Below are 60,142 nucleotides of genomic sequence, written 5' to 3'. Positions count from 1 at the left end.
AAGAAGGAGGGGGGAGCAGGGGGAAGGGGTGGGGATGTGAATAAAGGAGGAGAGGATGGACCATGGGGGGACAGTGGTCAGATATAACACATTTTCTTTTTTTACTTCTTGCAAGGGGCTGGGATTGGATGGCCTGCCCAGGACCAGAGGGCCAGGTGGATTCTGGGCCTAAGGGGTGGTATGGGGGCTCAGGGCTTCTTGGCCCCAGGACCAGGGATCTGTCTGCTGCACCACTCAGCAACCCTATAGTAGAGTCAGAGTGAAAGGAGAGAGAAAATAGAGTACATGGTAGTGGAGAAATAAGAAAGGAGGGAGTTGCGATCAGCAATGGCAACATTGGAAAAATATGGAAGTAACTTTTGTGATGGACTTATCATAAAGAATGTGATCCACTCACGACAGAGTTGATGGTGTTGGAACAAAGACTGAGACACATTTTTTGTTATTATTATTTGGGGGAGGGTGCAGGGCAAGTGGGGCTGGGTGGCCTGCCTGGGGCCACATAGCAGGGTGATCATTGGGTGTCTGGGGCCGGATTTGGACCCAGGTGATCCTGGCTCAAGGGCCAATGCTCTGTCTGCCATCCAGCCACCCCTACTGTTATTACTATTTTATTTTATTTTGGGTCTTTTTTTTTCTTCTTTTTGGTTTTTACAGGGCAGTGGGGATCAGGTGGCTTGCATGTCACATGGCTGGGTGATTATTGGGTTTACGAGGCTGGATATGGACTCGGGTGCCCATGGCTCCAGGGCTGGTGCTTCGTCCATTGCACCACCTGGCCATACCTACAATTATTACTATTATTTTTTTAATTTTAATTTTTTTCTCCCCCCTTTACTTTTTTGCCCAAGCAAGTCTATCTGTATTCATGGGGGGAGGGGTATTTTGTTTACTTGTAAACAAGTATATTTTATTAATGTAAAGAAAAACATACGTACAAAATGAGAATAAAAAATAAATTAAAAAATAAAATAAAACAAAATAAATAAATAAATAAAATTGGGGCAGCTAGATGGCGCAGTGAATAGAGCACCGGCCTTGGAGTCAGGAGTACCTGAGTTCAAATCTGACCTCAGACACTTAGTAATTACCTAGCCCTGTGGCCTTGGGCAAGCCACTTAACCCCATTGCCTTGAAAAATCTAAACAAACCCTAAATAAATAAACAAAATTATTAATTAAAAACATTTATTCTTGCTACTCATTAAGTATCTAAAAGGTTTTTCAAAAACTTTCATTTTCTTACATACATTTCAAATGTAAATATTAAATACATTTCATGCACGTTGCTGATTGTTCATTGTTTCAGTCACGTCTGACTTTTCATGACCCCATTTGGAGTTTTCTTGGCAAAGATCCTGGAGTAGTTTGCCATTTCCTTCTTCAAGTTATTTTACAGATGAGGAACTGAGGCAAACAGAGTGAATTGAGTTACATGTCTGAAGTCACATTTGAACTCAAAACTCCCTGACTCCCAGTCTAGCAGCCTATCCACCGTAGAGAGAGGATATAAGGTTAGAATTGTATCTATTTGTTCTTTTCAATATTGTCAATCTAGAGGAAATAACTTTAGGTTCAAATTGTCCTTATCAATATAACTCCTTTGTTGAGAAAGAAGTGCATGTAAAATAGTTACTACAACAGAGTCCTTCTGAAGTGACCACATGTTTTAAGTTTGCTGCATTTTCAGGAAGATAGTTTTACAAAAGAGGGTCATTTACATGCATACTAATGAAGAGCGACAGCCCCCATGCTTGCCCCCTAACCCCATCTCCTTATTTGAAATTGGGGCCAATCAAAATACTTAGGGAGGACCTTCGATGGCACTTATCTCACCTCCTCATGATTGTGGGACTCAAACAAAATTTATTTACTTTTATATGGAAGATACTTTCTCCTGTCTACAAAAGTAATGTTCGATTTGAATCCCGTGTTGTCCTTTTAGCTGGCCCAGCAATACATCTTGCCTTGATGTATGGCTTCAGTTACTTTCTAGTTGTGTATCCCTGGATTAGTTACCTAAGCCTGTTTCCCCTCAGTTTCCTCATCTGTAAAAATGAACTGGAGAAGGAAATGGCAAACCACTCCAGCATTTTTGCCAAGAAAATTCCAAATGGGGTCACAGAAGTCAACATGCCTGAAAAAATGCCTTAAAAAATAAATAAATATATTTAAGGTTTGATTCCCCTCCTACCAGGTGCCAGTTCCACAACAAATACACATAGCAGATAGGAAACCAACCCATTTATCCAAACAACTAAAAAACAAAAATCAGAGAAAATATTCATATGAGAATGTACACTGGGCAGTATGCCAGATAAATGAGACCTCCTATAGGCAGTCAATTAAAAGAAAGACAGACAGAGACAGAAAAAGAGAGATGAAGCCAGAGACAGAGAGACAGTCTCCTACAACTCAGCCAAGGCAAATGACCTGAAGTCTCTGGTGAAGTAAACTGAGAGAAGAACAAGATCTAGATAACCTGTATGCCATTAGGATGTGAAGAAAATCTGGAATCATGTGTCTTCTCTTTCCAATCTGGAAACCAGAAGCCCAAGATCTCTTTCTATGTAGCTGTCCCTCCCTTGCATGAATACAGAATACAGGATAAATCATTTGTTGTTGTTTGACCTTCATTCTTTTTTTAATCGATATTTTATTTTTCCAAATATGTGTTATGAAAGTTTTTCAACATTCATCTATATTACAAAATTCCCTTCCACCCTCCCTTCCCTCCCCCTTCCCCTCATGGGCAGTCTGGTTAATATTGAATATGCACATTTTTGTTAAGCAAGTTTACAGATTAGTCCTTTTTGGTGTGAGGAATTAGGATTAAGGGAAAGAAATACATAAGAGATATTTTTTAAAAGTGAATGTAGCATTCTTTTTCATTCTTGAAGAAGACCATGACATCAGACATCTTGACTTGAACGTGAATTGGATTTAAGTGAGACAGGGTTATGCAAAGTCACTAGTCTCATTCTCTCCTCCAGAGCCATGGGTGTCCAGTAGTTAGATATGGATTAGGACAATTGGAGATGGCCCCACTACAGAGCAATTAATCAATCTACCAATGAGGATTGTCCAAAGCAAATGATCTTTTAAGCTAAAGATTACATAAATTTGCATTTAAGGTTAGGGGAAAGAAAGTGGAGGGGAGGAGTAGTGTGTGAAATTAAATGCAGCAGGCAGTGACCAAGATTCTCAGTTATCAGTTCTCAAATACCTGAGCCCATAGCCTTCACGTTCAGTGGAGGAAAGCTGGTTGTTAAATCCACCAGTAAACTGGGGGCCAATGGATCTCTTGCTTTCTTCTAATATTAATTTGTACTCTTATGCCCAGGGTATCAGAAAACATGCTCCACCACCTTCTTGGCTATCATGCTTATTACATAAGTGAATATTGGGAGCATAGAGAGATAATGAAATCAGAGAAAAAAATTCTAAATTGCTTTCCAGGCTGATTAAAACAATTCAAAGCCTCATCCTCAAGGTTCTTTTGTAGCCCTGCCAACATAAACCAATCTTTGCCAATACGTTGGGTGTGAGATGAAACCTAAAGGTTGTTTTTTGCTTTAGGCTGATTTTATCTTTAGTGATTTGACAATCTTTAATATAGTTGTTAGAAGCTGACAGTCTTCTTTTGACAACAAAGTGTTCATATTCTTTGACCATATCTGACCCTCTTCGGGTATACTGGAGGCAAAGGTTTTGTTGACAAGATATCGTTATTGCTCTGCCCCATTTTTTCCAAAAGAAAACATATTCAATGTCACTTTGCATTCATCCCTTTCTTTCTCTGTATTTTCTTTCCAGGCATCTCCCTGTTATGTGCCCTGGTACTCTTGAGCTACCTCCTGTGAAAACATCATCTGTCTTTCAGTGGTGCATAGGTTACACTTGTTCCATCAAGTTCCATTGTGCACAATAGCAGCAACATTTTGTGATGATCAGCTATGATAGACTTAGCTCTTCTCAACAATGCAGTGATCCAAAAGACTCAGGGGGAAATGTCTTTCACGTCCAGGGAAAGAATTCTTAAGTCTGCAGATCAAAGCACACTATTTTCACTTTTAACATTTTAATTTAAATTTCTTCTTGTAGTTTTTCCTTTTCTGTTCTTTCACAACATGACTAATGTGTTTAACAAGATTGAACATGTATAACCTATATCAGATTATTTACTGTCTTGGGGAGGAGGAAGGGAAAGGAGGAGGAGAGAAATTTAGAACTCAAAATCTTGTAAAAATGAATGTTGAAAACTATCTTTACATATAACAAGAAAAAATACTGTTAAATGGGGGGAAAATAAAGCTCCTAATATATAGATGGTATTTGATTGGACAAATTCTCATTTTGATTTCCAGAAATGAGTAAATATGTCTTGAATCTTTAATTTTCCCAGGAGGAAAACTCAAAAAGTGTCCAAAAGAGTCAACCTGAATGAAAACATTTTGTGATGTATAAAAAAGTTTCAAGAGGCATATTTTTCTGGATAATGAACAATTTAATGAATCATATTAGCATATCATCAGCAGAGAGTTAAAGTTCAAATCCAGTCTGAGATAATAGCTGTGTGGCCCCAGGGGAGTCAACCTTAATTTTCTCATCTGAAAAAAAAAATGAGAATAATGAATTAAGAATAAAAATGATATAATATTTTTAAAAACACTTTTCAAAGCTTAAGGTTAGGATTCCTATCCAGCCTCAGACACTGACTGACTGCATGATTAACTTGTGTCTTTCTCAGTTATACCTTTAAACCAGAGATAAAAACCTTAGGATAAAATGAAATATTATTTAAAAAGCATGTTCCAAAATTTAAAATTCTAAACCTTTAAGTGCTAGTTATTATCACTGTTATTATATCACTGTTATTAATTCTCAGACCTTAATAATAAATTTCTGACCTGTCTTTCAAATCCAGGATATCATGAGCACTTGGGAAATCTCACTATTTTCAACTAAGACGGCTCAAGATCATAGAATTCTTGAATGATCATAGGCACACAGGAGTCTGGGTGACTTAACCAGAGATCTGTGCTAAGAAGCAAAGACCAAAGCAAAGCAATCTCTGCCCTCATGTATTGTCATGAAAGGAAGCATAGGATACATACATTGATATACTCAAGATACATTCAAAGCAGGTATAAGATAATCTGAGAGAAGAAAGCTCAAGGATCTGGGGTTGGGGGACAGTGGTATTTGGAGGCCTGGGAGAGGTCTTTTTGCTGAAAAAGGTCATGTTGGATCTGAGGCAGAAAGGAAAAAGGGATTCTAAAAGGTGTGAGGGAAGGACTGAGGGAAAATTAATGAGAAGGCAAGGAGAACAAATGGAGCATCATGTGTGAAAAACAGGAGGCAGGTCAGCAGGGCAGGACAATTGAATGAGTTGTTTTTCTCTTATATTAATAACTAATTATTGAATTAGGAATAAGGTGATTTTTCTCTCCTTTTCTATTTTCTCATTCAGAAATCAGACCCTGTAAGTTATCCAGGTCACCTTTAAAGGGCAGTGCTGGTACTGAGAGGGAAAATTCAGATCTGTTCAAAAGGTAAAGAAATTTTAGTTTAGGAGAATTGATGCATTCCTGTTCATTGTATTTTACTCTGAAAGGTCTGGGTAAATGTGAATTATCCCTTTTTGTAGATGGATAATATGGATTTAGATGTTTCTTTATCTAAAACTAAATGATCAAAGTCATGTCCTCCATCACCTCATTAGACTAGATCCACCACTCGTTATAATATTCATTCTCTCCCATTACTTTCTCATTACTCATTACTCTCATTACACATTACTCTCATTACTCAGAATCAGCCTTGTATGTCAAAAACTGCTTGAATGATTTGCAGGCACTGATTTCTGAATGAGGAAGTAGAAAAGAGAAAAAAATCTTAATCCTAAATGGGTAATTAGAGCTGACTGCCACCCTCAGGAACACCTACTCTTTCAAGGGTATATCAATATTGAGTGAGTTCCATGATGAGTGTTTAGCATTCAAGAGTGTCACTGACCCCTTTATTGATAATATGCTAGAATGATTCATCAAATTGTTCATTATACATTGAACTTTTTATACATCACAATATGTCATTTTCAGTCATGTCTGACTCTTTCTGACACTCTTTGAGTTTTCCTAGCAAAGATACTGGAATGGTTAAACATTTGTTTCTCCAGTTCATTTTATGAATGAGGAAACTGAGACCAACAGGGTGGAGTGACTTGCCCAGGGTCACAGTGTCTGAAGTCAGATTATATTTATGTTTCATTTTCTATTTTTATTTTATTTTTCCAATTACATGTTATGAAAGTTTTTCAACATTCATCCATATGCATATTTATAAGTTGCATAATTTTCTTCCATCCTCCTTTACCACCCCCTTCTCCTCAGCAGCAAACAGTCTAGTTAACATCATCCATGTACATGTGTTTAATATGTTTACATATTAATTATTTTCTGCATGAGGAATTAAGACTAAGGGAAAAGAAAGAAAATAAGATAGGAAGGAAAAGCAAAAGAAATTTTTAAAGTGAACATAAGGTTCATTCAGATTCTGTAGTTTTGTTTTGTTTTGTTTTGTTTTCATATGGATGTGGATGGCATTGTCCATAAAAGGTCTCCCAGGGTTGTCCTAGCTCTCTGAACTGCTGAGAGGAGCTGCTTCTATCAAGGCTGATCATCTCACAGTGTTGCTGTTCATGTGTACATTGTTTTCTTGGTTCTACCCCCTTCACCCAGCATCAGATCCTGTAATTCTTTCCATGCTTCTCTAGAATCTGACCATTCATGGTTGAGGCCAAATTTGAACCCTGGAAGATGAGTCTGCCTAACTCCAGACTCATGCTGGCACCACTAGCTGTCCTATAATAAATACTAATATTTTCATGGCAGCATTTTTTTTGTGGTAGGGAAAAAACCTGGAAATAAAATGAGTAACCATCAGTGAAGAATGGCTTACTAAACTGTAATATATAAATATCATGGAAAATTGTTTCACTAATGAGGAAGAAATATAAGAATTTTTTTCAAAGCATGGGAAGATTGGTAGGAACTGTTTCAGAATATTTATTAAGAGCTTAGTTCGTGCCAGAAACTAGGTTAAGCAAACAATGCTTACAATGAAGTACAAGGCAGTTAAACTCAAATCAAATACCAGGACCAATCTTAATCCAGGATGACAAATGATGAAACCTATTTTCTTGTTCTTCTTGGCAGAGAGCTGAGGGATCATGGGGACAGAAGATGACATCCACTATCAGATGAGGTCTCTCTATCAATTGGTTTTGCTTGGCTGGCTTTCTTCATTACAAAAGAGGGAAAGGTCATCAAGGAAGAGAGAGGGATCATGGAAAACAAGAAGATGACTATGGTGTGTGCTTTGAGAGTCATCGTTCTCTTTTGCCACCAGCAGTTTAGATTAGTGTTTAGAGTACAGTTCGGGTCCTCCTGACTTCAGAATCAGTGCTTTACATACTAGTTGTGTGACCTTGGACAAGTCACTTAATCCTGACTGCCTTGTATCCAGGGCTATCTCCAGTCATCCTGATTCCACTGGACCCAGGTGACTCTGGAGAAGAAAGTGAGACTGGTGACTTAGCACAGCAACCCCTCACTCAAATCCAATTCACATGCTTGTCAAGGTATCACCTCCCTATGTCATGGTCTTCTTCAAAAGCAAAGGACAAACATAATGGTACCTAGAATAAGAAATTAGGGTTAAGATTCAAATCCAGCCTGAGACACTTGCTAGCTGTGTGACCCTAGGCAAGTCAACATTATCATGTGAGAAACGGGGATAATGAAGTAAGGATAAAGTGAGATGATATTTATAAAGACTTTCCAGAACTTTAGGAACAGGCTTCAAATCCAATCTCAGACATTTACTGATTGTATTAACTTCTGTCCACCTTAGTTCCTTTATCTGTAAAAAGGAGACTTTTTTAAAAGCATTTGCTGACTGACTGAAGACAAAAGTTCTTGTCTCTAAGGGGCAGCAAGTTGGCATAGTGGATAGAGTGCTGACCCTGGAGTCAGTAAGACCAGAGTTCAAATCCAGCCTCAGACACTTAATGATTGACTAGCTGTGTGACCTTGGACAAGTCACTTAACCCCATTGATTTAAACTTTAAAAAATTGTCTCTAAATTTTCAAATTATAGAAAGATGAATAATGAGAGTTGAGGAAGAGCCTTAGACTTGAAATTAGAGTTCCTAGGTTTAATTCTTAGAAAAGGCTTAATAAATTTTTGTTTCTTTCATGCCTTCCCAGCTCACAACTGCTCTCATTTCATTAGGTCATTTCATCTCTATGAATCTCAGCCTTTTTAATTGTAAAATGGGGATACTGATACAAACTTGCTTCATGAAGTTATTATGAAGAAATTGCTTTGGATTTTTTTTTTTGGCTTTTGATTTTTGTAAGGCAATGGGGTTAAGTGACTTGCCAAGGTCACACAGCTAGGTAATTATTAAGTTCTGAGGCTGAATTTGAACTCAGGGCCAGTGCTCTATCTACTGCACCACCTAGCCACCCCAGAAATTGTTTTGCTAAGAGTAAATCAGTATTTAAAAAAAAAGAGCTAATGACCCAATGGCAGATACAGTTAAATTCAAAAGGACATATCACCAAGTGATGATGGCCATATGGCATTAATATATAATCTATTAATTAAATAAATGTTAATTTTATCCAGTATATGTATTAATATATAATGTATTTTATATGATATTAATTGGCTGGTTGTTATACTTCATTCTCAGAGGTCCAAAATGACATCACTTTGTAAGAGTCAAGTTACAGTGTATCACACTATGACTGATACAAACTCAGAATGCTCTATGCACAAGTCAGGCACAAATAGTCCATTTGAATATTTGGGGTGGATTCTCTATATTTGTGCATCTTTTGTTTCTTTTGAACCACTTAAATTGTGCTTTGCTCATAGAGTACAGGTTCTTCTCTGATGAAGGGTATGTCATATTGGATAGGCCTGTGCAATTATCTTCCGTGTCTCACAATCTATTTCAAAGTTCTTAAGAGAGACCTTCAGAGTGTCCTTGTACCATCTTTTCTGACCACCATGTGAGTGCTTGCCCTGTGTGAGTTCTCCATTAAATAGTCTTTTTTGACAAGCATTTGGCATGTGAATAACATGGTCAGTCCATCGTAGTTGCACTCTCCATAGTAGACCTCAGTGTCCAGCATCATATCCTGCTAGGTAACCCCCCCTAAGACAATTTAAATGGAAGCAATTCAGTTTCCTGGCATGGTGGTAGTAGACTATTTCAGCACAATAGATCTGTAGACCTTCGGTTTGGTAGTCAGTCTAATAACTCTTCTCTCCCACACTTTCTTTTGGAGCCTCCCAAATCCTAGCTCTGGTAATGTGTATGTGAACTTCATCATCAGTGTGTACCTCCTTGGAAAATACACTGCCAAGGTAAGTGAACTTATCCACAGTATTCAAAACTTCTCCATTTGCTACAACCAATGATTCCACATATGGGTGGTGTGGTGCTAGCTGATGGAGCACTAGCGGTTTTTTTAGTGTTAATCATGCAAAATTAGCACAAGTAGTGGAGAAATGATCCTTGCTTTGCTACATCTCAGCATCAGAGGCTGAATTGTGAATACAATCATCTGCAAACAGAAGATCATGCACCAACACTCCCTCCACTTTATTTGTAAAAGTATTATAATATATAATTATCACAATATATTAATATATATATAGATATGCATGTTTGCATATAGCTATATATTTATATTATGTATAAATATATTTGAATTTGCTTGGGTATATGTATACAGTGTAGATACCTCCTCACTCATAAAAGACCTACTCATGAGGCTTTGATGAGTCATCATTTGCATTGTTGGATGGAGTGGCCACCCTGGTCTTCAACTTCGTTCTAATTCTCATCATCTGATCATTGATGAACTCTCAGAATGCTAGTCATGCATTATCTCTTTTGTCAGAGGCACAGTGGTTGCTCATACCACACATCATAGTCCAATGACCCTGGCCAAGTCAAATGTCCTCTTGTGTGAATTGAATAACTCCATTTGATCTCACTTGATCCTTCCAATAACCCCCTACAGTGGATGCTACAGAGGTGATTATCCCCACTTTACAGAAAAAGAGGCTACAAAGAAGAAATTACTTGCCTGCAGTTATATAATTATCAAATTTTAGAGTCTGTATTTCAGCCAAGATCCAGGTCTTTATATCTATGAGAGGAGAAGAGAATAACATGGGGGAATATGGGGAATTTAGGAGAGGATTTTCTTTTTTTTTTTAGAAAGATTTTATTTATTTTGTGTTTTACAGTTCCCCCCCCCCAATCCTCCCACTTCCCACAGAAGGCAATCTATTAGTCCTTACCTTGTTTCCATGGTATACACTGATCAAATTGAATGTGATGAAAGAGAAATCATGTCCTTAAGGAAGAAAAATAAAGTATAAGAGATAGCAAAATTACATAATAAGATAATGATTTTTTTTGCTAAATTAAAGGTAATAGTCTTTGGTCTTTGTTCAAACTCCACAATTCTTTCTCTGGATACAGATGATATTCTCCATCACAGACAGCCCCAAATTGTCCCTGATTGTGGCACTGATGGAATGAGCGTCTCCATTAAGGTTGATCATCACTCCCATGTTGTTGTTAGGGTGTACAATGTTCTTCTGGTTTTGCTCATCTCACTCAGCATCATTTCATGCAAATCCCTCCAGGCTTCCCTGAATTCCCGTCCCTCCTGGTTTCTAATAAAACAGTAGTGTTCCATGACATACATACACCACAGTTTGTTAAGCCATTCCCCAATTGAAGAATATTTACTTAATTTCCAATTCTTTGCCGTCACAAACAGAGCTGCTATGAATCTTTTTGTATAGACCCAGTAGTGGTATTGCTGGATCAAATGGTATGCAAATTTTTGTTGCCCTTTGGGAATAATTCCAAATTGAGGAGAGGATTTTCTTTTCCTGGGTCCAGACTCATGATTTTATTCTAGTGGAGAGCTCTTAGTTTGGAAACTGAGGCAGTGCCCTGAGACCCTAAGTGTTTTGGCAGGATTACATATCTGGCATGTATCAACAGTGAGACCTGAACCCCAGTCTTTCTGGTTCTGGTGTCAATTTCTGTGTACACTATATCAGTGATTCTCAGAAGTAGTCGTGGCACCCCTGATGGCCCTTGGAGTCAAAACTTTTATTATAATATTAAAATAGTTTAATCTCTAATAAAGTAAATGTTTGGTCCTCAATAGGACTTTTTAAAAAGTGTAAAGGAGTAGGTGGCACAATGGATAGAGCATTGGCTCTGGAGTCAGGAGGTCCTAAGTTCAAATTTGATCTCAGACACATAGTACTTACCTAGCAGTATGAGCTTCGGCAAGTCACATAACCCCATTGTCTTGCCAAGAAGAAAAGTGGAAAGGATCTAGAGTTCAGAAAATTTGAGACAGCAGCATGATACGTTGTCTCTGAGATGACATGGAACAATGGTAAGGAGACATATTCATCATAAAGGGAATGTGGGGTGACTTGACAAGGATGTGATGATGTGATTGCTGCTGCTGCTGCTGCTGCTGCTGCTGCTGTTGCTATTTTCTTGGTACTGGGCATGTGACAACACTGACATAGAGAAGTCCCGTGAGGAATTCCCTCCTACAGAACCTGCTTAGCAACTTCTGTCTTTGAGAGTCATCTAGAGCACAGAGACATAGTGACCTGCCAACTGTCACACAAACTATGACAGACAAAATTCTCATGCCCAGGACTGAGTTCAACTTTCTAATCTTGATCACAGATTGGCTAGAAGAGGGATATCAGGATTACCCCTTAAGGTCCCTTTTGATACCTGGTTCATGACACAGGATGACCTAAAGTCCTCATAGGCTGTGCTAGTGGAGCAAGGGTTCCATCACGTCTTACTAAGATGGAAGGCACCAGAGAACAAGTTTATTACAGGATGTGGGTTTATGTGAGCTATCTGCAGGGATAGAAATCTAGGGTCTACAGCAACTCTCAAAGCCATCTGCCAAATCATGCAAGGTTTATAAATGGCATTATAAAAATAGGGGGTGCCCACATTGATAACATCAACTTGGGCTATAGGGAGGAGGGGAGAGGGGCAAGGACATGAGTTGGCTGACAAGGATATAGGGTATATATGACATTGAGAGAGAGAAAGTTGGGAATGTGAACAATACAATGAATATGGTAATAGATGTTTTAAAGCATTGCTTGATTCATTTTTTATCTCTCATTCCCTTTTTCCTTTAAAAATTCTGTTATATAGGATGGCTCTCTGAGAGGCACATGTAGAAGGGATATAGGGGAAATTTAAGGTGGTGTAAAACCAAAAGTTATGAAATTTTTATTTTCTTAAAATGAAAGTAAATAAGTGAATATCCAAGGCATGGGAAAATGGAGTATTATATTGTGTCAGGGCCCTAAAGAAGCCTTGGAAAACAGGTATGAGGCATGACTTCATGGCTTCTCCTGAGAGGACACTGGTGAGGACCTAAGTGAATCATTCTATGATAGGTCAATAACAGTCTTTACCTAGAGTCTCAGGAATATTTACCAGGGGTTGAAACCTTTTGCCCAGATCTTCTTATTCCTCCCCTCCCCTATATTCTTTCCTCTCTGATGTTATGAGGCTGGGAAACAGAGATTTTCGGCCCCCAGCTCATCTATTCTTAACTTTTATCTCAACTCTAAACCTCAGAGTGTGTCTCCTTTCTCAAGGTAAAGGCTTATAAGATAAGATATAAATTCAAACAAGGTTTCAGATATCACATTTATTGGGAGTTCTGCCCCAAGGTACCCTTCTCCACATACACACACACACACACACACACACAAACACATTCTTATTCTTATCTCCTTATAGTTTTCTGGATCCAGGGCACAAACTTGCAAACTTCGGTGTAGACACCAGGGTCATTGGGTTGGCCACAGGGAAAGGTTCCCCATGAAACCAGACCCTGCAAGACTCCATTACACACCAAGGGGCCTCCAGAGTCACCCTGGAAAGAAAGAGAGACAGGAGAGTCTATCTTGTTTCATTGAAAATATCTTCTAATTTTTAGTAGACCTATAATTCCAAATTCATTTCCAAGAGCACCATACCTGGTCCTGCTAAATAAATTTCTTCTGTCTTTACCATTAAGAGAGAAGCAATTGTTCCCCAAATTGTTTTTTATAAATCACTGTTAAAAATTATATTTAATGGCATTGAGCCCGGGGCAAATGTTTGGGCACTCCCTGAAAGATCTCCTTCCAACCTGACCTCATTCCGTTAAGATAGACACTTTGGATCCAGTCATTCAGTCAGTACTAGATACCTTTAACTATACATTGAGGTCTCAGTCCCCTAACACCTCAATTTGGTTCTCATGATTTGCTTTTTTTGTTTCTTTGGGGGTTTTTTGTTTTTTAGTTTTTAGCAAGGCAATGGGGTTAAGTGCTTTGCCCAAGGTCACACAGCTAGGTCATTATTAAATGTCTGAGGCTGGATTTGAACTCAGGTCCTCCTGACTCCAGTGTTGATGGTCTATCCACTATGCTACCTAGTTGCCCCGGATTGCTTTCTAATAATATTTTACTATCTTATTTTTGGAAAATCAACTTTTTATGCCCAAATTTGTAGCTTTACATTTATCCCTATGAGATGTTGTTTGGATAAATTTAAATGTTTTTTTCTAGCCTAGCCAGTTCTTTCCATTCTGCTAACCATCATGATAGCTACTCTTCTCATTAGCTTCTCATCTGGAAATGTAATAAGCCTGCCATCTATGGTTCCATCCCAGTCACTGACAATCAAAACTAGCATCTATAAAGGGTCTTAAAGTTAGGAAACTTTTTACAAATAATAACTCCTTTAAGTCTCATGACAGCCCTGGCTAGGGGAAGTCCATTTTACAAAGGAGGAAGCTGAGGCAGGTAAAGGTGAAGGTAGTCTGGATCTGAATTCAGACCTTCCTGACTACAGATCTAGCATTCTATTCACTGTTCCACCTAGCTGCCTATAAATATTAAAAAGCAGAAAGCCAAGAATGGATTTCTGGGTCTCTCCAGAGAGAGAGAGACAGAGAGAGAGAGAGAGAGAGAGACAGAGAGAGAGAAACAGAGAGACAGAGAGAGAGACAGAGAGAGAGAGAGAGAGAGAGAGAGAGAGAGAGAGAGAGAGAGAAAGGGGGAGAGAAGAGAGAAAAGAAGAAGAAAGGAGAAGGAAGAGAAAGAGGAGGAGGAGGAGGAGGAGGAGGAGAAAAGAGATAGGAGAAAAAGAGGTAGAAGAAGGAAGAGAAAAATAATAGTAATAGTAGTAGTAGTAGTAGTAGTAGTAGTCATTGTCATCGAAGAAGAAGGAGGAGGAGGAGGAGGAGAGGAAGAAGACAGTAGAAGGAGGAGAGGAAGAGAAAGAGGAGGAGTAAAGGAAGGAGAGGAGGAAGAAGGAGGAGGAGAAGAAAAAGAAGATGAAGCAGTAGAAGAAGATGAAGAAGAAGAAGGAAGAAGAGGAGAAGGAAGAAAAGAAGATGATGATGCTGAAGTCATACAAGAAGGGGAAGAAGATGAAGGAGGAGGAGGAGGAAGATGACAATGAAAAAGGAGGAGGAGAAAAGGAGAGGAGGAAGGGGAGGAAGAGAAGGAAGGGGGAGAAGGAGAAGGAAAGGGGAGAAAAAGAGGAGGAAGAGGAAGTAAAAGAGGAAGAGAAAGAGGAGAAAAGAAGAGAGAGAAGTAAAAGAGAAAAGGAAAGAAGAGAAGAGGGAGAGAGAGAGGAGAGGAGAAAAGGAAAGAGAAGGGGGAGACTGGGAAGGGAGAGGGAAGGAGAGACAGAGAGATACAGAGACTTACATTGCATGCATTTTGTTTAGAGTTAGGGATGCCAGCACAAAGCATTGCTTCCTTCAGTAAATCCTTGTAAATCCTCTTGCAGTCTGAATTGGAGATGAGCCTCACATCTGTGCACTGGAGTTTTTCAGGATATGTCGCTGTTAGGGAGAAGGGGGTCAAGATCCTCAGTCTTCCAGTAGAAATAAGGCTCCATGAAATATCAGGGCAGGGTGGGGAAAGAGGAAGGGGGGAAAGGCAGGGAACAGGGGTGGGGGGGTGGAGAATCCATAGCATGGCACCAGCTTGGCTGTCAGGAACTGGGGATGCCTAATACCCAATGCAGGTCTCTAAGGCAGATAGGAAAGGGGCTAGACTCCACTCTCTCTCAGGGATAGACTGGAGAATTGGAAAGTGTAAGAGTTGGGACATGTTTCTTGGGAACTGTGAAAAAATTTGAATCTCTGGGTCCTCTGGAGGCTGAAGAATGCCTATGGCTTTAAGGACTGGAAAGGTTGGATGACTGGGTCCCTGAGGACTATAGCAAATGGATGCTTGGGTCCCTGGGGGCTGGGATGGGTAGGTTCCTGAATCTCTGAGAGTTAACTAGATAAGATGCCTGAGTCATGATTGTTGGACAGTTGGGTGATCAGTGCTGCAGACTTACCATCTGGGCTAGTGGTAGTGCCCCAGCCAGAGACTTTGCAGGTGGTGCCAGGTGAGGCACACCTGGAGGGTAGGGGGATAGGTTTGACATTGGGCCCCAGCCTGGCTGCCCTCTGCAGCTTTATCAACATGAGGTCATTAGCATGGGTTGAAGTAGAATACCGAGGATGCCGGATTGACCTGGTGGCCATGATCACTTGGGACCCCCTCTCTCTTCCTGTCAGAACATGTTTGCCCAGATGTACGTTGTACCTACTGCGGAATGAAAGAGACTGTTAAAATGCATCGAGCCTGAAGCGATAAGCATAGATGCACAGGGAGAGACAGAGAAGTGGGAGATAGAAGAAAACAGCACAGGGGACAGGTTTGATTTTCTAAATAGTTTCTAGTTGGGTGACCTTGGACAGGGGCATCATAATGTATAAAGCTGTTGTTTGTACTACCTTCTCAAAGAGGACCTGACATCATGGATATGATGCCAGGACAGACAAGTGACTTGGGTTTAATTGGGGGAGGAACAAAGCCACCAATCTCATTTTTCTCTTCCAGATTTGTTTGGCCAGTTAAGAATGGGAATGACTGGAGATGGTCCTGGATGTAGTGGGAGATCTTGGCTTTTGAAGCCAAAGCCTTTTCCAGGCCTTAGTTTGAGTGAAGCAATGCCCATTCAATTATTAAGGCTGGTAAAAATAAAGCAAAGATTAATCTCTTTTACCTTTTTATCAAAAAAAAAAATTGAGTCTCTGGTCAAAACAACAGGTTTAGTATTAAGATTTATCTTCATGAATTCAAATCTGGCCTCAGACACTTGCTAGTTTTGTGACCGTGGGTCAGTCATTTTACCCCATTTGCTTCTGTTTCCTCATCTGTAAAATGAGCTAGAGAAGGGAGTGGCAAACCATACCAGTATCTATCTCAAATGGGCTCCTAAAGAATCAGACATGACTGAGCACCAAAAGACCTTGGACAAATCAGTTCATCTCTCAGTGTATCCCTAACCTCTAGAGGGGCCTGGACTAAAATTGAAGTTTTTAACTTTCTGGTGCCAAGGACCTTTCTAAGAATACTTCTTGCAACCTACATTCATAGTTGATGGAAATGTTCAATGTCAATTACTGTTTCTCCATCTAAGGTCACAGACCCCCTGAAATCCGCCCACAGACCCCCTGGATTCAAGGCTAAAACTTTCTGGACTAGGATAGCTCTAAGGGCTCTTCCAGGTCTAAAGTGTTATGTTCTTATGCTAATGGCAAAAAGAAAAGGAAGAGAATAGAGAGGAAGACAGACAGACTGAGAGACAGACAGAGCTGGAGATACAGAAGCAGAGGGACAGAGAGAAAGACCAACAGTGGGACACCAGCAGAAATGGAAACAGGGAATAGAGATAAGCATTAGAAACCTTGAAAGAAAGACAAAACAAAAAGAAAATTTAGTCCTGACTCACTATGCCTTTGGGCAAGTCACTTCCCTTAGTTGAGTCTCCTTTTCTTCATTGATAATAATACTGATAAAAAATAGTAACAATAACAGTGATGATCCCTTACATTCTCCCAGCACTTATTCATTATCTTATTTGATCCACCCAATCCTGCCTGGCAGGTAGTAGAAACAGTATTCTGTGCATAGTGGGAAATTGGGCAGAACAGACCAAGGTCCATCCCAGGCCTGCAGGCTTTAAACCAGTAGCCTTTCACTGAACTGTTGGTTCTGCAACCTGAACAGAGAAAGACAAACACAGAAAAGGACAGATGAGATGGACACAAAAAAAAAGATAGAAAGAGAGAGTGAATCAGAGAGATCAGAGGACAAATATAGAAAACAGAGAGACCCAGGTGTACACACATGAAGAAAGAGAAAGGAGCAGGGACACAGAGATACAGATAGTCAGAGACAAAAAGTCAGAAAAACAAAGAACAGAGACAAAGAGATACAAAAGAGATAGAGAAATAGACCAAAAGAAAAGAAAAGAAAAGAAAGATTGAGCAAAGAAAAGATAGAAAAGAGAGTGCAGCCCTCTCCCCTTACTTCATCATGCAGTGGGCAGCTGTGAGCACCCAGGTCGGAGCCACAAGCACGCCACCACAGTGGAGCTGATTTCCATTAAACAGGGCCACCTGCCATGGGTGGGTGCCCCTCTGACACTCTTCACCACCAATGATCTTCTCTCCTTCCCTCTCAGACTCTGAAAAAAGAAGCATGAAAGAATGAGAGCAGGGATGGGGAAAGGGGAGACTGTCACAGGATCACTGAGAAGGGGAAGGCCTGGCTTGTGGAATTTGGAGAGGACCAAGTGAGAAATTCACCCAGGCTAACTTGGATTTGTTATAGGATGGGGGCGGGGGGCATCCAGAGCCATCCTTGGAATTGTAGAGGGAGGAAGTTTCAAGCATGATGAGATGGGGAATCCCTAACCTGGACTACTGAGAATCACTAGAGTGCTGCATGGGCAGGAGAACAGAGAAAAGCCAAGACAGAGACAGAAGTAGAGAGAAAGAAGGAAAAGGGACTCAGGAATGTTGAGATACAGGAAGAAAACTCAGTCTTAAGCATGTCACATGGAAAGATCATTAGAAGAGAAAGATATATCAGTTGAGATCTCAGAATGGGATGCTAGGTGGCACAGTGGAAAGAGCACTGGCTAAGGAGTTGGGAAAATCTGATTTCAAACCTAGCCTCAGTCACTAGCTGTGTGACTCTGGGCAAGTCACTTGAGTCCTATTGGCCTCCATTCTTCATCTGTAAAATGGGGGCACCCTGGAGGACATGGCAAACCATTCCAATATCTTTGCCAAGAATGGGGGGAAAGGCTTTGACCTGGAGCAATGGCTACGGGAAGGGTCCAGAGGCAAATCGAAGCTAAGACCCAGAGGAGTCAGGAGGATTGAAAGGGAAGAGGCGTGCACTAAAAGCTGGGAGTTGCTCGGAGAACCAATCTAGGTCAAGAGGAGAGTAGGCGAGAGAAAGCTCATTTTTAGAGGGGCTGGGCAAGGTCATGATGGGAGGGTGCATTCTGGGAGAGGTCGAAAGAAGCTCTTGGGAGAGGAGACAGGGAAACTGGCCTTGGCCTTACCCCCTTCTCTCGCCTGGGACCAAGGGACAGCTGCCAGCAGCACCAACAGCGGTAGCAACTGAAAGCCTCGTTTGCTGGCCATGTTGATGTAATTCCAGCTGGTTCACTCCCCTTGAGTGACTTCTCCCCTGGAGGTCCTGGGAGGAAACAGACACCGATAGGCATTAGCCCTCTGACCCTCAACTCCTTGGAGAGCCAGACATCTGAGTCTCATCATCCTTGGCCCTGACAGATCCAAGTGTCTGATCTATCTCCCACTCCATCTCACCCCAGGGATAAAGGCGTCCTCATCCCAAGGCCTGCCTCTTTAGATACTCAGTCAGCCTCTTTAGAGCTCCCTGGATTCCCAGCCAGAACAACCATCTGGGGCAATTTCACTTTACAAAGGAGGTGAAAAGACTTGCTTAAGGCCATAGGGTTGCCCCGGGCAGCCCGGAGATTTGAACCCTAGTTCTTTGTCCTACTGTATCTGGCCGTGCCTTCAGATTCCTCCTGTGCAGGACCCCAGCTGTCAGGAACCCCCAGCTCCTGCTCCATCCCTGAGACCCAAATCTCCAGGTAACCTGCCCTCACCCCAACCTTTGGAGTAAAAAAAAGTGATGGTGAATTGGAAATCAGGCTGAGTAGAGCCATTAGTGGTTGAATAAAAGGGGCGGAGAGAGAGAAAAGAGGCATTTTCTCCAGGGTGAATGGGGAAACATGGGGTCCTAGGTTCAAGGAGGGTCTGTGCTGTCTTCAGTTTAGACTTGACCCGGTCCCTGGTTAAGAAGAGAATGGTGGGGAAGGAGAGGGGAGAAGCTGCAGGGGTGGGGGAGGGAAGGGGAGATGTGTTCGAATTTGGGGTCCCAGACAGAAGTCTGTACCTCGCCCAAAGCTGCAGGTCCAGGTTGTTGGAGAGGCGCAGGGGCTGCAGACTCCGATCGTTGGAGGCGGGGAGGGGGTGGGGAGAAACTGAGGACACAGGGAAATTAGACTTCCCGGAGCGGGGAGGGGATATGGAGAAGGGGGGCAATTGTGACCCCCAAACTTCTGAGTCTTTAAGAATGCCAAGCTGGTTGGACAGGCCACCGGGGTCCCTGTGCAGTGGGGGGATGAGGGCCTCGGGAGGGTGGTTGGAAGGAGGACAGTGGGAAGGAGGAAGGAGGATCCCCCTCGCCCCCCAGCAGAGCCAAACTCCTGAACTGCCCAAGAAAGCTGGGGAAGGAAGTCACTGACTTGGCTGCCGGGAAAGCCTGCACAGGTGAGGTGGGTGAGTCCTGGGCCCTTGGGGGCTGGCACCTGTCTAAGGACTCTGAGCCTAGCGGAGGTGAGCAAAGGGGGTGTCGGGGGGGGTGGTGTGCAGGCTCACCTCAGGCTGGGTATCAATGCAGGAAGCTCCCGCTCCAGCCGCGACTGTCCCGATCCCCAGTGGCCCACTCCCGAGCGGCTCCCCATCTTATACCGGCCTCTGCCCCACCCGTCTCCCCGCCTTCTCTTGTGGCCCCGGCCCTGCGCTCGGCGCCCAGAGGCGCGGGCGGCACCCCGCTCTCTGACACCCCCTCCATTTGTTCCTGGTCCAGTCTCCCCCGGACCCCGGGACTGGCCAAGATAAACACCAGAGATTCCCTGCCTGGGGTCTCGCCCATCCCTGACGCCTCCATCCCATTCTCGCGCCTCCCACCCGCGCAGATCCACTGGCACTGAAGTTTGTCCCCAAACCGGGAGGGAGTCACAGCTGGCGGGAAGGGGACCCGGGAGCCCCCCGACTCTCTCAGGCAGCTGGCACCTAAGCCAGTCCCGCCCGCAAGCGGCCACCGATCCCCTTCAGCATCCGTGGTCAGCGTGGCTCCAACCCTCCCCCTTCTGTTTGCCCCCTTGGGGAGTCGGCCGCGGGACACCTAGGAGTCCTCCAAACCACAAGTTTTCAACTAATATAAAAAGATAAAAACAAAAATTTCAGGGGCGGCTAGGCGGTGCAGTAGATAAGAGCACCAGCCCCAGAGTTAGGAGGAACTGAGTTCAAATCTGCCCTCAGACACTTAATAATGACCTAGCTGTGTGACCTTGGGCAAGTCACTTAACGCCATTGCCTTGCCAAAAAAAAATAAAAAAGCAAAACAAAACATTCATAGGATTGCAAGAAAACCCAATAATACTGAAATCCAGTTATCTGTTTTTTTTTTAAACTGATGGATCTCAAATTAAGAAGGCTCTAGCTAGAGAGTGGTAGATTGTGCAGGACTCCCCCCTGAATGGGGAATGCCTCCAGCCTCCCCAGTGAGGAGGTTTCCCCACCCCTAACTGGACTCTCTCTCCCAGTCCCATTAAGGTTTGGTGATATGAAGTGGAAAATTGGTTCTATGTTTAAATCAACCCTCTCCATTTAACCTAACTCCCTTGAGTCTCAGTTTCCTCCTCTGTAAAATGCAATGTTGGCCCAGGTGACTTCTGAGGATGCTTTCAGTTTTGAGAAGGATCAGTCCTTCCAGATGGCAATTCTCAGACCTCAGGGCCAGTGGGGACCCTATTACTAACACTATTTGAAATGTTGACTTCCTTCATGAGAGCGAGGGTCCTCTATGGGCCCAGCACTCAGCACAGGATCTGATAAACAGTGCTTACTAAAAACTTGTTTACTATTTGATCCCAATCCCAACCCTAACTTTGAGTCCAACTTCAACCCTAAACTAGGAGACGACATTGCCGGGGTCTGACCTTGCCACACTATTGCCCCCTTACTCTCCACCTTGCCAATCAAGGGTATTTAAACCAAAACCCTCATCTCAGTTCTCAGTCTTGACCATCATTTCCATAATTCGCCTCAATCAAAAATGTTTATTATTCATCTACTGTGTGTCATCATAGTTAACATCATATGTCACATGCTGGTGATACAAAGAAAGGTGTGTGGGGGGAGAAGGGAACCAGCTTTTCTCCTCATGGACCTTGCATTCTAATGGGAAGAAAACACACAAACCACTATGAACATCCAGAGTTCATATCTCTCTCTCCCTCCTAATAGATATAGTTAGAGGGAGAGAAAGAGAGAGAGAGAGAGAGAGAGAGAGAGAGAGAGAGAGAGAGAGAGAGAGAGAGGGAGGGAAGGGGAGGTGTGTGATCTGAGGGTCTGTGACTGCCCAGTGTGAACTTGGAATTGGTCTAACCAATGAGGAGGCAACTAACCTTTCAGCCTTATTTCTGTTCTCCCAGGACAACAGCCACAATTCCTTTTGTTGGTGACCCATTGTGGCTCTATCAACCAGGTGTTTATCCAGACCTTTATTGAAGTCATTGATCATTTCAATTTACTTAAAGATGAGTCAATGGTGAGACATGATGCCTCAGAAAAAAAATCTGTGTCAAAAGGAGAAGACAATGATGAAAGCAATCATTCTACTTTAATTGGCCAAATCAGACAAAACATGGAGGATCGCTTTCCAGCCTGGGCACTGCTGGCTAGGGAGTCCATTGATAAGCCAGAAAATGTCCAAAGAAGGGCCACGGGGGTCCATGTTTAGGAAGACCAACTGCTAAACTGGGGGTATTTGCCTTGGAGAAGAGAAGGTTCCTATGAACTTGAAAGTTGACTTCAAATAGCAGTAAGGACAGAAAAGTGTGGATAAGAGGTTCATTTCAGTCTGCTTGGCCCCAGAGGGCAGAACTAAGTTCAAGTGGGGGAAGGAGAGGAGGAGTTATGGGAAGGCTGAAACCTATAGGATGATTTAGAGAAGCTTCTAAAGCTGTTCTGTGGTCTAAGGGGACAATTTCACCTTGTCAAGTTGTTAGGAATATTGTAGAGAAGACTCCTTTTCATGGGTGAGATAACAGCTGAGAATCCTTCTGGTTCTCAGGCTTTGGGATTCTGGAACAATGAAAGTCCTTTTCCTTCACCTCTCCTAGTTTTCAAACCTATCTACAAAGTAAAAAAATGGTCCATTTCCGAAACCTGGGGCCAAGGAGCAGAGAACCAGAACTAGAAGGATCTGTAAGGCTAAATGGTGCAGTAACTCATTGTATAGATGAGAAGAGTGAGACCCTAGGAGGATAAGTGACTTGTGTTTATACTGCTAGGAAACTGCAGAAATGAAATACAAACTCTGGCCCTAGACCCTGTGCTCTGTCTCCATCCCCAAACTCAATTCCTAATTTGTGATAGATTCAAGTGAACCTGCAAGTTATTCAGTCTGCAGGAGATTCAGGCAGAGTTAGCATTTATGGTAGAAGGACATAAGGTAATGGTTTGATACAATGAGAGGAAGATTTTGCTTAAAGTCCAGAAGATATAAAGGGCAGCTAGGTGGTACCATGATGCTGAGAGCACCAGGATTAGAGTCTGTGGAAGACTCCTCTTGCTGAGTTCAAATGCAACCTCAGCTACTTACTAGCTGTGTGTCCCTAGGCAAGTCATTTAACCTTGTTTGCCTCAATTTCCTTATCTGTAAAATGAACTAGAGGAGGAAATGGAAAAACCACTCGTTTCTCCACCAAAATAATCCCAAATCAGGTCACAGACTCAGACATGAATGAATAACAGCAACCAGAAGATCTAGGTTCCAACTTCAACCCTTCTTTAACTGATGACTCCAGGTAATTCTCTTGTTCTCTCTTTGCTTCACTTTCTACAAGTTATGAAGATCAAGATTCCTTAACTTTTTTGCATGTCATGCACCCCTTGGGCAATCAAGTGAAGCCTATAGACTCCCTTTTCAGAATAATGTTTTTAAATGCATAAGATAACTATTGTAAAATACAAAGAAATGAAGATATATATATATATATATATACACACAAAAGAAATAACAATTTTATACACACATGCATATATATGTAATATAGATATATTATATATGTTTATGTATGTGTACATACATACATATATATATATATATATATATACACATCTATGTTTATATATTTCCTATCCAAATTCATGGACCCTTTGAAATTTATCCAGGGTTCTATGAAGATCTGGTTAAACATTCCTAAAGTAGATTATCTCTAAACTCCTTTTCAGGTTTAGGATGTTTTATGTTTTTGTCTCCTCCCTCATAAGAAGGGAATAATAATTTTTGTACTACTAACCCCTCAGGATTGTAAGACACCCTTGGGGCAGGGAGAGGCACCCTAACCCTCTCTTCACAAAGAAGTGTGAAACGGAAGTCTCTCTTCTGACTCTTCCTGAGGCCACTTACACTCACAGAATGTGCTTGTGCAAAACCTAGAACTCAAAGGCAGGGGCTATGTCCTTTTGGCAGGGCATCACTAGCACCTGACCCAGTGCAAGTACAGAGCAGATGCTTAAAGAATCATTGCTTTATTGATCCCTTATAAATCTTGAAGTGCAAGAACAATACAGAAACCACGAAATAATGATTGCTTTGCTTCCCAATGTTGCCTCTAACCTGAGTCATTTGAGATTGTTCAGTTCCTTAGAGTGGGGTGGGAGGGGGGGAGGTAGACCCAAACAAACTGGAGACATGAATTTACTTCTTTTCTATTATATCAATGAGGAAACAGAGACTCAAGGAATACCTTGTTCATGGTTAAGGGTTGTAAATTGTGAAGGTGGGATTTGAACCCAGGATCTCTTTCATTTTCCCTAAATTTTAGGAGTCAGACTCAAGTACTTAGCTATTTTTTTGTCTTCTTGACTCTAGTGTCTTATCTTGGTCTCTAGCCATACCCTGTCTTCCATCCTGTCTCCCACAAACTTGTCCAGACACTAAATGATGCCTACATCATCATTGCAAGATAAACTAATGACCTGTTGTCAAATCTTGTCATTTTTACCTTGACAACATCTCTGTTCCATGTCCCTTTCTCTTCGATCAGAGCCACTCCACCTTTGCACAGGCCGTCATCACCTTTCTCTCGGAGTATTACAATAATTGTACTTTCCTGGTATTATCTTGTACTTCTCACTCTCATTTACCCAATATATCAAGTCTTAGCATTTCTGACTTTATAACACCTCTCCTAGATATCCCCTTCTCTCCTCTGACCCTTACCCCAAACTATTCCTTCTGTTTGGTCATCTTGAGTCAATCTCTCCTCTTTCCAATTCATTCTCAGTTGCCAAAGTGATTTTGCTAACAATCAAATCTTACCACTTCACCCTCAAGAAACTCCAATGGTTCCCTATGATCTCCAGGACAAAGTAGTCAAATCTCTAGTTGATTATTGAAGTTTTACAAACTGACTCCCTGTTACCTCCTCAATCTTCTTATATCTCACTCACTATCTACAATGATACTGGCCTCATTGCTACCCTGGAGCAAGATGCTCCATCCCCCAGCTCTGGCCATTTTCTCTAGATTGTCTCTGTACCTGTAATGCTCTTCCCCCTTACCTCTGCCTCTTGGTTTCTCTGGCTTCCTTCAAGACTCAATCCAAGGGGCATCCAGGTGGTACAGAGGATAGAGCTCTGGGTCTAAGGTCAAGATGGCCTGAGTTCAAATGTGACCTCAGATACTTACTATGAGACACAAGTTAAGTCACTTCACCCAAATTGCCTCAAAAACAAAACAAAACTCAACAAGATTCAATCCAAATCCCATGTTCTGCAGTTGATCTTTCCCCCTTTCCCACCTTTTCCCTTGATCCCTGCCTGCTAAGATTATACTCCATCTATACTGTAGATATTTCGCATATACATGGTTATTTGTAGGTTGTCTTCCCATTAGAATGTAAGCTTCTTGAGGGCAAGGATTATGTTTTTCCTTTTCTTTGTATTCCCAATTCTTAGTATAGCAGCTAGCATTTTTTAAGGTCTTAGGAAATTCTTGTTGACTGATGAACCAACATTTGACTATCTCACCCTGAGACACATTCCTACCCCACTCCCAAAGGATCAAATGAGATAACATACCTAAAAGACCTTGCAAAGGAAACTTCAAAGGATGTCTATAAATGCCACCTATTGTTTGTATTATCCACTCATCTCTAACTGTTTAAATCTTTCTCTTCCTTCTTAGATTAGCTAAAGAGCTGCCTCTTCCAGCAGTTGCCTCTTCCCAGGTCTTCCTTCCCAGATGTCTTGAAGAACATTATCTGGGTTGTTGGTAGAGCCGTTTTAACCATGTTTGAGTCTCTTTTGCATCAGTCACTGGGAGGAAAGGGGTTAGAGAGGACCCAGAGGGACCTCTCACTTGGAGCAGGCTGTCCCCAAGACTGAATTGGCTTCCACCTGATTTTAGGATGTAGTGCTATAAGGAGAAAGTATTATCTCTTCAACTTGCTAGGTCTCAGGCCTTTATACAAAACTGAAAAAAAAAAACATACTCCCATTTTAATAGTTGGATATGACATGGGCATAAATATTATATAAGTAAAACTGTTTTTAAAATAGTGAGAAAATATAAGTAAGGTACTCTATCTTTTGACAGAGCTTCATGGAGGAGGCATCTGAAAAACATCCTTTTGTGTATCTGTGCATCATCCCTTTACTACACTGTAATGGGTGGAGTAGAATATTGTTAATTCCTGCTTTCTGTTTAAATTGTTTTTAATTATTATTATTTCTCTTGTAAAGCTAAATTCTTGTGAAACCACACCCCTGAGAATTGGGATGTGGTTGGGAGTAGCAGATGAGCCAGATGTAGCAAGATGGTACACTGGGAAAGGCATCTGAGGGCTCAAAAATAAAATCCTGGCTCAGTTATTTGCTAACATTATGACGCCTTCTGCTTCTAGGTCTTAGTTAAATGGTCCTTAAGATTATCTAGGTCTCAAAAAACTGTGGTGTGGAAATGTGAGGCCAATGAAAGTTTTTTAGAATTTTTTGGGGGGTGGGGTAGGAACACTTACAGAGATAAAGATGGGAACAAAGGTATCTAAACTTGTGGTTTGATCACCATCATCATCATAAACAACTTCTGAAATGAAAATTCCTCTGACCAACCACTGGGTGTTGCTTCAATACCCCCCTCTACAAAGGAAGAAAAGAGTTGTTGGATTTGATCTTTAATTGGGATCTGGAAATTAGTTGTTTTTTCCTCCCAGTACTTAGTACAGTGTTGGCTGTAGTAGGAGATTAACAAATGCTTTTCAAATTAATTTTTAATATTTTGGTTTCAATATATTTGGTTTCCTTTAGAATCTTCATTACTTTGTATAGTTAAGAAATAGTATGTCTTAAGGGGTCCATATACTTCATCAGACTGTCAAAGGGGTACATGATACCAAAAAGGTTAAGAGCCCTCATCCTAGAGCTGCACAATCTACTTTACTCACAGCACCAGTAAAGAGCAAGGCCTCAGTTTATCCTTCTCTTTCCTTTTTCTCACTTCAACACATCCCTAGCTTGGTCCACAAACTCTTTATCACTCTACTGCTTCTTCATCTGATAACATCCTTATGCCCCCATGACTCCCTGGAGGATCTACATGGTTGAACTGGCCTCTTTCCAACAGTCCAAAGTTTATGTGATGTTTCCCTGCTTTCTGGGCCCAACCTCTTTTGTCTCTAGGCCTCTTAAACTTAGGGATATATCTTTCTAAAAGCAAACTCCAAATACATGCAAAACAGCTGGCAACTAGAGTCAGTCCCCAGCAATGACCTCATCAGTGTGTAATGAGAACTTCTCCCTTTATCTAGCGCCTTCACATTGTTTCTTGGAAACCCAAGATGAAAGAGAAAACCCTCCTGGATCATACCTTGCTGTATCCAATACTGTATTCCAATAATGCAACGTAAATAAAAATTAATTTGTAGTTGAAAGACCTGGGATTGATTCTCAACTATTGTATCAGCTATGTAGTTAGTTTTTTATAATCCTAAATTAATCACTTTACTTCTTGGGCCAGTTTCATCATCTCTAAAACATGAGAGCTTCAGATCCTTTGATCCCCTGATCCTATGGTTTAAATAACCTCTAAATTCTATGAATCTATACTTACGAGTTTTATGACCATGGACAAACCATATCATGCTTCCAAAACTCATTTTCATTTCTGTAAAGTTGAGACCATGAGCTCTGCTTTACCTCCACTCTCAAAAGGTTGATCTGATCCAACTGGTTGATAAACATTGAAACAAGATGGGCAGCATGTTGCTATGATTAAGGGATTGATCTCAGAATCAAGACCTTGGCTCAATAACAGCCTCTGATACATTATTTGTGTGTCTGGGCAAATCACTTAATCCATCACTAAATCTTCCATACCTAGAAAGCTCTCCCTCCCCATCTCTGCTTCCTGATTTCCTTGACTTAAGTCCCAATTAAAATCTCACCTTCACCAGAAGCTTTTCCCAGTCCCCATTGGCTCCTTTCCTCAGCAATTATTTTCAATTAATCCTGTCCTATATGGTTGTTTATTTGTTGTCTTCCTTTATTAGATTGTAAGTTCTTGAGGGCAAGAGCTTCTGTTGCCTTTCTTGGTATCCTTAACTCTTAGCACATAATAATGTGCTACTATATATCATTAATTTTATCTATATAAATATATAATATATATGATATGCAAGTCAATCAATAAACACTTTTTAAGCAGCAGGCACTGTGCTCAGAGTTAGGGATACCAAGAAAGGCAAAAGATATTGCTCTCCAAACAAAGCCCAATGCAACTAAAATTAGATGGAAAGAAAAAACTAGAGAAAAAAAAATTTTGGCAGTAAGTATCCCTGAGAAAGACCTCATTTATCAAATATATAGAGAATTCAGTCAAATTTATAAGAATGCAAGTCATTCCCCAGTTGATAAGTGGGTAAAGGATATCTATAGTCACCAGAAAAAGTGCTCTAAATCATTATTGATTAGAGAAATGCACATTAAAACAACTGAGGTATCATTCCTACAACTTTCAGATTGGCTAATATAACTAAAAGGGTAAATGATAAATGTTGGATGGGATGTGAGAAAAATGGGACACCAATGCATTGTTGGTGGAATTGGGAACTGAATCAACCATTCTGGAAAACAATTTGGAACTATGCCAAAGGGCTATAAAATTGTTTATACTTTTTGATCCAGTAATACTACTGCTAGGACTGTATTTCAAAGAAATTTTTTTTTAACAAAAGGAGAAGAGGGGCAGCTAGATGGTGCAGTGGATAGAGCACAGGCCCTGGAGTCAGGAGGACTTGAGTTCAAATGCATCCTCAGACACTTAATAATCACCTAGCTGTGTGACTTTGGGCAAGTCACTTAACCCCATTGCCTTAAAAAAAGAGGAAAAAAGGAGAAGAAGAGCTCTATTTGGACTAAAATATTTGTAGTAGCTCTTTTTGTGGTGGCTAAGAATTGGAAATTGAGGGAATGCCCATCAGTTTGGGAATGATTTAGCAATTTTTTTTTTAGGTTTTTGCAAGGCAAATGGGGTTAAGTGGCTTGCCCAAGGCCACACAGCTAGGTCATTATTAAGTGTCTGAGACCAGATTTGAACCCAGGTACTCCTGACTCCAGGGCCGGTGCTTTATCCACTACGCCACCTAGCTGCCCCCCAGATTGAGCAAATTTCAGTATGTGATTGTGATAGAATATTAACACGCAGGATGATCTCAGAAAAAAATCTAGAGAGGTTCACATGAATCGTTAAATAATGAAGGGAACAGAACCAGGAAAACATTGTACAAAGTAATAGTAATATTGCTCATTGAAGATATGTGTATGACTTAGCTTTTCTCATCAATATCCAAGACACTCCCAAAGGACTTGTTAAAAATATTTTGGAGATATCCTGTTTTTCAGAGCTAAGGTTCAGCAATCAGGCTGTGCCCTGATCTTGGCATAGCAATACTCTTTTGTGCTCTGGAATGATTTCACTATCTGGCAAAATATATTATTTGGATGAGCACCAGGTGTTCACTCATGGATCTAAGACTTTAGCTTCCCCTATTTCCCTGAAACCTGAGAGCCAGTATCCATCATGTCTCTGATAAACTCACAATCCCTATTCCTAGTACCCCTGTTCTCATCACAGAACTCTGATTCTGTATCCCATAAGCAATCACAGTCTCCAAGAAATGACATAATGATGTTACCATATGGCCCATAGGAACAGTAACTTAAAAAACCTAAAAGTGATTTTGTTGTAGTTCAGACCAATATGTATGTAAGACCTACCTTTGGTCCAGTATGTTAAACCCTCCTTTGGAGGAGGTGGGGAGGGGGCTTCCATCTACAGGCATCATTCTCCTCACTTTGAAAATAATTAAATTTCTGTTTGTGTCCTGACTCTCCTGTCTCTAGCTTGCTCTGCCAGGTTTCAGCCACTACCAGGTTAGAGGTTGGTTCTGGTCCAGTTGACACACTCATGATGAAACATGCTATCTACCTCCAAAGGGGAAAAAATGATGCTATCTAAATGCAGACTGAAGATACTATTTTTTACTTTCAAAAAGTAACAACAAAAAATGTTGAATGTTTCTTATACAAAATGACTACTATGAAAATATTTTACATAGAACCTATATTGGATTGCCTACCATTTTGAAGTGGGGAAGGGGAGAGAGAGGGGGAAAAATAGAATTTGAGCCTTAAAAGTTTAAAAAAATTTAACATATAATTGGGGAAAAAATAAAATATTAAAAACAAAGATACTGTTCTCATGGAGCTAGCAATCTAATGGAGGAGGCAACATGCAAAAACTATGTATGACTATGTAAGTTATATAGAAAATAAAGTGGAAATAATTCAGAGGAAAGGAAGTAGAATTAGCAAAGATTAGAAAAGGATTACAACAGAAAGTGCCATTTAAACAAGATTTGGAGGAAGCCAAGAGGTGGAGATGAGAAGGAAGAACATTCCAGGAATGAGTGACAGCTAGAGAAAAGGCCTGGCACAAAGAGATGGATGGTTTTGTTGATGGAAGAGCAAGAAGCCAGTATCACTGATTCAAAAAGTAGGTGGGGTGACTTAATGTATAAGAAGACTGGAAAGGTAGAAGTAGGGGGCTGGTTATGGAAGACTGAATGTCGGACAGAGGATTCTGTATTTGATCTAGAAATGGTAGCAAGCTAGAAGAGATCATTGAGGAGGAAATGGGGGGAGGAAGGCGGGTCAGAGGAGAGTGAGATAGTCAAACCGCACTTTGGGAAAATAAATTTGGCAACAAAATGGAAGATGAACTGCATTAGGAAAAGATTTATGGCAGGTAGACCAACCAGTAGGCTATTACAATAGTCCAGGCATGAGGAAATGAGGGTCCATGTCAGAGTTATGACAACAGAAGAGAGAAGGAAGGAAAGGAGTGTACTTGAGAGATGTTGCAATGGTGAACTGCATGGGCATGATTAGACAACAGGAGGGAGAGATAGTCAGAAAGCAAGGATAACAGCTAAATTACAAGTTCAAAGGACTGAGGAGATGGTTCTGTCCTTGGCAAGAGTAGGGATGTTTGGAAATAAGGAGAGTTCGGGAGGAAAATAAAAAGTGTGCATGCATATGCACATTTATACATAGGTGCATGTATGTATTCAAATGGATATTGTAAATTAAGTTTTCAAGAAGCTTAATTAGGTATCTCTAGAATTTTTACCCAAAATGAGGCTGTGTCTACTGCTTGAAAGCATCCAAACTCGGGGTCTTTTCTCCGATGTCCAAGTGGAGTATTGAACAAAAATGATAATCTCATTTCCCCTTTCTCCTGAAATATTACTAGTCTACCGGCCCAACCAGCTTGATGCAAAAGCCCCTTCTGTGACTGCTCTTAAGAGCTGCCCCAAATATGTCCCTGATGGTTTGTATCCTTGCCACCAAATGATGATGATGACACAAAAGACCCCCACAAATAGTGCATCATGATTATCTCATTGTCATCGTCATGAACATTGACTTCAGTGTTTGCAATGGGATTTCAACGAGTTTTCTCCTTTGGTCACGAGTTAGTTGCTATTATTATCTTCATTTACTGATGAGGAAACTGAAACACAAAGAGAGCGTAACTAATGTGCAAAAGGTACCCCAGGTACTAAGTGTCTGAGGACGGGCCTTAAATCATCTCCCTGACTTCAGGTCCAACACTATGCACTATGCCTCTTAGGCAACTGAAAGAATATGTAAACCCATTTATTTATTCAAAACAATAAACAGAAATTGGAGAAGTTACGCCTATTAAAATATACCAGAAACATCCATAAGGCTGAAACAGCTGTCTGATGGGAGTGAGATAAGATCTCAGCAGGGAGAGACAGAGAGAGAGAGACAGACAGTCAGAGACAGAGACAGAGAGACATAGAAAGACAGAGACAGAGAGAGATAGAGAGAGACAGAGAGAGAGAGAGTGAGATAGAGAGTCTCAAACCTTGGTCATGCCCAGTCAAATCTCTAGGTCAGCAATTAGAAATGTTGGATAGGTTGAAGAATTGCCTTCTTTCTTGTCTGATGCTTCAAAAGTCTCTTCTCCTTGGAGTTTGTCCTAAATAATATGTCCTTCTCAGAGAATGCCTAGACCCAATCCCACCCCACAGGCATGGTGAATTATGAGAATTAGTTTCTTGCTCTGATAAAATTGACCACATTTTATTTTGTGAGCGAATCCCTACTATTAAGCACCTAAAGTTGCTTTCTTCTATTAAGATAAGAATTTGAGTGGTAAATTTTGGCAACAATTTGTGTGTACCTTAAATGTGATAATCCACTATTATTGATGTATGTTTGGTAACCAACTAAGTGAAATACAAGTGTCCTTCCAAATGTAACAAAAAACTGATAATCACTTGAACTTTGATTACAATTTTGTTTCATCGCAAGCTAAGGTACTCAATCACTTATCAGAACCTGGATGTAACCAGACTCCCACTATACAACTTTGTCGTGGATCATGACTGAAGCTGAATCCTGTGTTCCTGGACTTGAGGTTAAGGAGGATCCCCCATGTTTTCTTTAGGACAATGCTGATTAACTGATAGAGATTTGCCCACTGTGAAACTAGTAACTTGGAGGGAGATACGTGGGTAGCAGTAGCCCAGAGAGGGAACTTTGACATTAATTAATGGCAGGAGAAATCTTAATTAAGAAGTCCTAGGAAAATGAGTTAGTTGATGGTTTGTTCCTATGAGTACATGTGTATCTTCTAACAGATCATATAAACAAATGTTTGAATATATTTGGTAAATGAAGTTTGTTTATTACTGTTGAACAACATGTCTAATTACTCTTTCCATTTCACTAGTTAGATTTGATATCAATAAATTGGTTTGCATGTACACGATGCATTGATTTCAGAATTCTCACCACAAATTATTAGGGACCTCATGTCCATAGCAGTTTGTGAAATGATCTGTTTTGCATGGAGGAAGGGAACCAGTGTTATTTATGAAAGGACAAAAAAGTAAGAATTCTTATGAAATCATCTACCAAATTTCCCAGAAAATGTGTATTTGTGTATTTATATACAAGCTGTTTGATTTCACATAACTTACTCCATTGTATTTTAAGCCTTCATTTTGAGACTGAGGACTTATTATGGAAGTTGTCTTTCTGTAACAAGATAAGGATTTGAATGTTTGGTAATGTGTCCCCCCCACCCCCTCCCTGTGCCTGGAATTCTCTCTTTCATCTCCATCTCCTGAATTTCTTATGTTCAAATCCCAGCCAAAAACACCTTATCTTCTGCAATTAGCCTTTCTGGATCCCCCTTGATGTCACTGACATCCCTCTGATCATTATCTCTAAATTATCCAGAATGTCCCTTATTGTACAAATTTGTTTTTATGTTGTCTTCCTCATTGGCCTATGAGTTTCTTGAAAATATTTTTTTGTTTGTTCATTTGTTTGTTTGTTTTTGCCTTTCTTTGTATTCCCAGGACTGATCACTTATACTTGGTTATGGTTGATTCTTGTCTTTCGTAACCAAAGAAAATCAAAACAACATCACTATATTAGAGAAAGATTACAGTGTGTCCAACTATGACTGATCAGACCAAAATGAGCTCAGAATGCTCTGCCACAGCTGCATACAAAAAGTCCATGTGAACACCTGGGGTGCTTACTCCAAACATTCCTGTGACACATTTCCTTTGAACCACTTAACTTCTGCCTTCCTTGTAGAGTGCAGCCCCTTCAGTGATGAGGGCACACCATGCTAGGCAGTCCTGTGCCAGTATTTACCATGCTGTACTATCAATTCTAAATTTAAGAGAGACTTTCAGGGTGTCCAAATATTGCTTCTTTTGATCCCCTTGTGAGCATTTGACACAATTGTAATGGTGGTGGTGAGTGGTTTAAGTTGTGCCCAATTCTTTGTGGCCCCATTTCAAGTTTTCTTGGTAAAGACACTGGAGTGAGTTGCCATTTCTTTCTCTAGTTCATAATAGAATAAACACTTCTTGATTGGTTCCTTCCACTTCTCAATCTGTGAATTTAGGGATGTAGGTCAGATCTTCTGATTTTATATTTATATTTTTATTTGTATTTGTATTTATATTTTTATTTGTATTTATATTTTTCTGTGAGGAAGCTCTTCCCTGGGTACAGGTTGACAACTTCTCTTCCACTAATAGCCTAGAGGTCAGAGAGCTTAAGCAACCTGCCTGGTGTAAGGTATGGTTGGGACAAGGGTCTAAGCTGACTTTGTTTCCAAAATGTCACTGCATCGTTAAAATAGACCTTGGAGATGAGGGTCAAAGACAGGTGAAGAATGTGTTGAGAAGAGAATGAGTCAAGAACTGGCCTCTGGCCCTAGAATTGCTCACATGGCCTCTTGGAATTCCTGGCTTCCTTCCAAGACTTTTCTGAAGTGCCATCACCCAACCATCTGGCAGCCTCCCTTGGCCCTCCTCATACTATGAGACTTCACTGACTCTATGATGTTTGTCCTTCATTTTTGAAGAAGATCAGTACATCCAGGAGGTGATGCCATGACAAGAATTTAAAATGGATTTGACTGAGGGGGATGCTGTGCTAAGTCACCTGCCTCACTTTCCCCTCCAGAGCCATCTAGGTTCAATATGATTCAGGACAATTGGATGCAAGGCAATAAGGGATAAATGACTTACCCAAGTTCATACATCTAGTTAAGTATCTAAATTCAGATTTAAACTCAGGTCTTTCTGACCTCAGAGCAGTTGCTCTACCCACTTTGCCATATAGCTGCCCTCTATATTGACTCCTTGGCTATTTGGTATTTATTTTTATATTCCATCTCCCAACTAGACAATATTGGCACCTGAAGGACAGGAACCTCAAAGCCTCAGAACCATGTACAGGGAATCTGGCTCAGAAATTCACTGGATCATGAGTTTAGATCTGGGAGGAATGTCATGAACCTTTTATTTTACAAATGAAAAACTGGGGTCCAGGAGGATGTAGTAATTTGTCCCAGGTCATACACTGAGTCAATGACAGCTACAGGATTTGAACCTGCATTGGGGAAAGCACTTAATAAACTCAGGGGGAATAAATGGTGAAGGAACTGGAAGGCAAGCTTATGAAAGGATGGGTTGAAAGAACTGGAAATGTTTAGTCCAGAGGACTAGAGAAGCTGGGTGGCACCATGGTGCGCAAAGTGCCAGTCCTGTAGTCAGGAAGACCTGTGTTCAAACCAGACCTAACTATATGACCCTGGGCAAGTCACTTAATCCTGTTTGCCTCACTTTCCTTATTGGTAAATGAGCTGGAGAAGAAAATGGCAAACCACTCCAGTGTCTCTACCATAAAAGCCCTAAATGGATGAATAGATGGATGGATTAATGGATGAATGAATGGAGGGAGAGAAAAACACCTGCTAACAGCTTATGCTGTTCAAAACACTGTGCTGTGTTGGGGATATAAAAAAGGCAAAAAAAAACCCAGTCCCTATCTTTGAGGAACCCACAGTTAATGGGGAAAACAACATACAATAACTATATGGAAATAAGCTCTCTATAGGATCAGTTAGAAAAGATCATAGAGAAAAAAAGGCATTGGAATTAAGATAGGGAAACATTTCACTTGAAGGATTTTAGGGAAACCCTGTAGAAATGGGGAGAGAAGGCAATCCAAGAAGAGGACTGACAATGAAAATGCTTGGGGCATGGGAGGCAGCTAGGTGGCACAGTGGATAGAGCACTGGCCCTAGAGTCAGGAGGATCTGAGTTCAAATGTGACCCCAGACACTTTATAATTAACCTAGCTGTGTGACCCTGGGCAAGTCACTTAACTCCATTGCCTTGAGAAAGAAAGAAGGAAGGAAGGAAGGAAGAAAGAAAGAAAGAAAGGAAGGAAGGAAGGAAGGAAGGAAGGAAGGAAGGAAGGAAGGAAGGAAGGAAGGAAGGAAGGAAGGAAGGAAGGAAGGAAAGAAAATGCTTGGGGCCAAGAGCAGAAGTGTTTTGCAGCCCAGTGTTACCAGACTGAAGAGTCTCTGTGTGTGGTAGTGGGTGGGGTTTTAAGGTGTTAGAAGGCCTAAAAAGTTGTGAGTTTGGAATTTTGGTTTGGTTATGAAGAGTTTTGAACTGAAAAAATTTGCATTAGATCCTGAAAGTAATGGAGAATCACTGGAGGTTCCTGAGTATGAGGTTGATGTGGTTGGACCTGTGCTTTAGAAAACTGCTGACTAATTTTTTGTTGTTGAAATCAGTTCAGTCACATTCAACTCTACATGACCCCACTGGGAATTTTTTTTGTCAAAGGTACTGGAGTGGTTTGCCAATATGTCATTTCAGTCATGTCTGCTTTGTGATTTCATTAAGGGTCTTCTTGGCAAAGATATTGGATTGATTTTCCATTTCCTTTGTAATTTCATTTTACAGAGGGGGAAAATTGAAGAAATCAGGGTGAATAGATAAAGGTGTTCTGAAAAGTATAAAATTTTCAGCAAACACTTGAAGGATTCTGGAGAAATCAAGATGCAGTGATGGGGAGAAAGGGCAATCCAGCTAGAGGACAGCTTACATCTGTGTTTTGGCCCTATCCCTCAAAAATAATGACTCTACAAAAGGTTATTACAAAAAGAAATAACAGTGATAGTAGCTAGCACAAATGTCAGCTTTAAGATTTGCAAAGGGATTTAAATGCACTTTCACATTTGATCACTGTCATCATGTTGAGAGATAAGAGCTATTACAGTTTCCACGTTACTGAGGAGGCAACTGAGACAACGAGAACACACAGGGTATGCCCAGTTGGTAAGTGTCTGTAGATGGATCTTCAGTTATCTTCGTAAAGTCCCAACTACACACTGTGTCTCCTAAGCTAACTAACTAATGAGTAAGCTCTTTTATCCAAGCCAAAAGAAATAGAAGGAAACACAAGATTGAATCAGATGCTATGCTGCCCTCACTCAGTTGGGGGGAGATCTGGGTCTCTTTCTGTCTCTGTCCTCTTGATGGAAATAATAATAGCACTTATCTCCCAACACGATGGAAATCAGGGAAAGAGTGAAGAGTTGACTTCTCCCTACTTGTATGCAGCTTCAAATCTTTCTCTAGCTCCCTCCCTGGAACTGTCCCAAGGAAAGTATTCAAGTGCATGTGTGTCTCTCTTGAAGAATGTATGGAAACAGTTTCACTTCTTATATAGGCATACAGTTTTCTAGTGAGATTAAGGTTCCTTTAAACAAGACTTACCCCATTTGTTAACAAAATAGTTGCTATGTGTTTTTTTTCCCACTCTAGTAATGAGATAAGAATTGAAATTATATATTCTAGCAGTAATGTATTTGTTCTAAGTTTGCTAACAAGTACAAATGATGTCTGTGTTCTCCATGTCTAATAAATAACTGTTAATGGCAGATGTCCCCTAAATCTGGAAAACAACTAATAAATATTGTATCACAATGTGAGCTTTGATTGATAGTTTTTTCATCAACCAATAGGGAAGCATCACCATAAGAAACTGGCTGTAACCAGGCTCGCAATCATAAGCCTGTTCTTGGGTTGCAAACCCCAAGTTTGGATTCAGTTGTGACTGAAATTGACTCCTGTGCTCCTCATGCTTGAGATGCAACTATTGATTGTCTTGGGTGAGATCAAGGCTTCCAGCTGGGGAGGGAGGGCAGTGTTGACTTATGAATGAATTTGCCTACTTTCCAAATAGATACAAGCCTTCCAGTTAGCCAAAGAGGAATTCTATGGGTATTCTATGGGACATGTTTCCTGGGAAGGTCCAGTAAGTCAAGCTGATGATTTTTTCTTAGTGGGGTTAATATATTATTGTCAATTAAATTCTATAAATTCATGCTTTCCTATATTTGGTTGATTAAGTTTGATAGTTAGAATTGAGAAGTCTAACTTCCTAGCTAGGTGGAGCAATAGAGCATTGGCCTTGGACTCAAGAAGACTGGAATTTGAATTTGACCTCAGGCAGACACTTATTAACTGTGGTGACCCTGGGCAAGTCATTTAACCTTGATTGCCTCACATCCAGGATCATCTCCAGTCATCCTGATTCATATCTGGCCACTGGATTCAGATGACTCTGGAGAAGAAATTGAGGCTGGCATCTTAGCACAGCCTCCCTCACCCAAATCTAGTTCATTTGCTTGTCATGGTATCACCTCCCTGATGACATGGTTTTCTTTGAGAATGAAGGACAAACATTAATTAGCATAAATAAAAATATATCTCTTTTGAATGTGCACCATGCATTATAGGCATTGTTTTGGAAATTGCCCTGATCATTAGCCTCCACTTCATACATATAGCAGCATTAAAAAGTATCTGATGCTTCCAAGGAGTCCTGTGCCAAGAGGACAAAAAATTAAAAGTCCTGTAAGGTCATCCATCCTGCTTCCCAGACGACATAATGTTGCTACAGTTTAGTTTTGAAATTTGCTTTAATTTTAGAGACAGAAGGGGATTGGAAATAAAACACTCAAAAAATGAAAGAAGGGTTGGTTTTAATTTAGCCAGTTGCCTAAAATGGGGGACCTGGTATAATAGATGTGTTGCTTACCCGCTGTGGAAAAGTCATATAGGTTCTCTGTGGCTCAATGACCTTGACTACAAAATGAAGTTAATAGTAAGGCCTTACCATGTATTGTGAAGAAAGAACTTTGTCCAAAACAGAACAAAATATAATTGTTTTTCATGATTACAGATGAAGAAATTCACCTGAGAGATGAAATCAATTACCTAAAGTTCCAAAGTTAGGTTAAGAATAGAGTTGGGATTTAATCCAGGACTTCTGGCTTCAGAGCCAATGCTTACCCCAAAGTCTCATCCAGCTCTAAATTCTATGGTTCTTTTTAATGGTTTTCGACATGACTTCAAATCTATCTTGATCCCCAAGATGGTCTATCTCTCCCCATTTCTACTTTCTGGGCAGGATAACCTAAAAGATAAGAACCATCTTCCCTTTTTCAAGCTGTTGATACAGCCTGTCCCTCGGGGTCATTAAGTAGGTCCCAATTAGGTCTTTTGGTTTAGGGAGATGTATAGGGGTGGGGGGTGGGGTAGACAAAAGCTGGGAGGAAGGGAGTTCTGAAGCAGTTGGAGAATCCGTTTGGAGCAGCAGCAGGGGGCATCTGGCTTTTACTGCTCCTTCATGTCTCATCAGTTTGTCAGCAAGCATGGGTCTCTGGTTCACAGCAGTTCCATTGGGGGAGAGTTTGGAAGGTGAGAGATGTATATGGGGTCAGAGGACTCCCTGGAAAGTCCCTTCATGGACTACTTAGAAAGCAGGAACCTTCAGCTTGGTCTGAGGTCAGGCGGGGGATAATGTGGGTCATAGTTGATGAGATCCATCTGAGGTCTGCCCAAAATAAATAAGTAAGTAAATAGAAATTTAAAGATTTAAAATCACCTCAAACTGGGTGACCCTGGGCAAGTCATTTGATCCTGTTTGTCCTAGTTTCCTTATCTGTAAAATGAACTAGAAAAAGGAAATGCCAAGAAAACCCCAAAAGAAGCCACAAAGAGCTGGACATAACTAAAATAACTGAACAACCACAAAATAAGTACAGGAAGAACCTTGGAGAGGCAATCTGGGAAGGAAGCAAGTGGAGTTGGAAGTGGAGCCATAGAGCAAAAGGTCCACGATCTGGTTGGTCTTAGTACAAGGAAAGGGTTAGGGAATTGGAAGTTGTACTTCATGGTGACTAGAAATCAAGAATGAGTCTGATGACCAATTGTTGGGAGGTTACAGAGGCCACTTCTATTATGGCTTCAACTAGGTGATTGTTGAGATTTGCCATTTGGGGCTATCTCACTGATGGTCGTTTCTACAGGTGGAAGGGGATACAAAGGCGCAAGACCTCCGTATTACCACTCAGTCACCGGTTGTTTCACCGAGCACGCCATCTGAGCCGGGAGTTTTGTCTGCTGCTGAGCCTGGCTGGCCTAGCCATCCTTGGGCTGCTCTCTCTCAATAGGTCATGGATTCGCTTTCACGTGCCAGTGGGAAATCCTGGCAACTTCACCGTCATCGACATCTACACCTCTCTCTTTGTTCCCTGTCCAGAGGCTGAATGTATGCTAGAGACTGATGAGCCACCCTGTGAGTCTGCCAGTCCCCCTCACCCGAGACCTCACCCATCCTTGACCAGAAAGCACCCTGTCACTGGGAGCCCTCTTACAGAAAATAGCCCCAAACACCATAGATTCTCATTTCATCTCATTCTATCCCAAGCAAAGATCTCCCCTTTGCCTAGGATACCCAAAAAATTAGAGAGTCCCCCTTAACTGGAAATTTCCTCCTAACTCTGGGATGGTCTTCCCTCCCCTCTGGTTTCCCCGGGTCCCCAAATCCCTATTCCTTGAGATCCCTAGACCCTTTGACATTCTCTCCTCCACCTCTATTCCTTCTTTCCTCAGATTACCTGAATTATTCCGTCATCTTCATACTCATTGCTAGTTTCATCAGTTTCCTTCTCTGTCTGGCGTTGGGTTACTCCATTCTCTTCTTCACCAGCTCGGTACCCATCTTCGACCTCTCCACCTCCATTGCCAGCTTCTTTACAGGCATGGTCCCTAATTTATGGCCCTTTGGATATCCCAATTCCCAAACCAACCTTATTCCCAATTTACCCCAAACTCAACTTTATTCCCATCTTTGTTTCCCCAAAACCCTTATCCAAAGTCCAGCCTCATTCCCTCTATTACCAATCTCAATGCATGTTTATTCCCAGTATTATCTCCAGCCTCGTTATCTCTAGCCCTGAAACGTCTTGAACCTCAGATGATATTTTTTTATCTGTAAAGAGAAAAAATAGTCATTAGTAATATGCAGGGACCAGCCCCATTATTGTTGAAGGGCCGGAGGAACTGAATGTTGTTCTCATAAGATTTGGAGAAAACGAGTTCTACCCTTATCCTTACTGGGCAGGTGTAGACAATGGAGAATGCATGAAGAAGGTCAGTTGATCTACAAACATGTATTAAGACCTTACTTGTTCCAGTCCCTTATTAAGTCCTGGAAAGGAAGAAAGCAAGGAAGAAAGGAAACAACTATTTATAAAGGATCTACTGTTTCCCAGGCCCTTTTCTAAGGTCTTTATAAATATTATCATCATTTCTTCCTTACAGCAACCCTGGGAGGTAGGTGCTATTTTACAGTTGAATAAATTTAAACAAGATGGAGGTTCAGTGACTAGCCTAGGGGCACACAGAAAGGATTAAAATCCAGCTCATCCTAGCTCTAAGCTCAAAGCTTTCTCCTCTATACCACCTCTCTTGGGGTACAAAGAAAGATAGAAATTGTGGTCGCTCTTGAGCTCACTTTCTAAAGATGAGACAAAATTCGAATATCTAGATAAAAGAAGCTATATCCAGAGTCTATAGAGGGTGATCTGAGAAGAAAAGGTGTTAGCAGGTGAGGGAGTGGGATGGAAAAGCCATCCCAGATGGGGTCCCACTATAGAGCACCACGATTTCATTTCTTCACATTTGCCAGGCAAACACCTCAGAGGAAGCCCACATCATCACCATTACATCTTGTAAGACATTCCTGGGAGGTAACTAGTATAAAAGTATCATTGAAATGAGGAGGAAATTGAAAGTTGGAGAGGTAAAATAACTTACCCAAGGTCATACAGCTAGTAAATATCGGTTGATTCTTGTCCTTCGTTATCAAAGAAGACAAAATGAGATCACAATGTATGACTGTAACCGATCAGACCAAAATGAGCTTGGAATGCTCTACCACAGGTCAGGCACAAATAGTCCATGGCTATGGGACCCTGAGGCTGACTTGGTGCTCACCCGGAGAGGGTTCTCAAAATTTACATAGCTCATTTATACTTTGACAACTTCTGACCCCCTCGTGAGTGCTAACCTCATAAAATAGTCTTTTTTTGGTAAGCCTACATCTGGCATAGTTTCACTCTCTATAGCAATATTTAAAGTTTTGGCAGTTTAGTTCAAGAAAATGTTAAAAGTAAATGTTAAACTGAAGTCAAAAGAATCGGGCACTCTTTCTGTTTCCCAGACTGCCTCTGTACAATAGTTTCAAACTAGTCCTAAGTCCCATTAGAGAAGCCCAGGGTCCATGATATAGAGCAGGATGTAGACAGAGTACCTCATCTAGCCTACTCATTTTCAGATGGGGAAACTGAGCCTCAAAAAGGTGAAGTCACCCGACATTGCCCATACAGAGAATTGCAAAAGTGGCATTTAAACTGAGGCACAGAACTTCCAAGCCTAGGGAATATATATCTTGGGGGCCTCAGTCTAAGAGCCAGATAGACTAGAATAGTTGAAAATTTCAGTCTGGGATGAATTTAAATAATCAGGTGTATTTTTTCTCTGACTTTGCACATTTGCTCTTTTTTCTCAAATAGCTCAAAATTCTTATTTTGAAGATCTCTGACTTATTGTTATGAGAGCTGCTCCACAAATGGGGATCCTGGCCCCTCCACACCTCTGAGTTCAGTCCAAAATGCCATAGCAGAAGGTCTGACCCTAAGCTTTGACAAACATGGTTAGACTGTAACTCCCATGAGAAGTACCCATTCATATGGACTCCACCCACATTCAAATTCTGCCCTTTTGGCAGGATCTCAGAGTTCATCTGTTGGCATAGGTGCCATGAAGCCAAGCCCAGCTCCACACCAGCTTGGGGGGGGGGATGTTGGAGGAGACTTCTTGTCATTAAACCCAAGAGAACTCACATTTATCGCTTGACATCTATGGCTGAAAAAGAAACATGATGGAGTGGATAGAGGAATGACCCTGGAATCAGGAGGACTTGAGTTCAAACCCAGCCTTAGAGGATTAATAATTACCTGTGTGACCTTGGACAAGTCACTTAACCCATTGACTTGCAAAAACAACAAAACAAAAAAAAGAGAGAAATATTGGGGAACTCCCAAGGCAAGAAGGGACTTTAGGGGTCATTCAGTCCAGGAAAGAGCAGGTGGTAGACTGGGTGCGGTGGTCATGGTAGATGAAAGGGGTGGTGATAGGGACAGGGTGTGGTAGATTTGTGAGAAGTGAGCACCAAACCAGCCTCAGTTGAAGACCCTTGGCTCTGAGAACTCAGAGACAAGTCTTAGAGAATCTGGGAAATGGGAAAACCTGGAGACCAAAGGCAAAAGCAACCTGCTTGGTTCTAAGAGATCCCACTTCCTAAGCATAGTGGGGCCTTCCTGTGATCTCTGCTCCTTGGCAGGATCTCTGGAGATTGGGGGTTCTGAGCTGCAGTGGGCTAAACCTGGTGAATGTCTACAGTAAGAACCACATTGAGGCAGTGAACCCTAAGGTTGTTCAAAGAGAGCTGAAGTAGCCCAGGTTCAAAATGTCAGTATTATGTTCGGAGCTGGATCAGACCTGTGGGCTTTCCCTGCACACCCAACCTTGGCAAGATAAAGCAATTCAGTTTTAGGAAAAAAAATCCCAAATTTCTGGGAAATCCAAGAAAGGTAAGATCTAGCTCTTCCTTACTCTCAATATGACTTTAAGCAGACCACTTCGCCTGAGCCTCAGTTTCCCCCATAAGATGAGAGCATTGGACTTGATATCTTCTGAATAATAATACTAGCAACAATAATAATTAGTAGTTATATGACACTTTAAAGTTTGCAAAGTGTTTCATGTATGATCCCATTGGTCCTAAAGATGGCCCTGGGACGTAGGGGCTATTGTTGAGGGAACTGGGGCTAAGGATGTAAAATGATTAGCCCGGGTCACACGAGCAGGGTGTGAGGCAGTGTGGGAGACCAGACTGCAACACTGCCTACCAGGCCATCTCTGTCTGGTTGGGGAGAAGTCAACCTGGTCTCTTGCAGACTATGATTGCTCTCCAGATCTGGACATAAAATGTCCCAACTTGCTAGATAGCCCAGTCCAGGAACCACAAGCTTGGCCCCAAGGGGGTGATAGCCATGCTAAAAGAACCACAAAGCCCCTTTTTCTTCCTAGTTCAATACAAATACTTTCCCTTTACTCATCCTAACAAGACTTGCCAACACCAAGCACACCCGCCAGACTTCAGAGAAGTCTCAAGGATCATTGATTTTATAAGAACATGAACCTGGAGCTAAACCAGATTTAGGAGGCCATCTACTGTGAACTCTATTTTACAATTAGTGATATTTTACAATCAATATTTTGCGATCAGTGATACTGTTGAGTATCACTGAGGCCTGGAGAGGGTATGCGAATTAGGAAAAGTTACATAATTGAAAGCAGTCAAGGTGGGATTGAAAGCAAGAGACCCTAAGGGTCATTTAGACCATCCACCTCATTTTACACCAGGAAGAAACCAAGGCTCAAAGAGGTGAGGGACTTGCCCAGAGTCACAGAGCCATCTATTGAATATCTGAGGCAGGATTTGAATTGTGATCCTCCCAATCTCAAGTCTGACCTTATCCCCACTATAAGATATGTGTTTTTTTTTTTTTCCCAACTCCCCATCTAGGAATCTTCCATTGTGCCACATGTTTATTATGTGCGGAGAAGGCCTTGAAAGATCATCACCTCCACCCTTCTTATCTAATTCATAAGGACAGTTAATACGATGGGATGACCGCAATGTAATAAAAGTCATTCTGTTCTTGGGTGAGGAAACTGAGAACTGGAGAGGAGGGAGAACTTCTGGCAGGCCAGACAGGTAGCAAGCAGGAGTCACCATATCATCCTCATCAAGAGAGAGGACAGTCACATCTTCACCTTGACCTCTGTACCATGACATTGTCCCTGTAACACGGATATTCTAAGCCCTTTGGTTTGGATTTCTAGCAAAGTATATTGCAAAGTGATAGATGGGTAGGTGGGTGGATGAACAGCTAGATGGAGAGGTAGACTGATAGATGGTAGATAAATAGATGAATGGAAGAATGGTGGATGGATGACAATGAAATAAGATATAGAGATTTGTATATGAATGAAAAGGCATATGCACAGGAGTGTGCATATATTAATAGAAATATATATATATATATACATTTATATATAGTGCTTTGTGTATAAATATATATATATATATATATATAAAACCTATTCATATAATATACATGACCATGCCTATTTTACAGATGAGAAAAAAGGCTCAACAAGACTAAGTGATTGGCCATAGGTCACACAGGTTGTGTTTCAGGTGGGACTCGAACCCAGGACTTTGTGACTCCTGGGCCAGCACACTCTCTTCATTCCCCCACACCTGCCTCTTGTGACCTGTGTTTCCTGTCCTATGTCAAGGCCTGTTACTGTTCCTGTGCACCTTGTTCTACCTGCTCCAGGCCCAGAATTTCCTGCAGGAGGGAATGAGCTACACCCTGGAAATAAACTACTATCTGACCTGGGCAGGCATTTTCCTCTTCATGATGATAGGTGGGGATGGGAGTCAAGGCTTCCTCTGGGATGTGGGTAGATGTAGGGACAGCGCTGGTCTAGGGAATGGGGCTGGGGAGACGTTGGGACACTGAGTGGGGACAGACTTTGCTGACACATTAGGGAAGAGGGATGAGAGTCCAAAAGCGGTGGTGTGATTTGGGGCAAGTCACAATCTTTCTAGACCTCAGTTTCCCCAATAGAATGATGGTTAGAATCTTTGTGGTCTCGAGAAATAGTTTGGGATGGTAAAAGGTCTGGGATAAGGATGAGTACTTGTAAGGAGGAGGAGAAATATGGTAAGAATGGTCTTGGGGGGCAGAATGGAGAGGGGATATGTGTCTCATGCCCATTCTCCCCTTCTCATAGGCCTCCTTTGCTTCCTCAACTACATGAATTTCTGGTCTGTAATTTCATCTGGGGGATCATGGCTTTAGGAGTCTGAGATTGTCTTACCCAGACCATGCCCTCCTCGCTGTTTTTATACCTTCCCACCATCCCTAGCCCAGTGCCTTCCCCTCTTGAATCCTCAGCTTAATAAACTTAATCCCCCCAATCTGCTGTCCGTCCAGTCAATCAACTTGACTTTGCTGAGCCCCATCCCCCCATCCCCTTGTCCTGTGTGCACCATTTTTCTTCCCATTACGTGATCCAGAGGGTAAGAAGTCATGGTCTTTGTTCTCAGGACATCACAATCTGGTTAGGGAGATAAAGACCCCAGAAGATCCCATAACAACCTCTGAGGGAAACCCTGGAATTGCTGGCATTTATGGTGTTGTCTAGTATACACAGAGCTTTACATGCTCTCTCCTTGGACCCCCACAAAAAGTTCTGTGAAGGTAGTGCCATTGTGATCCACATTTTGTAGAGGAGGAAACCAAGACTGAGGGCAACTTTTTTTAGGGTTTTTTTTTTGCAAGGCAAATGGGGTTAAGTGACTTGCCCAAGGCCACACAGCTAGGTCATTATTAAGTGTCTGAGATCGGATTTGAACCCAAGTCCTCCTGACTCCAGGGCCGATGCTCTACCCACTGCACCACCTAGCCGGCCCGAGGGTAACTCTTAAGGCAAGATTTAAACTCAATTTTGAGCTGATTCTATGGCCAACACTGTCCATTACTAGCAGATCTCAAAAGTCCCTTTCTGTTCTGAATCTACCAGTCCTGAAGTTTAAGGGAATGACAGGTTGGGAGGTAGAGTGAGGGGTCACAGGCTCAAGGAAGATACAGGTCTACACCAAGGTCAAAATGGGGATGTGAGTCTCAGTGTAGACAGAAACCAGGCAAAAGGTGAGGACAATGACACCGAAGAGTGGAAGCTTTGACTGTCAGGGAATCTTCAGTGCTTTCACCTTTTTGGTCACATGCATTTGGGGAAGGGGAAAGGGGGCATAAGGATGGCCTTTTCCTCCTGCCAATGAATTCCTCAGGGTCTTTGCAGTACTTTTCCTCCAGAAAGTCAACCTCAAGGACTAGCTGGCCTCTTCATTATGCTTCCCATGACAAACTTTCCCATGGGTTTTTTCTCCTCCCAAGCCCGCTAGGAAATAGACCCCCATGTCCCAGATTTTCCTAAAACTAGTGAATCAAAATGTCAGCTCCTCCAAGGCTTTCTTGGGATCGACCAGAAGATAACACATCAGAGAGGTATCTTTAGGAGGTTACAAAAGCCTTAGTGGACTTTTAAACTATAACAGTTTGGGGGTATATATGTATATGCATTGCAAGCATGTTGCATGTCTGTAAACATATCCATGTAAGGGCATGTTGAGTGTGTGTATGTGAAAATGTATGTTCGTGTGTATTCTAAACTTAAGACACCCCCAAATCAACATTTCCATATTCACAACAGGACACAAGAAGACTGGATAAGAAAGTCTGAATATCCATTTCACACTGCTAGCATGCTTTTCAAAGCATATATAATAAATTTGTTTCTATCAAAACTGTTCTGTTTGCTTGATTCCATCTGTCATCCTGTCTGTTCTAGCATATGTATATATCCAGTCCTGGGTGATCATTGCCATCAAATTTGTTTTTCTTTATAATCTTGTTGCCCTGTATAAATTGTTCTTCTCGGGGCAGCTAGGTGGCATAGTGGATAAAGCACCAGTCTTGGAGTAAGGAGTACCTGGGTTCAAATCTGGTCTCAGACACTTAATAATTACCTAGCCGGGTGGCCTTGGGCAGTCCACTTAACCTCATTTGCCTTGCACAAAACCTAAAAATAAATAAATGTTCTTCTCATTTTGGTTACCTCATGGCTTCAGTTTTTATTACCAAGGAATCTCTGAGATGGTGTCTCATTATTTTTTATGGCATAATAATATTCCATTACCCTAATATAACCTCATTTTTTTCATTTCTTCCTCAAATGAATGGGTGTCCCATTAAATTCCTTTCCTCAATTCCCTTCTTTTTCACTCATTTTTCTATTTTTCTTCTTTTTTTCTCCCTTTCATGCATTCTAGATTACAAACAATAGGATTATTAGCTATTCCCATAATTTAGCCTTTTGTCTTATAACCCTGGGCCTCTGGAAGTTATCCCTTCCCTCCCACCCATTCCCTCTATTTCCTCTCTCTCTCTCTCTCTCTCTCTCTCTCTCTCTCTCTCTCTCTCTCTCTCTCACACACACACACACACACACACACACACACACACACACACACACACACACACACACAGTCTCTGGAAAGTCCTCCCATCTCAAACAACCCTATCTTTACTTATCCAGATACACTTATCAACCACTAAGATCTTAGCTCCATGAGGACAGGGACTGTCTTAGTGCTCAGTCTTAGTGGCCCATGGTAGGTAATTCATATTTAACAAATTGCAAGTCAGAAGGAATCCCAAAAGTCATCTTCATTTTACACAGAAAACTAAAACTTTGACACCTAATAAGTACCTGATACTAGCTCCTTCCTTGCCACCCACTGAAATCTTTCTCCCTAGTCAAAATCTAATTCAGATACCATTTTTTCCCTGAAACCTCTTCTAGACTCCCCAGGTGAAGAGCTCTCCTTTCTCAATGCCAAGAGCCATTGGACAGACTCTCTCCATCACCCTTATCACATTGTGTACTAGTTATAGTGGTAAACATCAAACCTCTCAATAGACTATAAACTTCTTGAGGATAGCAGCTGGTCTCAGTTTCAAATCTCTTCCCCATGAAGCCTATACTTCTCGAAGCTGCCACAGTGACTTTCCTTAAGGAAAATATATCATTTACTGCCCTATTCAATAAACTCCAATGACTCCCTATTATTTTAAGTATTAAAATACTACTTCTGTTCGGTAATTACATTTCTCATTTAAATTAAAATGCCATTTAAATTAAATTAAATTAAAATGTCAATTTTTTAGTTGAATATTGCCCTCTGCAAACTCAACAATCCAGTCATATTTTTCTGTTCACTGTTCCTCACACACAAAATTTCACCTCCTGTTTCCATGTCTTTGTGGTGTCTAGAATATTCTGTCTTCTTGTCTCTGCCCCTTGGAATGGGTAGTTTCCTTCAAATCTCTGTTCGAGGACCATCTTATTTGAAAGACCACTATTTCCTCCCCCATCAGCTACCATCTTTTCCTCTAAGGTTGTTTTCTTGTATGATCTCATTGGTCTGTGTCTTGCATATTCTTATATATTCCCATATTGTCTTCCCCATCAGAATATAATCTCCTAGAGAGTGATATATTTTCACAAGTCTTTGTTTCCTTGAGGGCTTATATGGGGTCTGACACAAGAAAACAAAATCAGCACAATAACATTTTTGTTTGCTTTATCTTTGTATTCTTATCATCGGGCAAAGTAGCAAGAATTTATATACTTGGCACTTCTGAATGTTAATAAAATTGAACTGAACTGGACCATTAGAGAATGAGGCACATATAGGGCATTATTTGGGAAGAAGAGTTTAGGGAGAGATAATAGGAGAAAAGAAACATCCCTTCTCTTTGGGGTCTTAAGTATGTGACTCACCAATACCGCGTTCTCCAAGGACCCAACCTCTTGACTAATACTATATACCATTTAGGTGATTCATACCATGCATCTGCTCCCATACATGTACCCTGTCTGTGATGCAATGGGCAGAGCATTGTATTTAAAGTCATAAGACCCAGGTTTGAAGTCTTATAATTACCACCTGTGTGGTCTTGGATGAGTCATTTCCCTTGCTACCTACTGCTTCAGTTTTCTCTTCTATAAAAATAAGTTTAGATTGGATTACCTCCATTACAATTCTACATTCTATTACTCTGAGCTATTAGACATTCACACACACGTGCGCGCACACACACACACACACACACACACACACACACAAACGATCTAACTCTTTGGGGTCATAAAATCGTTTGCCCTTCAACCCTAAATCTTATTTCCTTTGGACATTCATGTATCAAACTTCCCCTATCCCTAGAAATAAATGACAGGGTCATGGGGAAGGGGCGAATTTCATTCTTTTCTATTCATGACTATCAGGCTTTCAGGGAGCCAAATATCTCTTTCTGAGGACTGTCCTTCCCCATGCCCTGATTCCACACCAGGTGAAAGAGATTTTTCAACACCCTAGGATTCAAATAAGCAAAGCATTTCATAAAAACCTCTTCATATGCAGTAAAAAACAGTCTCCAAAGAGATTAAATGTAGCATAAAATACTAGACAGTTAAAATTAGCTAGCTAGACCATCTTGATAAAAGTAAACCATGATTAGATAAGAGTCATTTAAGAAAATAATTTTCCAGGAGCAGCTAGGTGGTGCAGTAGATAGAGCACCAACCCAAAAGTCGGGAGTACCTGAGTTCAAATCTGGCCTCAGACACTTGATACTTGCTAATTGCGGGAACTTGAGCAAGTCATTTAACTCCATTATCTTACCTAAAAAAAATGAAAGGCTAAAAAAGAGAGAAAAGGAAAGAATTGCTCTCCATTTAAAGTAAATCAGAAGAAAAGACAATGAAAGAGTATATATATAGTCTTCCAGTGCCTGGCCAGTCTAAACACTGAGATAGACTTGTCCATATCCTCACCCATCATCTTGCTTAGCAACAGGATGTAGCTCTCCAGCTTCCCTATGTTCAGAGAAGAGCGATTAAAAGGAAATAGGAACCTCATGGAAAGAAGTTAAAAGCAAGTGAGGTCTGGGAGCATCACAAGATTTCACCTCCAGAGCTCCAGACAAGATTTTACATGTTACTTGCTTCAAAGAATCCAGAGTTGGATCCCAGATCGATACATATTGGAGTAAAGCTAATTCAGATTTCTCTAAGCCTCCTCACTAGCTATTATGTTTTCTAACAACAGTCCCAGATAGTTTTGTAAATATATGGAGAGTTCATTTAAGCATCTCCAGTTTCACCATTATCTTAGCCCAACACAGGGTGTGTGTGGTCTCTGAAACCTAATTTCTTCTATTTCTACCCCATCCAAGGCTCTGACCCCACAGTTCTCATGTGCTCATCCATCTATTCTACCCCTTCAAACTTGTTTCCTCAAGGAACACAGATGCAGTCAAGATTTATTTGATATTTAATCTTAGGTTTTCCCTACCCTTCAACAAAATTATATACCACTCACTGCTTCCTAGGTTGAAAATTCCATTACTGTGAATCATCATCAGGCAGCTAGATACATTTTTGTTAAGAATTACTGTTAAGAAGGGGTGGCTAGGTGGAGCAGTGGATAGAGCACCTGCCTTGGAGTCAGGAGTACCTGAGTTCAAATCCGGCCTCAGACACTTAACAATTACCTAGCCGTGTGGCCTTGGGTAAGCCATTTAACCCCATTTACCTTGCAAAAACCTAAAAAAAAAAAAAAAAAAAAAGAATTACTGTTAAAAGAAAAAAAAGAATTAGTGGTTACTTCTAAAATCTATCATATCTTGAGAATTTTTGCCAATATGACGACAGGAAACCTACTTTCAAATTTGCATTTAGAAGTCTACATTATTGATTAGATAAATACTGTAACAAGGTGACCTCAGGTGAGAAAAATCAGTAACAAGGTGACCTCAGTTTAGAAATCTCTGTAAAAAAAGTACCTCAGGCTTCTCTTAAATGCCCAGATTTCGGCTAGTGGAGAAAAGGAGAGTCTAGCCTCTAATAGAGACTCCCTCTGTCTGGACATGGACTTTAAGTTGAAAGACCAATTCTGGACAACTGAGCCACATATTTAGCAGACTTATTGACACCCACATCTAGTTAAATATTACTCAGGAACCTTACTTGGGATAATGGATGGCATTCTTATTTCTCTGAATTTTATGACCTAATAATACTTGATGTTTGCATCATGCCTATACAACACTATGAAGCTAATTTCTACATCCTGATGTACAATAGTAATTAAAACATCATACAATATCCATCCCTCTGTTCAAAATGAAGAGAGCAAACAGTCCACCTGTGTTCTCTAGTATGCAGAACAATCACACATGCCAGATAGTAATATCATGATAGGTGAACATGGGGATAAATATGCCTGGAATGAAACTCTTGGCTAATCTAAGATTATTTAGCATGGAGAAGAGAAGACTTGGAGAATACATAAAATTTGTCTTCAAATACCTGATGGTTTTTCATTTGAAACTGAGAGGTAACGTGCTTGTTTGGGGTCCCAGGAAGGAAAATCTAACAACAATGGATGAGTTTCAAAGTGGCAAATTAGTTCTTGGTATAAAGATGAATTTTTTAAGAATTGAAATTGTCCAATAATGGGAGGGACTGCTTTGGAGTGCTATGCTTCATTGGTGGCTCCAAGCTAAAGCTGGATTTACCAGTGTTTTGGTGAAAATATCTTCTTTGGTATGGATTAGTCTACTCTAGATGGACACTATCTTGGTTGCCCCATGGGGAAATTCTCTGGTGTGTCAAAATCTTTCCCAAAAGCTATTGCCCAGAACTGGCACTTATATGACCTTTCTTTCTGCAACAGTTACTTCTGGTTGGGATCTCCAGAAATTATGCCTTCAGGTTCTAAGGTAATTAAACCACTCAGCTTTGGCACTGCCCTGCAGCTTATTAGATTGATGGTTGAGTCAAAATCACCTAGACTACCATATCTAGCCAACCCCATACCAGTCCATTTAACACCTTCTCATCTGTCCTACAAACTCCACCCTACCGCCACTCCACCACAATCCCCTATTATGAGCATAATACTATAAATGTTTCTCAGAAAAGCATATCAGATATCTATGTCATGGATCAACTTAGAAGAATCTCAACCAAAATTCCCATTCCTGGATTTGTATTGTGGCTTCTGTCAGATTGAAAACTCCTTGAGTCCAGAGATTCCCTTACTTTTCTATTTGCTTTCCCGGGCTTAGCACAATGCTTAACAATGAAATGTTTGAACATTTTCCCCATTCACTCAATTATTCACAATGCTCTCATCATAATCTACCTGACCTCTCTAGTTATGAATTCTATGTCTGCCTTAATGATTTACATCACATTACCTTTTTTGACTCCTATATTACACTTCTGATTTGTAGTCAACTTTCTTTTTTTCTTTTTTTGGTTTTCCAAGACAATGGAGTTAAGTGACTTGCCCAAGGTCATACAGCTAGGCAATGATCAGTATCTGAGGCCGGATTTGAACTCAAGTCCTCCTGACTCCAGGGCCATTTCTCTGTCCGCTGTACCACCTAGCTGCCCTCTGTAGTGAACTTTCAATTTACTAATACCCTCAGTTCTTTTTTTCAGATAAACCACCTGGCAATTTCTACCTCATCTTGTCCCTATATAACTATGTTTTTTTTAGGTTTTTGCAAAGGCAAAATGGGGTTAAGTGACTTGTCCGAGGCCACACAGCTAGGTAATTAAGTGTTTGAACTCAGGTTCTCCTGACTCCAGGGCCAGCTTTATCCACTGCGCCACCTAGCCACCCCCATTTAACTATTTATGAACCCCAAAGTAAGAGCATATTTTCTTCAGTGCTCTGATGATGCAATAATCTCATTGATGAATGACAAATCCTTCCAATGGTGCAGATAACAATCCATCTATGACTTCTCATCTTGAGATACTCTGTGTGTCATGCCATAAATCCTCAGTGGGAAGATAATAACTACAGTGGGGCCATTCCTCTGGATCTCTTGATTTTACATGGATGCCAGTGGAGCACAAAGATCATCAATGAGTCCTCCCTTTTACTGCAATACCAACTCATCTCTTTTTCTTGTCATATCTGTCTCCACTGATAGTCATTATGCAATCTTTCCGGGTTTAATTGGTAAAAATATTGCTCCCTGCTTGCCCTTATGTGTTTAAATATTACCCTATGAGGAACTAACAACTTTAATTCTTCAGACATTTTTTCTGGAATTCTAGGACTCAGTTTGAAGCAATTAAAGGGAAAGGAAAATCTCCCCATAAGTAAACTAACCTTCTCCCCATCTTCTGTTCAATTTTGGGTCTATATATCCCTATTAGAATTCATCGTACTAAATCTGGTCTAGTACAAGTTACGAAGGTTAGTTTCTGGATCCAAATTCGATACCCCAACTTGTTAGCTTTCCCTACTTACTTCAGTTTTCACCAGTTCAGTTAAGTCTCCCCAGACTTAAATTCAAAAACCATCCTGCTCATCGTTTTTAGAGCACAAAAGAATTCCATCACAATCATATACCTCAACTTGCTCATCAATTCTCCAAATGATAGGCAGTCCCTTGACTCCCAGTTTTTTGTTATCATAAAAAGAGTTGCTAAAATATTTTTGTACCTGTAGATCCTTTTCCTTTTTCTCTGACCTCGTTGAAATATAAACCTAGTAGTGATATTGCCGGCCCAAGTCATATGCTCAGCTTTACAGCCCTTTGGGCAGAGCTCCAAATTGTTCTCTAGAACAGTTGGATCACAACTATAATAACAGTGAATTAATGTTTCTATTGTTCCCTATACTCTCCAGCATCTTGCTTCTCTCTCTCTCTCTCTCTCTCTCTCTCTCTCTCTCTCTCTCTCTCTCTCTCTCTCTTTAGTTTTTTGCAAGGCAATGGGGTTAAGTGGCTTGCCCAAGGCCACACACAGCTAAGTAATTATTAAGTGTATGAGGCCGGATTTGAACTCAGGTCCTCCTGACTCCAAGGCCAGTGCTCTATCCACTGTGCCACCTAGCCACCCCACGTTGCTTTTCTCTTGCAATAGTTTGGACCTTTGGGTCTATCAAACACTAGATTATCTATTCTACTAACCCACCAGGGCTGCTAGGTGGTACAGGGAATAGAGCACCAGCCCTGGAGTCAGGAGGACCTGACTTTAAATCTGGCCTCAGATACTTGGTGCTAACTAGCTGTGTGACCTTGGGCAAGTCACATAACCCTGATTGCCTGGCATCCAGGTCATCCTGATTTATATCGGGCCAGATGGTTCTGGAGGAGAAAGTGAGGCTAGAAACATAGTACAGAACCCCTTCACTCAAATTCAGTTCATATGCTTATCATGACATCTCCCTGATGTCATGGTCTTCTTCAAGAATGAAGGGCAAGGGGCAACTAGGTGGTACATTGGATGGAGAACCAACCCTGAGTTCAAATCCAGCCTCAGACACTTAATAATTACCTAGCTGCGTGGCCTTGGGCAAGCCACTTAACCCCATTGCCTTGCCAAAAAAAAAAAAGACAAAATTGATCCACCACTCTATTTCTTAGCTACATTTGTCCTTGATAAAATCATGAATCTTTGGAATCACTGCCTCCCTTTATAGACCACTGACCTTTGTATTGGTAAGGGTATATCATTTTTTTTGCTGGGGTGGGGGCAATGGGTTAAATGATTTGCCCAAGGTCACACAGCTACTAAGAATCAAGAGTCTGAAACTGTATTTGAACTCAAGTTCTCCTGACTCTAAGGTTGTATTCTCTCTCCTGGAGACGGGAGGATGGAAGTTTGAATCCAGTCTGACATTTGACCCTTACTAACTGTGTGACCTTGACAAATCACTTAACCCTGATCACCTCATCCAGGGCCATCTCCAATTGTCCTGATTCATATCTGACCACTGGAGCCAGATGACTCTGGAGGAGAAAGTGAGGCTGGTGACTTAGCACATGTCCCCTCACTTAAATACAATTTGTGTACTTGTCATGGCATCTCCTCCCCTGATGTCATGGTCTTCTTTGAGAACAAGAGATAAACATCACACTTCACTATAAGAACCCTAATTGTGCAAGTCATGCCACCCCAATCACTTGGTTGGGAGGCATGGTCCTCTCCGATGCTGAAGGACAACCCCCACCAGACTAGAAGTTAGAAGACCTGGGTTTAAATCTCTGTATGACTTTGGACAAATCACTTAAACTCTTTGGGCCTCAGTTTCCCCAACTTTAAAGTGAGAAGGTTGATCTAGTTGGCCTCTAAGTTCCCTTCCAGTTCTAAATTCCGTTATCTTATTATCCTATAACCCCAAGGCTGTATCTTTTCCCACTATGCCTCTCAGACTCTCACTGAAAACTATCCCTTCTGCCTTTCAAGCATGTCCCAATCCTACATGGGCCATTTTTGACCAGGAACCTGGAATAGTAGCTAGGTCTATTTGACCTTGATATTAAAGACTAGTAAGAAAGAGTTATCATTTTCTCTTATCCCCAATATCACCACTCAGCTCTCCTTAACAAGTTAGAAGGGGAAGAAGATTCAGGAAAATGACAAAGCAAGGAGTTACCTGAAGGCAAAAAGGATGGGAGGGTTTAGGCAGGGGTTTAAAATACCCAATCCTTCACCTCATTTAATTTTGGGGGGGGGTGGATAGTATTCTTTATCATAAGTCCTTCAGAGTTCCTTTTTTTTCCTGGTGGTGGGGAGCTGGAGATTGAGGGGATGCCCATCCATGGGGTAATGGCTGAACAAACACCTTGTTTAATTTTCACTGCTAAAGTCTCATACCTACTTTGCTTTCGATAACTTCCCATCTTAATTCTTTAGAAAAACCATCTTCTTTAACTGAGTCAGTTGATGAAAAATGAGTCTTTTTTTCTGGTCCATATAAGCTAGGAATTTCTACACCTCCAAGGGACAATATGCTAGCAAATAACTAACTCTCCAGAGGGTATAACCAAAAAAAAAAAATTTATAGAGAAGTTTTTTGAAGGTCTCTTGCCCTTTAGAGGATGGATAGAGTTCTTCTCTGTCCTTGGAGGGTCTTCCCAGGAATAGAAATCCCAGCCTCCTCTAAGATGCTTTATGGGAACACTATTTGACAGTTACTATGAAGGAATTACTGGTGCAATCATACCCATCTGAAGTTATTATGGGACAGATGGAAAAATCTTAAAGACAGGTATTGCATTAGGGATTGGGGATAGGGTGCAATTTTGTGCAGAATTGGGAGTCTTAGGTGTGGCTTTTAGATATAGGTCCATGGGAATCAAGAGAAAGATTACATTTAAGATCGTAGTTGAAGGTAAGACTCCATTTAAGGTTAGAAGTTAGGAGTGGAGTTGAGGTTCTAATTATAATTAAAAGTTGTTTTGGTTTTTTTGCATGAATTTGGGGTTAAGGGTAGAGTTAGGGTTAGGATTAGAATTAGAATTAGAGTTAGAAGAGAAAATCGTGAAAGAAAATTAATCTATTACCAGCAGAACTATCAGCTGATCACTCCTCCAATGGCTGTTTCATCAGCTATTCAGTACTATCTCAAACAGTATGATGGAAAATATATGAAAATTATAAAAAGTTAAGACCTTTTTGGAAATCAAGAGGTCTTTCAATTCCAATTTACATTCTCCGCAGAACAAAGGAGGACATTGTATATTGACTTGCAAAAAAACAAATCACTTGTCTTTTTTTCAACTGATATTAAAACTCAGTATCAATTCTCCATCCGTATCAGTTTTGGTCATGAGGTTTATTATCACATCTCATCCCTTTAATAGTGGCATCCTTAAATAAGACAGCTACTCTTTGCTAGAGATATCTATCTCCCTGCCTCTCGGATTATTTTCTTTACCATATAATTAGGGAACCATGTTTTTTATCTCATAACCAAGTTCAAGTTAAGACATTAATTATATATTAATAGAATTATTATTGTCTTGGGGGGAGGGATGGATAGTATTATTTATCATAAGTCCTTCAGAGTTCCCTTTTTTTCTGGTGGTGGTGAGCTAGAGATTGAGGGGATGCCTATCGGTTGGGGGATGGCTGAACAAGCACCTTATTTAATTTTCATTGCTAAAATAGAGCATGTTCTCTTTTAAAAATTTATTCTATTTTTAATTTATGGAATAAAACAAGATCTACTTTTGAAAAATTCTACATCCTGAGCGTTCAATCTCTTAACTACCACAGATTCTTTTCTTTTCTTTTCTTTTTAGCTTTTTCGAGGCAATGGGGTTAAGTGGCTTGCCCAAGGCCACACAGCTAGGTAATTATTAAGTGTCTGAGGTTGAATTTGAACACAGGTACTCCTGACTCCAGGTCCGGTGCTCTATCCACTGTACCACCTAGCCACTCCTCACAGTTTCTTCCTTTTTTTTTTTTAGGTTTTTTCCCAAGGCAAATGGAGTTAAGTGGCTTGCCCAAGGCCACACAGCTAGGTAATTATTAACTGTCTGAGACTGGATTTGAACCCAGGTACTCCTGACTCCAAGGCCGGTGCTTTATCCACTACACCACCTAGCCCCCCCTCACAGTTTCTTAAGATAATGATTTTCCAAATCTGAAAAATCTTAAGTTTTATCATTTAAGCATGTGTGTAAATAGAAAAAAAATCAGTTTTTAAAAATGAATCCAATAGGGGAGCAACTGGATGACATTTTTCAAAAGAATAATCATTTAAATTTTATTCCAGTAATAATGCAGGTTATTCTGACTATTCTGACTATTCTTTGCAATTCATTATCAAGAGTTCATGTTGGGGCAGCTAGGTGGCGCAGTGGATAGAGCACGGGCCTTAGAGTCAGGAGTACCTGGGTTCAAATCCAAACTCAGACCCTTAATAATTACCTAGCTGTGTGGCCTTGGGCAAGCCACTTAACCCCATTTGCCTTGCAAAATCCTTAAAAAAGAAAAAAAAGGAAAAAAAAGTTCATGTTGTACTTGTCTCTGTCTTGTAGATCTCTGGAATCTCTAGAACTAAGGGATCATGTGGCTGGAAGTCAGAAAGCGGTAAACAAATGGATAAAAAAGAATCTTGGAAATCTGGAGGCCCCTGTGATACTAGAATATTGAGACAAATGCTCCCATCATTGTTGAACTGTCAAATAGTGTTCCCATAAAGCCTGTAGACATACCACAGGGCAAGAGACAAAAGCTCTAATAGTCGTACCTTCAAAAACTTCTCTATAATTTTTTTATACCCTCTGGAGAATTAGTTATTTACTAGCATCTTGTTCCTTGGAGGTGCAGAAATTCCCAACTTATATGGACTAGAAAATATTCCCTGGTATATGCTTCTTTCCATCTGATCCTTCATTCTGCATTCTCTATGGGCTTAAGGAACCAACCAAAAATTCAGATTATCCCAAGGAGGTGGTGAAAAGGTGGTTGGATGGAATGTCTCTTTTCACATCCCCTCCTCCACATGTGAGTACAGAGGGACCAAAGTCACCCACAAGTTGTGAAACAGATACTTCCTTTCACCTTAAAGAGTTCACCCCATGACATCAGTCAGGTTGACTTATGAGGTTAGGGTTAGAAGCAGAATTGGGTCAACAAGATTGGTGAAATTGAGGCTGACATTGCTGACAAGGTTAGGGCTAGATCTGGGTGTAAGATTTGGCATTGTAGTTAGTTTTAAAATCATAAGCATTAAAGCAAATGGGGGATTATCTAATTCAATTCCTTCATTTTTAAAATGAGGAAACTGAGAAATTTCACTAACTTAACCAAAGTCACATAATTGATAAAAAAAAAAAAGATTGATAATAAATTCAGCCTCTACTACCAAAATTTAATGATGCCACTATCATGGGGATTGAGATAAGAGTATGAGGGCAGCTTGCTGGTACAGTAGATAGAGCACTGGCCCTAGAGTCAGGAGTACTGGAGTTTAAATCCGGCCTCAGACACTTAATAATTACCTAGCTGTGTGGCCTTGGGCAAGTCACTTAACCCCATTGCCTGGCAAAAATATCCTAAAAAAAAAGTGATAGGAGTATGGATTGATAGGGAGTCAAGCTAATTCTGCAATCAGGATCAGCACTGAAGGACAAGATTGGCTTCCCAACTGGGGATAGTGTTGCTACTTAGGCTTGCACTTTATGGTCGCGGCAAGGGTCTAAGATAAAAGTGATTGTTGTCACCTCTTCTTTCCAGATAGTAATTTAAGAGAGATGGTTTGCGAATATCATTGATAGTTTAACAGATTGGGTGAAATTCGGAAAGATCTGCCCACTGTGAAAATAATGAAGTGAGTGTCTCTTTGTAACCCAAGCTTTGAGTCCTCCAGTCACCAATCACCTAGTTGAAATCCCAGGTAATCCTTGGGCCTCAACGTCTCCTCACGATGAGGTATGGCTTCCTCTTATCTCTTTCTGGGGCAGACATCCACCTACTTTCACACCTGGAGACAAGACAAGGCTAAATAAAGTTTTAAACCCTTGTATCCTTTTGAAAATGTTCGTCCTTCTTTATCTCTCTTCTGTCTTTGACAATGTCAGTCACCTTCTTCTCCGTGAGGCTCTCTTCTCTCTAGCTTTCCATGACACTATTTTCTCCTGGCTCTCTTCCTAACGTGTTTTACTCCTCTTTTAGAGACTCCACTACAAGATTATCATCCAGGTCCCATGTATTGACTGAGTGTCCCCCAAGGCTCTGACCTGAGTCCTCTTTTCTTCTCTTTCTATATTAGTACGTCTGTTCTCATCAGCTTGAATGTTTTCAATGATCATTCCTATGTCAATGATTCTCAGATTTATTTGTCCAGTTCTAACTGCTAGTCTCACAGTTCCAGCCGCCTACTGGACACCATGACCTAGATATTCTGTAGACATCTTCAACTCAACATGTCCAG

General features: G+C 41.0%; 2 protein-coding genes across 3 annotated transcripts; one reads left to right on the top strand and one right to left on the bottom strand.

Annotated features, from left to right (window-relative positions):
* Positions 1-12,806: 12,806 nt before the first annotated feature.
* KLK7 (kallikrein related peptidase 7) lies at positions 12,807-19,990 on the bottom strand. Its single transcript, XM_074219525.1, has 6 exons — positions 19,931-19,990; positions 18,583-18,719; positions 17,538-17,694; positions 15,514-15,767; positions 14,871-15,007; positions 12,807-13,042 (listed from the first exon to the last, which is right to left on the bottom strand). The coding sequence occupies exons 2-6, from the start codon at positions 18,662-18,664 to the stop codon at positions 12,893-12,895; spliced, it is 780 nt and encodes a 259-aa protein (XP_074075626.1). The 5' UTR covers positions 18,665-18,719; positions 19,931-19,990; the 3' UTR covers positions 12,807-12,892.
* Positions 19,991-38,897: 18,907 nt separating this feature from the next.
* On the top strand, positions 38,898-46,098 carry LOC141509752 (outer dense fiber protein 4-like). Of its 2 annotated transcripts, XM_074219521.1 has the most exons (5): positions 38,898-39,033; positions 39,645-39,913; positions 40,231-40,377; positions 45,052-45,183; positions 45,553-46,098. In XM_074219521.1, the coding sequence occupies exons 1-5, from the start codon at positions 38,963-38,965 to the stop codon at positions 45,618-45,620; spliced, it is 687 nt and encodes a 228-aa protein (XP_074075622.1). In that variant the 5' UTR covers positions 38,898-38,962; the 3' UTR covers positions 45,621-46,098. The 2 variants fall into 2 exon arrangements, with proteins under 2 accessions (XP_074075622.1, XP_074075623.1); XM_074219522.1 differs by lacking the exons at positions 45,052-45,183; positions 45,553-46,098 and adding an exon at positions 44,273-44,577.
* The last annotated feature ends 14,044 nt before the right edge of the window (positions 46,099-60,142 follow it).

This window comes from Macrotis lagotis, chromosome 1 (genome assembly GCF_037893015.1).
Source record: "Macrotis lagotis isolate mMagLag1 chromosome 1, bilby.v1.9.chrom.fasta, whole genome shotgun sequence".
Taxonomy (NCBI): Eukaryota; Metazoa; Chordata; class Mammalia; order Peramelemorphia; family Peramelidae; genus Macrotis; species Macrotis lagotis.
The sequence above is the reverse complement of the archived record's forward strand: the minus strand, read 5'-3'. Positions and strand labels throughout refer to the sequence as shown.

Bases quoted from the DNA above. Each gene is read 5' to 3' on its own strand.
- KLK7 (XM_074219525.1), bottom strand. From the start codon at position 18,664: ATGGCCAGCAAACGAGGCTTTCAGTTGCTACCGCTGTTGGTGCTGCTG. The intron at 15,768-17,537 runs GTAAGGGGAGAG...TTCATTCCGCAG, and splicing joins GCTGCCCACTGCATGATGAA to TAGGTACAACGTACATCTGG. The intron at 15,008-15,513 runs GTAAGTCTGCAG...TCTCCCTAACAG, and splicing joins CACTACCACTAGCCCAGATG to CGACATATCCTGAAAAACTC.
- LOC141509752 (XM_074219521.1), top strand. From the start codon at position 38,963: ATGTCTCATCAGTTTGTCAGCAAGCATGGGTCTCTGGTTCACAGCAGT. The intron at 39,914-40,230 runs GTGAGTCTGCCA...TTCTTTCCTCAG, and splicing joins AGAGACTGATGAGCCACCCT to ATTACCTGAATTATTCCGTC. The intron at 40,378-45,051 runs GCATGGTCCCTA...TCCTATGTCAAG, and splicing joins CATTGCCAGCTTCTTTACAG to GCCTGTTACTGTTCCTGTGC.